The sequence below is a fragment of the Sarcophilus harrisii genome, chromosome 3 (genome assembly GCF_902635505.1).
Source record: "Sarcophilus harrisii chromosome 3, mSarHar1.11, whole genome shotgun sequence".
NCBI classification, from domain to species: domain Eukaryota; kingdom Metazoa; phylum Chordata; class Mammalia; order Dasyuromorphia; family Dasyuridae; genus Sarcophilus; species Sarcophilus harrisii.
In genome coordinates, this window is record NC_045428.1 from 598914498 (window position 1) to 598986586 (window position 72089).

The window sequence follows — 72089 nt, forward strand, 5'->3', positions numbered from 1 at the left end:
AGCTCAAGGTGGTGAAAAGGTGGCTGCTGAAAACTGTCTTTGCGTGTATTTGGAAAAATAAAAGCCTGTGAATAAATAAAATCCTATCAAGCCCCCCCCCCAAAAAAAAAAAGCAAAATTTAAAAAAGAAGAATTGTCTCTTCGCCAGGAGCCTGAGGGGTTCTGGGAGACTCCCTCACTCAGCTCCCGGACTCTAGAAAACAGGAGATGCTGAAGGTAAAAAGGGCTCCCCCGGAGCCAGGGAGAAATAAATCGGAGGCCGCAGAGAAAGGCGGGGGCGGGGTGGAATGAGAAGGCGAGGAGTGGGTGGTGGCGGGGGAGGGGAAGGGGGGGGGCTGATATTCTTTTGTAGCCTATACCACGTGGGCTCAGCCTAGCGCCAGAAGCGCCTTTCTCTTGCGCAGGCGCAAAAGCCACCGCCCGCCGCCGGACTACTTTTCCCAGAAGGCACTGCCCGCGACAATTCCTCTTTTCCAGTCCCTGGACCGTTCTCCGGCAGTTACCATGGAAACTGTCACTAACGAGGAATGGGGGGGCCGGAAATGTCGGAACTGGGGCCCAGGCCACCCGAGGGGGACTTCCGCTTCCTCGTTGTCCTCTTTTCCTCGCCTGGTGAGAGAGGCCGCCTCAGCCCCCCTGACCCTCCCCACCTCCCCTGGCGCTGCCGTCCCGGACCCCGCTCTCCTCCTTCGGCCTCCTCCCTTCCCTCCTTCCCTTTATCTCTCCCTCGGTCCCCTCCTCTCCTTCTCCTCCCCCTTTCTCTTTCTCCGTTTCTTCCTCCCCTTCTCCCCCATCTCTCCTCTCTTTCCTCACTCCCTTTCCCCATCCCCCTTCTCTTTTCTCCCTCTTCCCTCCTTCCCTTCTCGCTTCTCTTCCTTTTTCCCCCCTTGTTCCCTTAACTTTCCTTCCCTCTTTTCCGATTTCCCTTTCTCCCTTCCCCCTCCCCTTTTCTTCCTTTGCCTCCCCTCTTCTTCCCTTCCTCACTTTCCCACTTTCTTTCCTTCTCTTCCTCATCTCCTCTCCTTCCCTCCTCTTTCTTTCCTTCTTTACCTCTTCTCCCTCACTTTCCCCCTTTCTTTCCTTCTCCTCTCCCCTTTTTCCCTCCTTCCTTTCTTTCCTTCTCCCCCCTTACCTCTCCTTTTCCCTTCCTTACTTTCCCCCTTTCTTTCTTTCTCATCTCCTTTCCCTCTTCCCTTTCTTTCCTTCTCCCCTTTCCTCCCCTCCTCTCTTCCCCCTCCCTGTCTTTCCTTTTCCCCCTTACCTCTCCTCCTTTTCCCTTCTTTACTTTCCCCCTTTCTTTCCTTCTCCTCTTTCCCTCTTCCCTTTCTTTCCTTCTCCCCTTTCCTCCCCTCCTCTCTTCCCCCTCCCTGTCTTTCCTTCTCCCCCTTACCTCTCCTCCTTTTCCCTTCTTTACTTTCCCCCTTTCTTTCTCATCTCCTCTTTCCCTCTTCCCTTTCTTTCCTTCTCCCCTTTCCTCCCCTCCTCTCTTCCCCCTCCCTGTCTTTCCTTCTCCCCCTTACCTCTCCTCCTTTTCCCTTCTTTCCTTCTCCCCTTCTTTCCTTCTCCTCTCCCCTTTTTCCCTCTTCCCTTTCTTTCCTTCTCCCCTTTCCTCCCCTCCTCTCTTCCCCCTCCCTGTCTTTCCTTCTCCCCCTTACCTCTCCTCCTTTTCCCTTCTTTACTTTCCCCCTTTCTTTCTCATCTCCTCTTTCCCTCTTCCCTTTCTTTCCTTCTCCCCTTTCCTCCCCTCCTCTCTTCCCCCTCCCTGTCTTTCCTTTTCCCCCTTGCCTCTCCTCCTTTTCCCTTCCTTACTTTCCCCCTTTCTTTCTCATCTCCTCTTTCCCTCTTCCCTTTCTTTCCTTCTCCCCTTTCCTCCCCTCCTCTCTTCCCCCTCCCTTTCTTTCCTTTTCCCCCTTCTTCTCCTTCTCCCTCTTGCCTCTCCTCCTCCCCCTCCCTTTCCTTCCTCCTCATTCCAGACTGCTCAGTCAGGTCCCCCACTTCTGTTTGGATCCATATTCTAGAATTAGGGCCCTTTGGATGGGAGGATTCCCACAGGAGCCGGCACTGCTCAGATGACCCCGGTCTCAGGCCTGCACCAGCCTCTGAGCCCCAGCTTCAGGAGAACGGGCATTCAGTGGCATTCGTTCATTCATTCATTCGTTGATTCCTCCAGTCAGTCATTTGCAGGCTCGGTGGTGTCCATCCCTATTACTACCTGGGCTAAAGCTGGGCCCTGGAACTTAGAGTGGGGGGGGGGGGGAGGAGGATGGTCTGGTTGTCCGGGGCCGCCCTTCAGGTCCTCGTGTGGTGCCTTCAGTTTCCCTAGATAGCAGAGCTCCGAACCCTTGGGAGCTAGGGGTACAGAAGGTGTTCCTTGGTAAAAAACTCTGGGGTTCGGGAGCTCAGCGTTGAATCCCGGCTGTGCTTACCGCTTACCACTTAAATCTGATAGAAACACTGTGAATTCTCTGGGTTTCAGGATCTCTGTCTGTAAAACCAGCATGAGATAATCTCAGAAATTCCTTTGAAGCCCTTGTCTTCGACCCTATAACCTGCTCTTCTGTAGAAGAGGGAGGTTTGCCAGTTGCGTCTCTGGGGGTTTGAACGCTACTTATTCTCTGCTAAGGAGCCATCCTTCAGCTACTTGGATGCAAAATTGGGCCTCCTCAGGCAGCAGAAACTGGCCCTTTCCCCTTCTCCTGGAATCAGAGGAGCAAGAGTCGTGCCCCCCTTTTCTTCTGACCTCAGACCCTGGATGGGGGTGGGGGGCTTGTTTCCCTGGGCCCAAGGAAATAAATGCTAGCCTCTCACTTTTGCTCTCTGCTTCCCAGCTCTGCCTCTGAGGACTCTGCTCTTCCCCAAGAGGGAAGCATTCAGGAGAGAATGGTCCCTGTGATCCCATCAGCCAGGTGCCAGGTTAGTTGGATTTTCTTATTTGCTCAAATGATACCCAGATTCCCAGAGTTTGGAATCCCTTCTGGTCCATGGGCCAGAACCTAGGACACGGGGCCCCGGCCTCCCTCCTCGGGGGAGGCTTCCCCAGAACTGCTGGTGTCACGTCACTAAGTGTTCATTTAGTGCCCCCTACGGCCGGGCACTGGCTCAGCCGGGCACCCCAAAAGGCCACACTCGGGTCCCTGCCCTTGCCGAGCCCCCTCCGTAACTGGGGAGGTAACCTGCAAACCCGTGAGGCAGCCAGGTGGTGTCAGGGCCGGAAACCGGGCCTTGTGCCAGGGAGGCCCGAATTCTCATCCAGCCTCAGACATTTACTGCCCATGTGACCTTGAGCCAAAAAACCTCACCTGCCTCAGGTGCTCCTCTATAAAATGGGGATCCTCCCAGGGCTGTTGTGAAGATCAAATGAGGTGATATCTTTAAAGCACTTTGCAAACCTTGAAGCGGCCTATAAGTAAGACATGTGTACATATATATACATTATACATTGTATGTATATACTCACACACACGATAGATCGGAGGTCATCTCGGGAGGAAGGCACTCGTGTCCCTTTCCACCAACCCCGATTAATTGGGCCAGGAATTGAGTCCTGCGGTGTGTTCAGTACTGAGCTTGGTGCTGTGAATTCCAAAGACATTGACAGTCCAGTTTATTATGGAGAGTTCTTCCTTGAGACGAGAGCGACTATTTTGTTTGTATTCATGAAGGAGTTTCTAACATTGTTTTTTAAAGGACCAAAATAAGTGGGAGCAGACTTTAGACTTTAGAAATTCTGGGGGACGCGATGTTGATGTGGGCTCAGATGAAGAGTGCAGGATTCTTGAAGCAAGTAGATTTTGACTGGATAAGCATGTGGTCAGTTGGGGAAGGAAGGAATTAACCTGTTATTTGTGAAATCTGGTGAGTAGTTTCTAATTGGACTCTCCTGCGGAAGGTAGGCCATGGCAGGGGAACATTACACAGTGAAGTGGGATGTACCCATTACATTAAGCCATGAGCGACATTCTCAAGTGACTTGTTTCTACCCTTGAGTAGTGAACAAATCTTTGACTGGGCCTGGGAAACAAATGCTACATGTGGAGAGAGAGATGAAAGGCTAAATTTTAGGGGCAAATTAGAGGGTTGAGATGAAGGTCTTTGTGGCCTTTCGCTTAAGGTAAACAAGAAATTCTCTAGGACTGTGGCTGAGAATCAAATTTCCGTGGAGTAAAAAAGGCACTGAAAGGAAAAAAAGGTGAAAAAAGAGGGCAGTGGAAGCATGTTCCTCTGGTGGAAGTGGAGTTGGCCATTCAAGAAGAAAGAATAGTCAAAGTGGGGAATGGGCTGGAGCTTTATTTAGAGTTGAAAAAGGAGTGAGTTTAAATAGCCAGTTTCTCGGTAGCATTGAGTAGGTGACGCTTTGTGTAAGGCTCTGCTGTATATAGTTGAGAATTTTCTTACTTTAGTATGGTTTCTCATTATTAGTCTCACCCCTGGTTTTCTCTGTAGCAGACATATACAGAGCCACTAGGATTACTGCAGTATCTTCTTCCTGGCTTTCAATTCCCTGTTTTCTTTCCCTATTCTGTCCATCCATCCATCCCTTGATCTTCCATATCTCCCTCCATCCATCCATCCCACCGTTGTCAAGTTCGGCTTCCTTCTGCAGACCTTGCTCCATGAAAGGGACTTCAGCGACACCCCGCTCACTTGTACCTCACAATTTGCACTGCTTTCTTGCGCCTTCTAGAGCCATAACCACATGCCGTCATCCCACCCCCTGCTTCCCTTCCTGGTCTTATCCCAGGAATGTTCCTTCAGGGTGTAGAACGGGGGACCGTACGACAATGGGGACCACCGACCTGACTCGGTTTTCAGTGTAACGTTACTGTATCTGTTTCTTTGGTTAAATATCGGGCCGTTCCCGTCCATTCTGGTTCTGTGTGGGGAGGGGCTTGATGCCTCCGACCCAGAATCATGAGCTGGCTAACTGCCTCTCTCATGGATGGCCCTGAAGCTGGAAAAAAAGAAGGAGACAGAGGGACAGAGGGAGAGAGACAAAGAGACAGGGACGGCAGATCCTGGAAAGTGGGGTGGCAGATTGGGGCATGCTGGAGGGAGAATGAGAACGGGCACTGACTGGGCAGCGGGTGCCCAGAGGAGGCAGCGCCCCTTGGCTCTTCGCCATCAGTGGCCTTTCTCAGTGGTCATCCCAGTCCCTCTAGTCTTGACCGCTACCCCCTCCTCCTCGATGCTGTCATCTCCTGCCTGCTTTCTGCTCCCGCTGCTCCCACTTCTGGGTTTCTAGAATTCACCTATCCCTTCCACATCCCAAGGGTTGGGGGCACAGCACCCCTCAATCTGGAAAATCCTTTGCCCCAGAGAAGTCTGAATTATTGTTATTAAAAGAGAAATTATGTTGTTGCCATACAGCCTGTACACAGATTTTGTGCATTTCCGAATTTTTGAACTTTTTTCTCTGTCATCTGCACATGTCGGCCTCCGCCTGAAAATCAACTCCCCCCAAATTCCCCTTCACTTATTAGGCCGGCCCAGGCCACTTGCCAGCGGCCAGGCCTCCTTTCTCTTGCTCTGGAGCTGGCCCCACGGTCCTGGGAGGCCCACTTGTGAATCTTCAGCCTCGGTCCTCTTCTCTCTAGGTCCCTGTTTCCGGTCCCTGTTTCCGGCCCCGGCCAGACCCTTGCTCCACAGGCAGCCCATCTTCCCAAAGGCAGCCTGGCCTCTGATTTCTCTCTCCACCTGGCCACTCTCTGATTTCCAACAGGCGGGCGGTGTGGGCAAGACTGGACCGGAACTGAGGGCTGGCTTCAGACCCGGCCTCAGGTGTTTCCTAACTGCGGCCCTGCCTCTGTTTCCCTGACTGTAAAATGGGGATAATAATGAACCAGACTCCCAAATGGAGTCATATTTGTGAGGTGCTGGCTCACTCTCGGCGCCTGGGAAGTGCTTCTGCCCTTCTTACCCCCGTTTCTGTTCCAAGGTTCCCTCCTCCTGCCCTTCGCTCCCCGGCTTCAGGCCCCCAGCCCATTTTCCTGGGATAGTCTTGGCCTGTCTGTGCTGTCTGCTGGGACCTGTCTACTGCTTGGAAGCTGTCAGGGGCTCCCTGTTCCTTCCAAAATAAAACAAAAACTTCTCCACTTAGCATCAGTCTGCCCCTAAGTGGTACTTTGTGACATTTCTTTTTTTTCTTCCCATTGCCTCTCCTTTCTAAGATGGAGTTTCTCCAAAGTCTTCCCTCTTCATCCAAGGCCCAGTCAGCTCCGGTCTCTTTGGGCTCTCTCCCCTCATTGTGGCGACTTCCCTGCCCCCCCCCCCCAATTGCATTCAGATTCCTTGTACAGCAAGAGTTGCTTTTTCTTTTCTTCTCCAGCACCTGCACAACGGTTCTTTCCTCCTGCCTTTGATTAGTGTCCGATCTTAAGCAAGTCCCTTGGCCTTGTGAGGCCTGGAAAGGAATACTGGAGCCCAGGTCCTGGAGGAGAGGCAAAGAAAGGAAAGAAGGGAGAAAGCTAAAATAGAATGGAGAGCCCTGGTCCAGACACCAGAAGTGATCTGCCCTTCTCCCTGGCTCCATGGATGCATTTGTTTTTGCACTGTAGAAATGGATCCCCCTCCCTACATTTCTGTTATAACAAATATTAAAGTGGGGAAAGGGAAAGTAGTTTAGCAAAATTAACCAGGGCGGTCAAAGTGCCAGGCCTGGAGTCAGGAAGATCTGAGTTCAAATTCTGGGCAAGTCACCTCATCTTGTTTGCCTGGTTTCCTCATCTGACAAAGGAGCTGGAGAAGGGAATGGGAAGCTGCTCCAGTCTCCAGCAAGAAATCCTCCTTCCCACTTTCCCCAAAAAGGGGATCATGGAGGGTTGGACATGATTGCTAAGGGCTGAACAACAAAAATCTGAGCCGTCCGGAAGCCGTGCGGCAGCCCCCTAAACTCCACCTTTGCATTTAAGGGGGAGAGCTGCCTTTTCTCACTTCTCTGGGACCAAGCTCAGGCGTTCTAAGTTGTCAGCATTCTGTTTAGGTTGTTTTTTGTTCTTTCTACAGTTATCCCTTCTACCTACCTCGAGGGGGTTGGGGCGTGCACGTCTGTGTGATCTGGAAAATCCACATAAAATTTTTTGACCCTTCCTTCGTACCAGAGAAGAAGTCTGAATTATTATGGTATTAAAAGATAAAATATGTTGATATTATAGCATACTATGCTTCTATTTTATTCATTGCTGAATTTTAGAACGTTTCCTGTGTTGTTTGCTGGCATTTATGTGTAGTCTGTGGCTTTTGCAAAACTCCCTCCAAATTTCCATATAATTTCATATGTTGACCCCATGATATATCAGAAGCATGATGAGGAAAGTTCTGCATCTGTCCATGTGTCTTTCCCATCCTTCTTTGACTTCTTCAGTCATCATTTCTTATGTCACAGCGATACGCCATTAGAGCCAGGTACCAGATAATATGGTCAGCCATTTTCCATTTGATGGGCACACGGATCACTGTCTTTTGGTACCACCAAAAACGTTGCTACGGTTCTTTTGGTGTCTGTAACTATTCTGGGGCATGTACTGGGATCCCTTGACGCAAAGATGAGGGACTTCTGTGGAATTCCCAACCACTCCCAGAGTGGCGATCCTCAGTGCAGACCTCCAGCCACAGGTACCAGTGAGCTGATTCTCCCGCAGCTTAGCTGACATTGACCATTTTGGTTTGATGCCATTTTTGCCACTTTGCTCAGAATTAATTTGAGTTGTACACCTGTTACCATTCGTGATTCAGAGCCCTCTTTTGGTGGTTAGTAGTTAAGCATTTGTCATTTGAGAACTGTGTCCCTCTGCTTTAACCACATGGAAGAGCTTGTTTTAGGTGTTCAGGGGCTGATCAGCACAGGAGTATTTATCTCCATCCCTTGGGCAGAACAGCGTGATGTTTAAAGGAATTTGTTGGTTTGCAGTGGCCTTGCTTCCAACTGAGAAAGAGAATTGCTTGTCGACCCAGAGAGCGGTCTCCAGTCAGATGAAGGACTTCCCTTTCCCTCATACAGTGGGGCAAGGATAAGGACCTGCCTCCCTTCAGTTCACTGAGTATTTATCAAGTAGTTATTACTCCGCTCCAGAAAGGACGCTATATTTAGAGATAGAGAGAGAAAAAGGAAGAGTCCCTGCTTTCAAAGAGCTTAGATTTTACTGAGAAAACAGCTCAGGGGTTCTCAACCTATGTCTAAGAATGCCGGCTCTTGATTTTAGATAGTATAGAAACAAATGTATGTCTCATTTTTATTTTCTTTGATAGAATTTTCTATTTCTATGATTTGTTTATAGATCAAAAATCTTTAGACTTGTTATTGTTTCCAGTTGATTTTTAATCCTTTCTTCAAAAGTTCTTTAATGTAATTTTTATTGAATTGTCAGTAAAAATATATAGTTAACATTATGCTTTTTTGCATTTGTTTGTAAGGTTTTTATCATTCTAATACATGGAGAAGGGAAGTAAATAAGCATTTATATCTCATCTACTATGCACCAGATCCTATGCTACAAAGGTTATTTCCTACAAATATTATTTCATCTGATCTTCACCACCACTTTGAAAAGTAGGTACAGTTATTACCATTTTAAAGTTGAGGGAAGTGAGGTAAAGAGAAGTTAAGCAACATGTTCAGGATCATACAGTTAGGATAGATGTCTGGATTTGAACTCAGGTCTTTCAGTTTCCCAGTCCAGCACTCTCTCTACTATGCCATCGGCCGCATCAAATGGTCAGTTTTCGTAACGGTTCCTTGCCCAGCTGAGAACAAGTATATTCCTTTCTGATCCCATTCCATAATTTCCAGAAATCTCTCATATATAACTTTTCCAAAATTGGACTCAAGCCCTTAACTTCTTTTTTGTTCATTTTCCCCCTTATATTTGTCTAAGTCTGAAAGAGTTATGTTGCGATCCCCCAACTATTACAATTTTACTGTCCATTTCTCCCTATAAATTTACTTTTTGTGTATAGATGTTATTTTTTGGTGCATATTTAGGATCATTGATTTACAGATTTGTAGTTAGAAGAAACTTTAAAAGCCAAGTGAGACCAAGTGATTTACTCAGAAGGGTAAATGCCTTTGGTGGGTTTTGAATACAGGACTTCCTGAATAATAAGCATAATGCATTTTTCTTATTTGTGTTTCTTAATCCTGTCTATTTTAATAACATTCCTTGTCTGGCATTATGATTGTTGCCCCTGCTTTTTTGAGTTCATCTGAAACAAAAGTTTTGCTTCAGCTACTTATTTACCTCTGTGCGAATCTTTATTTTTCAACCGTATTTTCAAACGTCTATTGTTGCATTCTGCTTTCTAAACTATTTTGCTATCCTTGTTCATTTTTTGCGTGAGTTCATATCATTCATATTAATAGTTAAAATTTAATAACTATTTTCTATCTTTCTATACTTTTCCTTTTCTTTGACCTCTCTAGCCCTTTCTTTACAACATAGAATGTGGAGGAAAAAAAAGGGATATGATAAATTTTTGTAATGTATAATTAAAATTTTCTGATCCTATTCTTCTGCTCTTCATCTCTGTGCTTAGACCAGATCCTGATCACTGATTCTTCTATTTCTTTTTTAAAATTTTGATCATTTTCCTTTCTAAGGTTAAAATTGTTTTGTTTTGGACTACTCAGGCCCTATTTCTAGCCTTCCTCTTAAATTTCCCCCTTCGCTTCTTTACTTATTTCCCTACTGACTTGACTATTTCTTTCCCAAAATATGTTTTTGTATGTTCAACTCTGCTTTGCTTAGTTTAGAGAACAATTAGATTCATGAGATGCCTTCTTTCCCCATCCCTTTCTCCAAGTTTGTCTTCCTTGTCTGCCAGTTCTGAGAAATAGCGAGTTCTGCTTCCTTCATCGGTCTTTAATATATTCCTTTTTTTTCCTTGCTTTTCTTTCCTCTCTTAAAACCAACACTATAAACAGTCCGTCCTCAGGCCTTCTTTTTTATTTTCTGCACTCCTCTATAATACTAGAAATTAGTGGCATTCTGAAGAGACACTTGTCACATTTCCCACTCTTAGAACGTCAGCACTTCACTTTCCCATTGTTTACATGCATTTACCTTTTTAGGTTTCTCATTGTTTTTCAGAGATTCTACTAAGATCTTGTCTTTTGATTAGGAATCCTTCAAAGTCTTCTGTTCTGTTAAAGATCTCTTTTGTTTTTAACCTGTCAGATTGTGCTCAGCTTTGAAAGGTAAGTTATTCATGTTGTGATAGGGTAGGCCTGGGACAAGTCGCTCTCTTAGTTCAGGTTCAAGGCTGGAGTAAAGTAAGACACTTGAACATCATGTACTGACCAGAAGGAGACTGATTTAGCCATTGTGCAGAAAGGACACTCAATAGGGATGGAGGGCTTGACTAGATACTCATGCAGAAATGAGCCTGGTCAGCAGGGCAGGACATGGAGGGGACTGGCCTGCCCTGACTAGGAAGCCTGGGGACCTGGCCCGGGCAGGGCTTGGTGATGTCCCAGCTGGTCCAGGGAGAGGGACACAACACAGAAGAGTTGGGCCCTCTATGGGTACGACCACTGGGAGAGCTTTAGGAACCATTGCACTGACTAGGGAATCTTTCCGGGAGCTCCTGATCTTGTGAGACGCTTGGGAAGGGTAGTTCTAGAGCGGGAAAACAACACTGAAGCAGACAGCTTTCCCCTGGCGGCTCCTGGACAGTCCTGCCTTCTGAAGGGGAGACAGGACAGGGGTGGGAGGAGCCTGAGGTGGCCTGGCTATCAGTGTCCGTGGTCGGGCCCGTCTGACCGGCGCAGGCTCCTCTGTGTGGTTCACAGGTGTCTCCTAATGTAAAGTGGTGACGAGGAGAGTCCAAGGGGCGTTGGGGCCCCAGCAACTATGGTGACATGTCAGCAGAGTCAACCAACTGTGCAAGGGAGCCAGGAGGGCGTTCCCTATGGCAGTGTGGTCCGTCCTGATGCTGGCTCTGATCCTGACAGAGGAAGGGGGGGGGGGGGGAGGAAGTGGAGGAAGAAGAGAGAGGAAAAGGAGGAGGAGGAGGAAAAGGAGAAAGAGAAGGAGGGGAAAGAGGAAGATGGTGATGGTGATACTGGAGGAGGAGGAGGATGGTGAAAATGGAGGAGGAGGAGAATGATGGTAATACTAATGGAGGAGGAGGAGGAAGAGGATGGTGATACTGATGGAGGAGGAGGATGGTGATGATGATGGAGGAGGAGGATGGTAATGATACTAATAGAGGAGAAGGAGGAGGAGGAGAATGATGATAATACTGATGGAGGAGAAGGAGGAGGAGGATGGTAATACTGATGGAGGAGGAGGAGAATGATGATAATACTGATGGAGGAGAAGGAGGAGGAGGAGGAGGATGGCAATGATGGTGATGTGACAATGACAATACTAGCTCACATTTATATAGCGCCTCTTATTTGGCAGACACTAGGCTGTGCTTTTCAAGCATTCTCTCACTTAATTCTCACAGCAACCCTGGGAAGTAGGTGCTAACCATATCTTTATTACTATATATTATACTATATACTATTTATTACTATATTACTATAAAGTACCTGAGGCAGGTGATTCCATGACCTGCACAAGGTCACAAGGCTAATCATTTTAAAGTGCCCGTAGCTCCGTTGTCCCCTGCTGCCTCTCCACTATGCCCCCTCCCCTCAGTCCACCTGAGGCAAAGTGGGCCGACAGTCCACAACCTCTGTCCATCTGAGGGACTTTCTCTTTTCTTCCCCGGGGTGGGGGTGGGGGTGGGGGGGTTGGTAAGCTCTCTTCCTTCTCTTGATCCAGGGATTCAGGATCTCCAGTCATCCAAGTGATCCCCTTTCTTCTGGAAACATTCAGCGTAAATATGTCACAGCAGTTTCGCCTCCCTGGTTCTCTTAGAAAGCAGAGCATTTCCCAACAGAATCACTTTCTTGGTTCCCCAAGACCAAGAATTTGCTTGAATAATCTTAAAAGACATTTTCCAGTAAAAGGGGATCGGAACTTTTTTTTCCCTCTCAGGAGCTATTTGAGGGAGTAGGAACTTAATGGCTCAGGTGAATGTTTTGGGAATAGAAGAAGGAAGGATCAGAGGTCAGCTAGAACTCTGACCAAAAGTAGTCTCTCCTTATCAGGTAAATCTTCCTGGAAGCTGGATCTAAGAAGATGCTGGACTGGAAAATTCTCCTTCCTAAGTTGGCATTCATTTACTTCAGATATATCTCTATTAAATGTGAGCTTTTTTAAGGCAGAGGCTACGTTTTTACCTTTATTTATAACCCCCTATCTGATCCGCAGGGCAAGGAATAGCAACTCCAGCATAAGGGGCAGCCCTTAGCATAGTGTCGGGCATATATGTATTTAATTAACATTTATCATCTGACCAAGTGCCTTGCTTTAGTTCTTCAAAGAGTAGCCTATTCCTCTCCCCTGACCTCCATCAAAGGGACAGATTTATGGGTAGATCAGTAAATGAGGGTTATCGGGATACTCAGTTGGAACACTAAATTCTACAAATCCCAGAGATTCCAGTAATTCTCTGGGCTTCCTTAAAGACTGTGGAGAAGTAAGTACCAGCAACTTGTTCTGGACTGTGTCTAGAACCTTTTGCGTTCTACCCATTATATTCCCTCAATCTGGCTGACCTGGATCTTAGATTTTTTAGGTGACTACTCCAGGCCACCCATTTGATGTAGGATCTTTGCTATTTTATTATGTCATTATGTCATCAGTGTAGTGGTGGACATCAGTGCGCTGAAAAATTGGATCTTTCAGGTCTCTGTCCACCTTGCTTTGGCTGTATTGATGGTGATAAAATTGGTGTTAGGGTTCTCTTCAGCTGCTTGCTATTTAAATTTAATTGAGCTTAATTCTTTTCTTAAAGGCAAAGGATCTTCTCTCAAAACTTGATTGGGGGGTAGGGGAAGGAGAGAGGGGTGCTTTATACTCAAATGCAGCTGCTGTCAGAACTGCCTGGTGACTTCAGACTATGTTGAGGCTGTTTTTAAGTGCATAAGAGGCCCAACTCCATGGAGTTAGAGGGCCTTCCAGATTGGACAGATGCTCCATGGATGCTGGAGTTGCTGCTACTCCTTGTCCTGCGGACCAGATTTATTCCGCTTTTGGACCTGAACTATCAGCGAATTGCTGCACAGGCAGAGTTCAGCCAGACTTGGGGTAATGGAGGTACATTCCACTAAAAACAAACTGCCGCTGGCCAGAGAACTCCATAATTCCGACCTTTGCACTGGGCTACCTGGTCCGCCACATTGACGAGGTCAGGGATGTCTAACCTAACCGAGACAACATTATTCACTTTTTAGTAGTCCGCTGTCAGTTGCCAGGAATGCACATTTCCCCTGAGGTCCATTTCTTAAAACCTTACAGTAACTGGGGTACATCTTGGTGTCCAATGTCAAACGGCCGCTTTTATCCAGATGGGAAAACCTTTGGCTTATGTGCTGTTGAAGAACCCTTACCCTGCTTGAGACGAATTTACCCACCTCCTAGGCTGGGACTGGATTATCTTTATCAAGTTTCTATTCTAAGTGCCAAACCCAAAGCTCCCTCTAGCCCTGACTCTTCAGCTGAATCTAATTATAAGGCATAAGTATGTGGGGGTCGTGTTGGGGAGGGCTAACACAGTGACAAACCCATCTCTCTTGGGAATTTCATCTCCCTTGCAGACTCCAACTGGGGACCCGACTACAATGGGAACTCATCTACATGGGGCCAGGTAAATGCAACACCTTAGCCAGTTGTCATCTAATTGATCTCACTGATTTGCAAAAGTAAGTCTTTTTGTAATGTTTTTTTATCATCATGGAACTGCAAAAAGGATCTCCAAGTTAGCTCGATTAGGTCATACTTGCATTAGCCATTTTTCTTTTTTTTTTTTTAGGTTAATAGTATTTTGTTTTTTCCAATTAACATGTGAAGATAATTTTAAACACTCATTTTTTGAAAAATTTTGAGTTCCAAATTTTTCTCCCTCCCCCTTTCCCCAAGATGACAGTCTTATGTAGGTTATTTATGTGCAATTATGTAAAATATTTTCACATTAGTCACGTTGTGAAAGAAGAAACACAACAAAAGGACAACAAAAGAAACAAAACAATAGTAGGCTTCAGTCTGCATCATCCTCTTCTCAATTCTCTGGATGCAGATAGCATAGCATTTTCCATCATGAAATTTTGGAATTTCTTGCATCACTATATTGCTGAGAAGATCTGAGTTAATCATAGATGATCGTTGCACATGTTATTGTTGCTGTGTACAGCAATCTCCTGGTACTGCTCACTTCACTCAGCATCAGTTCATGTCAGCTTTCCAAGTTTTTCAGAAGTCTGCCTGCTCATCATTTCTTACAGCACAAGGGCATTCCATTGCATTCGTACACCATATGTCCTACCTGTCCCCACGTGATGGGATCCCCTCAATTTCTAATAAGAATTGGCCAAAACAAAAAGACAAGCCCATTATCCTTTCCAAAACATCCAAAGACCTGTTCCTCTCTCGATTTCATAGTTGGTTGGCGATACCATCGTTCATTTCACGCTCCATGTTTAAAGCTTTGTGTTATCTTTAACTTGTTCTATCACCTCATATTCAGAGAATTCCCAAAACTCGTTTATTTTTTCATCCACTTCTCCAGTCTCGTCATCCCCAAACTCTTGTCATTCCAATCATTTGCTCACTAAACCTTCCTCACTCCGGGCCACCACCGGCACATTGGTCTGCTCCGGATAGAAATCGTTTCTATCACCCTTCTGCACAAACCCTTTCAGTCACTACCATTGCCACTAAAGCTCCTTTCCTCCTTTCACATGATCTGCTCTAGTCCAGAGGTTCTTAGCCCTATTGGGTCCTGTACTGCCAAGCAGGGCAGTCTGGTAAGCCTGTGAACCCCTTTTCAGAATGTTTTTCAATACATAAAGTACGTAGAATTACAAAGGAAACCAACTATGTTGAAATACTTATTAAACTATTGAGAAAATTCACATAAGCCCAGGGTAAGAAGTCCTGCTGTAGTTAAATTCATGAGAACTCACTGTCCTTTATACACAGTCTGTCTCCCGGGGCCTATTTCTATGTTTTTTGCACCTGGTTACCTCTAACTCTTCCCTGATCCCCCACCATGGAATCTCTATCCAGCCTTTTAAAAATTAAACTGCTGCCTTCTATAATGAACTCGGGCTCCACCTCCTTCTAATTGACATCTTAGAAGTTGGGAAAGAGATCACTGTAAACTCCTTAAGCAGTTAGTTACTGTGTGCCACGGTGTGTTAGGTGCTCCTACAAAGAAAAGCAAACGAGCCATCCCCTGCCTTGGAGGACTAACTCTCCAACGGGAGGTTACGGCCCCTTCGGGAACGTTTTGGACGGGGAGCCCCGCACGATGGAGGGGGAGGCAGAGGGCAGCCGCAGGGACTTAGCCGATGCTTAGTGGAGTCGGAGACGGCCGGGCGTGAAGGGGCGGGACGACGCGCTCCGGGTCGGTTCTCGGAAGCCCGAGTGCCGGGGCGGGAGGCAGCCAGGATGAGCTTCCCAAGCAGGGGCCTTGCTAGCGGGACGCGGCTAGACTTTGGCGATGACGGAACCTCCCCACTTCTTCCGCCAAAAGGCTTTGCAAAGTTTTAGGGACTCCGCCTATTGCATGTCAGCTCAAGGCCGAGGAAAGTCTTTGCCATGAGGTTTCCATCTGTCTCCGCGGCTACTGAACAGCTGCCGGCGTTTGTTGGCTCGCTCTGAATGACAGATTTCCTTCTCTTTTCATCCACAAACTAGTGTTTCCTAGACCAGGGATGAATGAGCGTGATTCCATTACGTTAACCTTGGACGGGAGCAGATCCTCCCAGAAAGGGAAAGTGAAAGCCGGGTCCAGGGCGCCAAACTGGGCTAAGGGAGGCAGGAAGTCGAATGTGGTTCAGACTTCTCTTTTTACGACGCTAGTCCTTACAAGGCTTGCACTGAACTTCTGAAAGGCCCAATCCCGCTGAGGGCGATATAGGAGCCCCCCAGGGCCCCAGGATGCTTTCTGAGGGTATACCCCCCACACACACCGGGTCCCGGGCTGGGGGAGTCTTCTCAGCGCGGGCTGCCTTCGCAGGCTCCGCCTCTCCCGGAGGAGCTGGAGTTGCCGCCGGCAGCGCCTCCTGCTGCCGGCTACCCGCCTCTCCCTACGACCGCAGAGCCGAACCTATGACGTATTGGCCGAGGCTGGAAATGGCCATGCCGGAATTGTTCATCAATCACCTACTGCGGCCCACCGCTAAAAATGCATGAGATACGCCCCCTCGCGGTCCTCAGGCTCCTCTCCTCGCGCATGCGTACTGAGAACTTCCGGGGAGCCCGGCGGAGAAGCGACTAGAACGGCGTATGGCGCCTACGTCACACGCACTCCGAAAGGCGCAGCCATAGCCTTGCTACGTCAAGCCACGTGGCTTGACGTGGGAAGGCAAGAAGCAGAAGCGTCTGCCTCTGGGAGTTGAAGTCTCTTCAGGGGGCGAAGTGGAGGGAAAATGAGATCATTTTTCCTTCCAGCTCCTTGGGTTTTAGCTTTCTTCTAAGTGAAAGCCAGCACAGCGTCTGATCTCTGTGGGGTCATGATAGGCTGCGCCTTATCACAAGGGTAGATCACAGTCCTGATTCTCGCCTAACCTCAGAGATTTAACCCAAATTCTCGTGAAACTTTGGGGTCACAGACCGTATTTCTCGCCTCGGCTCTGCCCCGACCCAAACTTCCACCCGGGATGTTGACGGGCCCGTTGCCCACGCCCCTCCCTTTTCCGTCTAAAGCTTCCTACCGCGAGGCTCGAATAAAAGCTGGTGGCTGGGGCCGTGGTTTCCCACGTGCGGCCGGCTCGCACCTCTAGAACCACCTGCAGCGCGGAGTAGCGTCTGATTCTGGGGCCGCCTCCTCTTTCACTGACTCGCCCTTCTTCCGCCCCACGTGCATTGGATCCAAGTCTTCCCCAACTGCCATAGAATCACGTCAATCCTTCCTTGAAATTGGAAGGAAACTAGTTGTGGTAGGACCGACGCTTATTAGCGAAAAGTCACTTCCTTCCGCCCCGGGTCCCTCAGACATGACTTGGGTGGGGCGGGTTCCTGCAGGCCTCTTCCCGTTCCCTAGAGATCGCCGGCTGGGGGCTCGCGGTTGCGGGCCTGGCCTGGCGCGTGGCCTCGTGTGACCAGCAGGCCCCTGTGGCGGGGCAGCCGGCCCTGCGGGAGCTGTAGCAGCCTTGCTTCCTGGGGACGTCACTTTGTTCTCAAGGTTGGCGCAGGGACTTTTATTGAACACATGCCTGAATGTACGGGGGCGGGGGGGGGTTCTTTCAGGAAGCGACTGGCGTATCGCTTCCATTTTCACTCGGCCCTCTGGTTCTCTTAGTTTTGGACAATTGTCTTCAATGATTTCTTGAAAGCATTACGTCCAGGCTTGGGGCTGTTGGTTTTGGGTTTGTTTTGGTCTCCTCCCCAACCTCATTTAGTAGTTCTTAGTTTAGCTCTTTTATCCTCTTTTCCAAGTCACTTATTTTTGATTGTAGATGCCTTACGTTTCGTTCTACCTTTTCTACTCTTTTTATCTTGTTCTGATGTTTCTCATTGTCTAGTAAAATTGAGCTTTTTCGCTCTTAGAATTTTTCAGGGTGTCTGCTACTTTCATAAGATTTTCTATCTGTCCTAATATGTTCTCTTCCTAGGTTTTTTCCCCCTCCATATCTTTTATTTAATTTTGTATTTCTTGCATCCTTTCTTCCTTGGATTCTTAACGTCCGTGTGGCCAAGCCATTCATTTCTCTGAGATGCTACTTCACCTTGTGAATTTCTTATTTATTTTCATCTTCTGGCTTTATCTTTTGGACTTCTCAGCATCCAAAGGTTTTTTTTTTTTTTTTTAATTGTATTTTGTGTTTTCTCCTGGTATTTCATATCGCTAGCTAAATTTTCTAATTAGATCTTTGTGCTTGGGTCAGATTCTTCTTCTCATCCATTCTTTTGGAGTCTTAGGTACAATTACGGCTGTGAATTGTGATACTGTCACACCATTTGGGGGACTCTTATTGGGGATTATGGCCTTCCTACTTTTATTATTTTTTTTTGAATAATTTGAAGAGAGCTAAATGATTTTATCTTAGGTGTGGCTTTTGTGAGTAAAATTGTTGATGCTGGAAGAAACCGATACAAAACCAGAACATTGAGGAATCAATAAGACTTTGTTGAGTTCACCAGCAAGGGAGATTCATTCAGTGGTGTCCTAGATTACCTGAAGGAATAAAAGGATTAGACTTCTATAGGTTTTAATTAAGAAAGAAATAGATTAAGTATAGGTACCTCTTGATTGTATAGGGCTTTTCCCTAGGGATTTAGGGATAGAATTGGGAACCTATAATAGGAAAGGCTCTTTTTCAGGTGAGCAGTTTCTTGTTATCCACCCTACAAAATGGGACTGTTCTGAATATTACTGTTTCAGCAAAAAGAAGGCTGCAGGCAGGACTCTCCCAGCAATGCAAACAGGGTCAGGAACAAAATGGAGAACTTCAGACAAAATGGAGTCGCTTTGGTTTTCTTGGCTACCTGCAGTTTTTACCTAGGTCCAAAACTAAGAGTGAATGAGGATCGTGATACATTTGTAGCTTACTTGAGGGAGACAAGTGGTTTTGGTTAGAACGCAATTTGCTCCAATGTATACTCCATTCAGTACAAAGTTGGTGGTGTATTCCATATTCCTGAAGTAGTTGAACATTATGAGAGCCACTCCTTATAAATGTGACCAACCTCTTGCCACTACCAAGGAGGTCTGTCGTAGGAGATATCTTTGGTTGAGCAGAGTTGTGTTGGATGTTTTAGGAATCAATGACAATCAAGGATGTGGCGGTAGACTTCGTCAGGGAAGAGTTGGGGCAACTGGCTCAGAGGAACTTAAAAAAAAAGGGATGTTGGACATTTATAGGAATCTCATCTCCCTGGATGAGGACAACTTTCCTCTGTAAGTCAGCATCTGCACATGATGGGATGGGGAGGGAGAAATAGTCTTTGCATTCTTGACTTGGAACTTTGCAGTACTTGGCTGAATTATTGGGATCCAGGCAGATGCCATATGTTGTCAGGAGATCTCTAATCCCTTAGGACCAAGAGACAGATATTCTACTCCCTGTTTCCAGGTGGAAAAAGTGTGTTTGTATCACTGATAAGTTTCATGAGCTTCACTTTCTGTCCCTGTGGGTGTTCCTTCCCTGTTCTTTGTTCCATCAGGTCGGAGTTTGTCCTGTAATGTCCCATAGCAGATCGCTGAAGACTAGGAAAGATGAATTTGTTTTTTGAGGCCATACTTGTCAACATAACACACAGATAATCTTATTACAGTTCTCTAGATCTTCTTAGCACATCTTTTTCCTGATAAGAGAAAATAATAATAATACATGTGATAAAAACTAACTTCTCTGAAGAGCTCTTGGGTTTGCCAAATGCTTTTTGTACATTATCCGATTTGATCATCTCAACCACCCTGCTCTAGATCTGATCCCCATTTTGCAGGTGAATAAAGAGGCGTGGAGAGGTTAAGTGAGTTGCCTAAAGCTCATAAGTGTCGGGTGATATTTGCACCTACTTCTGCTTTATCCTATTTGCTTCTTTCCCAAAGCGAGGTAGCAGATTGGATGGAATACTGGACTGGGAACCTGAGAGTGGCTCGAGTTCAAATTCTGCTTCAGATGCTGATGGGCCAGTCACTCGACCTCTCTTAACCTTAGTTTCTTCATCTGTAAAGGGGGGATAATAGTATCTGCCGCACAGGCTGTTGGGAAGAGCTAATGGAGGCTGTGCGAACCTCCTAACCCTAGCTGCATGCTGCTGTGAGGAAGGGTGCAGACTTCTGACGTAACGGTACAAAACGCTTTCCCGCATCGTTTTCCACGAGCAGGGCTTCCAGCTTCCAAGCCAGATGCCACCTTCCAGTTGAAGACGCGAGAAGCACCATGGACGCCAAACAGAAGAGGCTGCAGCGACACCTGTCGGGGTGAGTAGGTGAAAGCCAGGCCTCGGGCAGGCGCGGCCGAGCTCCCCCCCCCCCCCGCGCCCCCTGGCGGAAGGGCACGAGGAGCCTCGCTCGGGGGCCTCCCAGCTCGCGAGACGGGGCTGGAGCTTCTCCGCGTGCGCGGCCTCGCGCCTCCCTGTGGTCCCCTTGGGCCCCGCCAGCCGCCGCTCGCAGCCGTAGGTCTGGGAGCGATTCGGAGGAAGGGTTTGGGAAGCGGGGAGGGGGGGGAGGGCAGGGGGGTGGAGACGGAAGCTTGGAGAGGCCTCGGCGGGGCCCGCGGGAGAAGGAGGGAGCGCCAGCAGGGGCCGCCCCGCAGGGGAGACACGTGGCGGGAGCCAGGGCGGGACGGGGCGGGAGCCAGGGCGGGGCGGGGCGGGAGCCAGGGCGGAGGCCCTGGGTGGGCCTCGTGGGCCCTGTTACAGCGGCAGCCTCCACCGAAGGGTAGGGGGCCTTGCACTTCACAGGCCGCGAGAGGTAAGAGCTGTGCCGCCTGCCGCAGAGGCACCCGCCCCAGCCGCCCCCAATGGTGCTCCGGCTTTCGCTCCGAGATGTCTCTCCAGGGAAGGCCTGCGCCGCCAAGGCCGACCGGTCCTCTTTGGCCGGTCCTAATTGTGCAGAGCTCTCCTGGTCTGCCCGTTCTTCCTGGAATGAGCCTGGTTGGTTGGTTGGTTTTCCCCATATTTGACTCAAAGTCTTCTTCTGGGTTCGGGCCTTCCCACTCTTCGGAGCTTTCCTCAGAAGCTGTGCTCCCTTTTCTCCTGAAGCAGCATGAGTGCTCCCCGGGAGCACAGGTGCCTGCAGAGCTTAGGCCTCGTGACATCTCCGCGTCTAGAGCATCTCTTTGCCCTCGGGGGAACGTTCTTTGGTGGTTCCCCTTCCCCCCACTTAAATGGCGTTCCCCCCCCCCCCCCTTTCTGAGAGACTTGAGGAATCATTCTTCCCTGAATTTTTAGACTTTGGCTTGATTAGAACACATCACCTGTTCCTCTCTACCGCCTTCTTCGAGGCAGCTTCCCGGTCAGTAATTTAATCTTGCAAAAGCCCCGTCGTTGGGTTTTGTGCGCCACCGCCCCTTCCGTTTGGTGTCTGAGTGACTTCTCTTAGCTAGTCATGTAGCCTTAGGCTGCTCTGTTGTTACCTTGTGGTGTTCGCACCTGCTCTATTTATATTTCTGTTGTTTGGGTTACATAAGAAGAAAATAACTTTGGGGGATCTGATTATTCTTTCCAAGAGTGTTTTGAGCGCTTTTGTTCTTCAAGAACATTGATTCCCTCCGTGTTTTTTGATGGGCACAGAATAGTCTTGTGTGTCTCGAATTTCCTTTTCTGTGTACATGAAAATCTTTCTCCTGATTGCTGATGATTTTTTTTGTCATTGGAATTATTTCCTATTGAGTATCCTCCTTTGTGATTTACTCTCTTACCATGCAGTTAGTTTGCTTTAAGACTAATGCCTTGCCAATCCCATCCTTCTGTCTTAAATCCCGCCTTTTCTGGGCTTGTTTGTTCCTCTTTCCCTGTTAAGTTTAATATATTTCTTTCCCAAAATGTATGTTTGTCTATTTCTGATAAAAACAAGGTTCATGGAATGCCTCTTCTCCCTACCCCTTCATATTTTATATATATATATTTATCTCACACACTTGAGACTAGAATATTTTTTCCCTCCATTCTACCCTGCTACCTGTTTTGCCTCCTTTTTCTTTCTTCTCAAAATTATCAAAATAGCATAACTTTCTCCCTATCGCAGGTGTTTTAATTCCTTCTCTGAGCATACTTTAGGATTATGAGGGAGCAATTATTTATTTTCTCCTTAGAATACAAATATTCCATCATATGGCCTTTTCCCAAAATTCAAATGTGTTTACTTTTACATTTTTTCTTTAATTCCTGTATTTGCATTTCTGTGTTTCTGTTCAGCTCTGTTCTTTTAATATGAATGCTTTAAAGTTCACTTTTTTGTTTGTTTGTTTTTTGTTTTTTTGCCTGTAAGATTTTACTCAGTTTTTCAGGTTATTTTTAGGTGCAGGTCTTTATTTATGTTTTGCACTTTTGCAGTATGATACTTTTGAGTATCATATTCTAAGCTCTGTTCTTCTTTAAGTGGTTACCTACCAAGTCTTGTGTGTTTTGACTGTGGTTCTTGCTTACTTGAATTTTTTTTCTCCCTGTCTCCTTGCACTATTTTTTCTTTCACTTGGAAGCCCTGAATTTTGGCTATGACACTCTTGGAGTTTTCATTTGGGGATTTCAAAAGGTAGCAGGTTGATTGTCTTTGTGTATATATGTATATGTGTTTACACACACACACACACGTACCTCCCCATATATATACATATATATACTCATATATATACACATACATACTCATATACATGAGTACACATGCATATACATATATCCACACATACGTATACATACACAAGTGCTTATATATATGTAAAATATATGAATGAACATATGGTAGGAATATATGTATATACACACTTTAGATTTTCTAAAATTTATGAATGAACATATGGTAGGAATATATGTATTATACACACTTTAGATTTTCTTGTTTTTCTATTTTTCTTTTGTTTTCATATTTTCTGTTGTCTCATTGCATCATAGTTTTTCTATTTTGTCCATTCTAGCTTTTTTGGTTTTATAAAATACTCTTTGCAAGTTACATTGGTATAGCAGTCAGTATGCACCTTAGGTGGTATTATTATTGCTATTGCACTAGGATAGCTTAACCATTCATTTTTATTCTCTTTCCAATTATTTCGGTTTCTATTTCTGTAAAGAATGCTTTTTGAGTTGCACATATAACTCCTATGCATGATTTGATAGGTAGATTACTAGATATTTTATACCCTGAATGTTATTTCTTTTTCAATTTCTTCCTCTTGGGTTCTGTTAGAAACATGTAGAGAGGCTAATGATTTTTGTGAGTTTGTTTTGTATCCTTATAACTTTAATCAAGTTATCTTTCAATAAATATTTAGGTTGACTTTCTAGGGTTAAGTAAACAATTATATTATGTAAAGAGTAATAGTTGTATTTTCTCTTTGTCTTTTTTTCCCTCAATTTCTTCTTGTTGTCTTATTATAGATAGCATTTCTAGACTGTTAAATAACCATGGTGATGATATGCAATATTGCTTTTACCCTTGGTCTTATTGGAAATCTTTCTAGTGTTTTTCTGTTACAGATAATCTTAGCTTTTGATGGAAACTATTTACTTTGAATAAGGAACAGTTCATTTATTCCTATTTTCTTTAATATTTTTAAACATAAAAAATGTAATATTTTTCATAAGCTTTTTCTATATCTATTGATAAAATGATGTAAATTTAAAGTTTGTAATAATCTGTTCTGTTTTATTTATAATTTCCTAATATGGAACCAATTTTGCCTTCCTGATATAAATCCTACTGGGTTATGTGTATAATATTTTTAACATGTTATAAATTCTTTACTAATAGTAGGTTCAATATTGTTACAGTTTTTTCTTTCTCTGCTTTATCTCTTCCTGGTTTAGGTATCAACCATGTTTTTCTCATAGACAGAGTTTAATAGATTGTCAGCTTTCTCTTTTTTGCAAACAATCTATGACAAATTGGTTTAATTGGAGTTAATTTTACTCTTTGGGAGGTTTCTGGAGTGAAGAGACTCCAGCTTGGTGACCTAGGTCTGGAACTAATGTAAGCCTTTCTGGGAATTATCTAGGGCTCCATGCTAGGAATCTGGGTCTGGATTTGGCATCGGGCTCCATGGGAAAGCTCAGGAGATGAAAGATAAAAGACCTCAGGAGAATAGTCTGATCTCAGTCTTAAGCCAGATCTCTCTGGGAAGTTTTAAGGTTAAAGTCAGAGGTAACAAACAGGTTATTCTGGATCTGAGACTGATACAGGGCTTCATGATATTAGTTCCTACCATTTAAACCAATTTCTGACTTTCATCTTCTCCTAGTGGACTATTATGGGTTCTGGTTAGATTGAACAGTGTTTTTTAAAAATGGAACTTTTACTTTTTTTCGGTTAATCAACATTTATTTTCTTTTCCTCCTGTCTCTCCTTCCTGGAAAAACAAAACAAAACATAAAACTCTTATGACAAATATTCATATGTAAGCAAAACAAATTCTGGCATTTCTCATGTTTGAAAATATGTTCATTCTACATCTTAGGTCTTATTACGTCTACCATTCATTCTCTGTCCTCTGGAATAATGATTGGTTATTGAATTGAAGAAAATTCTTAAGTATTCCATAGTCTGTTTTTTACAGTACTATTCCTATATGGATTGTTTTCTTGATTTTGCTCGTTTAATATCAGTTTATACAAGTTTTCCCGATATTCTTTGAAAATTTTGCCTTACACTATTTTTTATAGCATAACAACACTTGATTACATCCATACATTAAAACGTGTTTAGCCATTCCCCAGTAAGTGGTCTCCTCATAGTTTCTAGTTTTTTGCCACCAGAGAAAGAGCTGGCTATAAATATTTTTGCATATATGGATCCTTTTGTCCTTGTATTGATTTCTTTGTCCTACAATTGTAGTTAGTTGTGTTGATGAGCCAAATGGTATGCATAATTTGGTGGCATTAGAAGTATAGTTCCAAATTGTTCTCTAGAAGAGACTTGATTAAAGTTTCAACAGTGCATTAATATACCTATATTCCCATAACTTCTCTAGGTATTTACTGTTTTTCTCTTTATCATCTTTGCCAATATGATGATAATGATAGTGATAATAACAGCATTTATTTAGTGCTTTAAGGTTTGCAAAGATCTTTACAGGTTCTCTCATGATTCTCAAAATGATTCTGGGAGGTAGGTGTAATGATTATCCTCTTTTTTTATTTGAGAAAACTGAGCAGACTTGCCCAGAGTCAGCAGGAAAGCCAGAAGCTGAACTTAAACTCACTTTTTCTTGACTTAAGGTTCAGTGTTCTATCTTGTGGAAGCTCAAAGTTATTTTAATTTGCGTTTCTCCAGTTATTAGTGACTTGGAACATTTTTTCACATGGTTTATTTATCTTGAATTAGACCTTTATGAAAGAAAAATTTTGCATGTATTTTTCAGTTAACTATTTCCCTTCTAATTTTAAATTGGGGAGTAACTAGATGGCACAGTAGATAGAACACTGGTTCTGGGGTCAGGAGGACCTGAGTTCAAAGTAACTCAAACATTTAATACTTTTTAGCTGTGTGACCCTGGCACATCATTTAACTCCAGTTGCCTCGCCAAAAATAATAATGTTGATGATTTTTTTAAACATTAGTAAATTTTACATTGGTTTTATTTGTGTAAAATTTTAATTTTATATCATCAATCAGAATTTTCCTTTTTATATTCTCTGATTCTCTCTCCTTTGTTTGGTCATGAACTCTTTTCCTATCCATGGAAATTTCTTCTTTGTTCCTCTGATTTGTTTAGGATCTGACTTTTTATATCCAAGTCATGAACCTGCTACGTTCTAAAAGGTCTAGGTCCAAACCTAATTTATGGATCACAGAAGTTCTGCTGAACTTTTTCTTTTTCCCTGGGAGAGAAAGCAGAATAAAAAAAGTTAGTATAAAAAAGTTTCCTTTTTCCCAAGACAGAGAACAGTAGAGATTGATAATCTTTTCTTTCTTTCGGAATTCCTTAGTCAGGAGAGCAGCTGTGAAATAATGGAGTCATCTCCAAGGCAGGGCATTTCTCTGGACAAATCATCCAAGAAAAGAGCTAAGACATGATACTTGGGATTACTATTTGGGAGAAGCTTGGGAGTGTGATGTCAGAGTAGAGTAAAAGAAGTACAACCAGGAAAAAGGATCCAGACAAGAGACAGTCATGAACAGGAAAACTTCTGAGTTTAGTGCCCATGAATGTAATATGTTTGGAAGAACATGTTTGTAATATGTTTCAGTTTGAGGTCAGTCCTTTTTCTACAACAGGGTGTTCCCATGAGAAAAAATCTACAGGAATGGGGCAAAGATGAAAACAACTTTAAAAGTCTTTAGTATCAAGTAAATGTGTTTTGTTTTGTTTTGTTTTGTTTTGTTTTTTTCCAGGAGGAAGATTTGTAAATGTAATTTAAGCAGGAAAGTCAGTCAGTTACTCTTCAGAGCATCTTATTCAGTTGCATAGAATGAATACCATATGACTATAATAAATCTGGTAAACTCTTCAGAGATAGAAAAGCCCATAAAATCATCATAGAATCCATACTGGAGAGAAACCTCTTGATAAGCAGCAATCTGGAAAATGTGTTAGCAAAAAGAGAACCTTTACTCAATGTTAAATAATAGATACAGGAGAAAAACTATTTGAATGTAACAGATGTGGCAGAGTCTTCAAAGTTTTAATCTTTCCTGCATACAAGAGAAACTCTTGGAATGTAGTGAATGGGGAAACCTTTAGACAAAGTTCTTTATTATATATCAGAAAATCCATATTGGACAGAAATCCTTTAAATGTAATGAATGTGGGAAAAACTTCAGACAAAATTCTTATCCTACTGCATGTCAGAGAATTCATACTGGAGAGGAACCCTCTGAATGGAAATCTTTCATCCAGAAAGGAAGCCTTACTGAGCATAAGAGAATTCATAGTTTGAATTCAGTGTATGTATGAACTCATTTACTCTTAAAGTGTACATTATTGAACATGAAAGCTAGTATAGAAACAAAGAAATCCTTTGTGTCAAAAAACTTTTAGTGTACCTTACTTTACACAGAGACTTTATACAGAAGATAAGCTCTTTGAATGTAATCACTGTGGGAAATCATTCACCCAAAAAAGGAAGCCTTCTGATCATAAAATGATTGATACAGGAGAGAAATCTTATGCATGTGAAGAATATGGGAAATCCTTTAGCTGGAGCAGCTTGCTTGTTGTGTACACTGGAGAGAAAGCCTTTGAAAATAATGAATGTGGGGAGTCGGTACACACAGTTTAGTGAACATAAGAGAATTTGGATAGGAGCAAAGAAACTCTTTGATGGGAATGAAAGTGAGAAATCTTTTGGCTAGAGAAGTTCCCTTACTGTACTATCAGAGAACACTGGAACAAAACCTTTTGTGTGTAATGGATGTGGGGAATTCTTTACCTGGTATATATAGCTTACTGAGCATAAGAGATTGCATAGGGGAGCACAGAAGTCTTTTGAATATAATCAGTGTACAAAAGCTTGTAGCCAAAATTCAGATCTTGCATCAGAGAACACAGTCTGGAAAGAAATCCTTGGAATGTAATGAATGTGGAAAGTACTTTCAATGGGACAAATATCTACTAAATATGAGTTCTTACTGGAGAGAAACTCTTTGAAGGCCATGAAATGTGGAAACATGTTTATAGCCTTCAGCTAGAGTGAAAAGTTTATGAGACATAAGAAGTTATACTGCAGAAATCCATCATCCAAAGTTCTAAACCTTATTCAGCATCAGAAAAATCATACTGGAGAAAAATCCTTAGACTATAATCATTGTGGGAAATCTTGGAGAAAATCCATTTAAATGTAAGTAGTATCCCCATAATTTCATCTAGAGCCAAGTATTTTAAAAATAGTCTTGGAGAGAAACCCTTTTACTGTCAAATATGTGGAAAATTAGCTGAGTATATAGCTTTCTGAGCATGAGAGAATTCATAGTGAAGAGATGAAACTTTTTAATGTAATTACAGATTCACAGAATTTCACAGTTGGAAAAGTTGTGTAGAATATTCTAATCTAAGCAGTTCACATCATCTTGACTCTATCATCCGATGAATATCCTTCTCCAACTTTGTCTCATTAGTACATTTGGAGAACATATCATTTATGCCTTTAAGTCATTCGTAAAAATGTATAGTGCAGGACAAAGCATAAATCTTTGGGGTACTCCAGAGGCTATGTCTTATCATGTTGCCATTGGAACTAGTCTCGAGTCCCACCATTTACTTACCAATTCTGATTTTATAATTGAATTTTATATTTTATTTTATAATTATTTTATTTTATTTATATATAGCATATATATTATATATACTACTTATTTTATAATTGAATAGCTATTTTATGATTTCCACAAGAAAAAGGATGAGATGGTTTATGAAAAGTTTCATTAAAATCTAGGTAAAATATACTCACAATATCCATGTCATGGTAACTAATTTTGTGCCTAATTGTGGTGTTCTCTTCCTGTGTATAATATATGTTTCTCTGGGAGCCGGTTTCTTGGGGAGGTTTCTGGAGACAGCCTTAGTTTCAGTTTAGAGTAATAATCACCTCAAATGCAGCCAGGGATAAAAGTTCAGTCCTTTATTGTCTCTTCCAAAATAGCCTGGTAGCTTTCTTTGGTTGTGACAGCTCTTGTTGCTAGTCCTTTGCCTCTGCCATCCTCAGCCTCTCCTCTTCCCAATCCTTCATTCTGCCCGACTGCAGTCTCTGGCTTTTCAATCTCCCCAACTGACTTCTCACTTGTGAATCTCCCTAAGTCTTCTCACTGAGTTGTGGCTCTCCATATCTTCAACTGACTCCTCTTTGAGACTGAGAGTTTCTTATATATGATCTCTTAAAGATATGAACCCAAAGGTTGACTCCTCCTCTGAGAGAGTGGGATTGTGGGAGGTGTAAACTTGTCTCATGCTGAATACTGACTTGTGAATCTCCCAAACTTGTAAACTAATATGTGAGCTAATGTGTGAATTCTTAAAGGTATAAACTTAAGCATTGTTTTACCAGGAACTGACGGCAAGCTTTCTGATTTAAATTGCAGACTTTTCTTTTTTGAAAATTGGAATAACATTTGCCCTTCTCTAATTTTGTGGTCCTCTTCCTGTTTTGCTAGATTTTTCTAATATTACTGATACTTCTCAGTTACATTTGTTAATTCTTTCAATGTTCATAGATGTAGTTCATCTGGACCAGGTGAATTCTTGACTTGAATTTGTAAAAGGCAATAAGTCTCCTCCTTTCTATTTTCTTAATCTTGTCTATTAATTTGTTAGTATTTCTCTCTTAATCTTGTCTATTAATTTGTCAATATTTCTCCCCCTTCCCCCCTCCCCCCATTTTCAATGCAAATGTCATTCGATTTCCCAGTGAAAACAACATAATGAATGTAGGAAAGCCTGAGGAGTGTGCAGGCAAATACAAGGGTGGTGAGATTTCTTGAACTCATGAGGATTATTGTGGGACCTTAGGATTTTCATCCTGGAAAACTTTTAGGTGAAGACTTACATTGGATATAGTAGCTGTTTGATCTCAGAGGTTTTCTGGAGGATGGACTCGGGGTCAGCGTTGTGATATATTTGCTCAGAAAAACAATGCAATCTTAGGTTGAATCGAAGATGCATGGTGTCCAGGAGTGGAAGGTTGATAGATCCGCTTTATTCTCTTGATTTTTCACTCATAATATTCACATCTTCAATATTATATTTGTTCTTAGGAAAAGCATCAGGGAATTGAAGACTTTCCAGAGAAAGGCTACTAGACTATTAAAGGCTAAAGACTATTAAAGCTTTGTGATCATATCATATGAGAATTAGTGAAAGAATTAGGACTTTCTTCTTGGTGAACTTCAAAGAGTTCATAATAGCTGTTATGTTCTGAAGGAGGGAGTAGGCGAGTTCTATTTGACTAGAAAGAAAAGCTAGAAACAAGGTGAGGAAGTTGTGCAATGACAAATTTAGGCTTGATCTAAGGGAAAGTGTTTTAATAATTCAATCTTCCTTATGTGGGATTGGGTTCCTTGATAACTAGTGATATGTCATAGAGAGAATTCATGTTTAGTTACAGATCATATCATATGGTCTTTCATTTCTGAGACTGATATGTTGTGTGACTAGATTATTTCTAAAGTCATGTAAGTTCTTTATTTCTTTTTTTTTTAAAAAAAACCCATGTTATGGTATTTAAATTTTTTATCCTATCTTAAAACCAAAGAAAGCATTTCCATATATATATATATATATATATATATATATATATATATATATAGCATACAAAACTTAATTTGTCTATGTGCAATTGTAAATCTCCATTTTATATTACTTACTTTAAAAAATTATATAATAAATTATATGGATTACTTTCAGAATTGTCCTACTTGTTTGTGCTTCTATCTGTTCTTTTATGTACATGAAAAAAACTTAAAATGGCTCTCTTTTTTGGTATCACTGTTGCTATTTCTTTCCCCTTTCTCTGATTTCCCTCCCTCTCTCAGTTAAAAACCTAGAGAAAGACAAAGCAACAAAATCCTTGTGATAAATAAGCAAAATCTATGAATCCATTCAGTTATCATGGTTAAAACGCTATATCTCTGCACTTCTTGTGCATGTCTGCCTCTTCTCCTTCTATTCTATTTCTCTTGGTGATCTCATCAGCTTCCATTGACTCCATTTTCTCTCCATTGATGCTTCTTAGCTCTTCCTCTCCATCCCCACCCCCAAAGACATCCATCTCACATCTCTGCTATGGACAGCTTAATGTTCTCAGAATGTCCCAAACCAACCTCGTTTTTCTCTCCAAACGCTACCCGCATCCTAATTTCCCATCCCTGTTGAGGGTACCACCTTCCATGTGGTCCCTCAGGTCCCTCCCTTCACTGACTTATCTGGTAACATCAGGCCCTTGCCCTTTCCTGTGCCAAACACCCCATCTCCCAATTCTGGGCATTTTCACTGCTTGTCCCCCAAACCTAGAGTGCTCCCTCCTCCTTTCCACTGCTTTTGGGAGTCAGCTGCAACTGTACCTTCTGCAGGAAGTCTCCTAGTCCCTCCAGTGCCTTCGCTCCGGGTTGCTTCCGATTCCCCCAGACACTGCCATCCTGGATAGACTTCATCCCTCAGGTTGTTTGCCGCCTCAAGAGCTGGGATTGTCTGTTGCCCTTCTCTGTCTCCCAGCCCTTTACTCCATTTCTGGCTAAGTTTAATGAATCTTTATGGGTGACCTAAGAGGTCACTCCATTGCTCAGAGCCCTTAAGCATTTCAGAGTTGCTTTTCTTTACATTTTGCTGTCTGAGCAGAAACTTGTGCTTCTGCTCACTTTACTCTGCATCTGTTCATATTATTTCTCCAGCTTTCTTCGAAATGCACCCTTTTGCCATTTCAGGCCTATCTGTCCTGCAGCCATATTTGTTCAGTCCCTCCACCATTGTAAGAAGAAATTACAGGTTCACTCTCAAATTCTGGTCCTCGGTGAGTAGTGGGGTGGGGAGGGATCGGAAAGTTGGTCTTGCCCTCCATCCTATTATCCTTCTTAACTTGACCTCTGCTTTATCTCATTTCCCTGTTGAGTTTGATGGGTGTTCATACCAAGTTCTGTGTCTTTTGCTCCTCCTCCCTTGGCCCACTTCGGAGTGAGATTCATCTGATATCTGCTCCTTCTCCCACTTCTTCTACATAGCGGAAGTTAAGGAAAAAATCTTTAGTACCACACTCTGCTACACGATTCTGCCAGCAACAACTTGAATTGATTTAATATTACTCTAAATCCAAGCCTATCATGCTTAGAGAAACATAAAACTGACCTGGAACTGTGTTTCTTTCCTTCCTTCCTTCTCCTCAGACCACAAGACAATTTTGAGCAACCTTGATCAGAATTTTGAATAAGGAAACTAGGTTTGGGATTAATATTCTATCCCACCTAATAGAAACATGTTCACTTAAAAACCACTTGACTCCTTTGACTTATCTAGGGGTAATAGTGGAGAACACAGGGCCTGGGTTTTTAAGGCACTCTTGGGAGTCTCAGAATAGAGTCTCATGGCACCACTTTGATACGGAACACAACTGAGTTTCCCAGTCTGGATTGTGCTGGGGTGGACCTGGATGCTATTTCAAGGTCCCCCACCTTGTTTCTGTCCACCCTAGCCTTGCTCAAGGAAACCTCTGCTCTTGCTTCTACACTTAATGGGGTTCCTCATGGGATATCTTGCTCACTGTTCAATTTTATGTGAATTTTAGGGTTTTGTGAGATTGATATGTGGGACTATAGGGTCTATCTTCAGGTAGCCATTGTGGCCCGGCAGTTTCTTGTAATTGTATTTATATAGGTATTAAATGTGTTTTGGTAGATTGGCTCCCAGATATTTTGTTCAATATGTAACTTTTCAATTGGATTTCATTTTCTGTTATTGTTTATTGTATTTTGTCATTGCTGTATGGGAATTCTTTTGATTTTTATGGGTTAATTTTATACCCTGCAACTTTATTGAAGTTATTCTTTCTTTCTCTTTACTGATTCTCTGAGACTTTTAAAAGTATCATGTCATCAGTAAATAGGGATATTTTGGTCTCACTTCTTTGTCTATCTTTATTATACTTTTAATTTTTTTTTTGTCTTATTTGTGACAAATAACATTGGGGAAATGGGATATTCTTGCTTTTTTCTTATATTGGGAAAGCTTCCAGTATTTTCCCTTTGCCTAAAATGATGGTTTTTGGTTTTAGAGAGACTTTTGATAATATTCTTTAAAGTTCCCTCACTGCCTATACTTTGTATAGATTTTTGTTTTGTTTTGAATAAATGAAGGCCTTTGTCAGAGGCTTTTTCTACATCTTTTGATATAATCTTTAGATTTTGGAATGCTTTTGTTTTTAATATGCCTAACTGTGTTAATATGCTTTTCTTAATCATGAACCAATTTTTCATCCATAAAATAAATCCAATTTGATTGTTGTGAATCTTCCCTCTCCCCCTTTTCTTTTTTTAGTGAAAAAGAAGTGGAAAGAAGGTATATACCTGGATTGGAATGAATAAAGAAATTGAGATAAATTAACATAATGGAATATTACTTTAGTGTAGGAAACATTTTGTATGGTAAGCACAAAGAAACAAGGAAAGATTTACATAAACTAAACCAAAATCAGGAAATCATACATACACTGATGACATCGAGGTCATTGGAAATAAGAAGAACAAAACCATTGGAATAGAATGCGTGAAATTGTGGTAATGAAGCTTGATTTCAAAGAAGAGATAAGAGGGGACACTGGCCTCTGTTTCTTTGCAGTAGTGGGGGTCATGGTTGTGGAATATCCCATATAATGTATAGTGTTAGTTTTCTTTCTTTTTTTTTTTATTTAATAGCCTTTTATTTACAGGTTATATGCATGGATAACTTTACAGTGTTAACAATTGCCAAACCTCTTGTTCCAATTTTTCACCTCTTACCCCACCCTCCCTAGATGGCAGGATGACCAGTAGATGTTAAATACATTAAAATATAAATTAGATACACAATAAGTATACATGACCAAAACGTTATTTTGCTGTACAAAAAGAATCAGACTCTGAAATATTGTACAATTAGCTTGTGAAGGAAATCAAAAATGCAGGTGGGCATAAATATAGGGATTGAGAATTCAATGTAATGGTTTTTAGTTATCTCCCAAAGTTCTTTCTCTGGGCATAGTTGGTTCAGTTCATTACTGCTCCATTGGAAATGATTTGGTTGATCTCGTTGCTGAGGATGGCCAGGTCCATCAGAACTGGTCATCATATAGTATTGTTGTTGAAGTGTATAATGATCTCCTGGTCCTACTCATTTCACTCAGCATCAGTTCGTGTAAGTCTCTCCAGGCCTTTCTGAAATCATGACCTAGGCATAAAGAATAAAATTATTAATAAATTAGAGGAACACAAAATAGTTTACCTCTCAGACCTGTGGAAGGGGAAGGACTTTATGACCAAAGCAGAACTAGAGATCATTACTGATCACAAAATAGAAAATTTCGATTATACCAAACTGAAAAGTTTTTGTACAAACAAAACTAATGCAGACAAGATTAGAAGGGAAGCAATAAACTGGGAAAATATGTTTACAGTCAAAGGTTCTGATAAAGGCCTCATTTCCAAAATATATAGAGAATTAACTCTAATTTATAAAAAATCAAGCCATTCTCCAATTGAAAAATGGTCAAAGGATATGAACAGACAATTCTCAGATGAAGAAATTGAAACTATTTGTAGTCATATGAAAAGATGCTCCAAGTCATTATTAATCAGAGAAATGCAAATTAAGACAACTCTAAGATACCACTACACACCTGTCAGATTGGCTAAGATGACAGGAAAAAATAATGATGATTGTTGGAGGGGATGTGGAAAAACTGGGACATTGATGCATTATTGGTGGAGTTGTGAACGAATCCAACCATTTTGGAGAGTAATTTGGAACTATGCTCAAAAAGTTATCAAACTGTGCATACCCTTTGATCCAGCAGTGTTATTACTGGGCTTATATCCCAAAGAGATTATAAAGAAGGGAAAGGGACCTGTATGTGCACGAATGTTTGTGGCAGCCCTTTTTGTAGTGGCTAGAAACTGGAAACTGAATGGATGTCCATCAGTTGGAGAATGGCTGAATAAATTGTGGTATATGAATAGTGTTAGTTTTCACTGAAGATTTTTTTTCTTTCCCTTTTTTCCCGTCTTTTTTGTAAGGGATATCTCTCAGGGAGTCCATTGCAGAGAGAGAGAATAGAAAATGTTGATGATGTAAAAACATAATGAAATTCATGTAATTTTAAAAAGATATTTGGGAAATGGCTTAATAATTTCTTCTATAAATAACAAAGCAGATTATTCCTTCTGCTTTGTTTCTGCCAGCTTTTTGTTGTGTGGTTGTCAGTCAAACATTGATTAAATACTCATAGGTGCAATTTCAGCCTCAAGCAACTTATCGTCCCATGAAGAAAATATCTAAATAAGTATATGTAAGATACATACAGAGCAGATGGAAAGTCATCATGGATTGGGGATTTGAGCTAAGTTTTGAAGGGTGTGAGAGGGATACTAAGAGGCAAAATTGAGGGATCAGACCATTCCTGGAATGGTGGGGACAGCTAGGTGGGAGATGAAGTTCCCTGTGTTTAAGAACAACTAGTAGGTCAGTTCAGCTAGATCAAGAGGGTTGTGCAGGGGAATGTGGATTATGAAAACTGTAAAGGTAAAAAGGAAACAGATTATGAATTAGAGGGTTTAAGATTTGATCTTTTTAAATTATTTTTATTTTTGTTTTTAAAATTATTTTTATTTTTGTTTTATTATTTATTTTGACATTTTTTTTTAAAAGTTAAGTTTGAAATTCTGACCTACCTGCCTCTCCCCCTCTTACTGAGAAGGCAAGATATTCCATCATTTATACATGTGAAATCCAAAAAAAAACCCAAAACATTTCCTTATTAACTATATATTATCCAAAAAAACAAAACAAAGCAAAAGTGAGAAAACTGTACTTCAATTTACACTCAGAGTTTATTAGTTCCCTCTCAATAAGCAGATAGCATTTTCTTCATTAGTCATTGTATCACTTAGTAACCAAGGATTTCATAGTTCATCATCATTTCTCCATGTGATGTGGGCTAGTCCCCTGTCACAGACCAGTTCCATGTCACAGGCTGTCCCACGTCACAGGCCAATCCCATGCAACAGGCCTCTTCTACCCAGTGGTCTCGCGTGAGAAAATGTCTTTCCCTGACCCTTTGTTGGCTCTGGCTCTCTAGAATTTTATTTGATACGTTATTTTTGAGGTGGTTTGAAGAGGAATGCTGGGAGAGTCCAGCTGGGTTTCTGCCCCTCTTCTGCCCTGATGGCTCTGTTTCTGAGCTTTGATGTTGCAGGTAAGAGGGGCAGGTCCTCCACTATGAGAATAGACTTAATACTTTATGAAGTCACATTGGCCCCTAAGTAGAAGACAGGTTTTGGTCAGGGAGAGACTTGAAGCAAGAGGTATCACTTTGGGGACTTTGGAATAATCTGAGGAGGAATTCAACTTTTGTCAGATAATGAGCTCTTGTCCCCAAAGTTTAGATCTTTGCATTCATAAAACACTAGGTTACCCTGGTCCAAGTTCACTGGGCCTGTGTTCTATATCTTAGTACCAGATGGTTTTGCTGACTACTCTTTCATAATAGAGATCTGATATGGCTGGGCCACCTTCACTTTTTTTTTTCCATTGATTCCCTTGATATTCTTAAACTTTTGTTCTTCCAGATGAATTCTGCTGTATTTTCTACTCTATCAAAGAGACTGTTAGTAGTTTGATTAGTATGACACTGAATAGGTAAATTACTTTAGGTAGAATTTTCATCTTGATTATATTGGATCAGCCTGTCCATGGGCAATCGATATTTTTTCAGTTCTTTAATTCTGACTTTTTTTTGCATAAAAAGAATTTTGTAATTGTATTCATATAGTTCCTAAGTTTGTCTTGGCAGACAGACTCCTAAGTATTTTATATTATCTATAGTTATTTTAAATAATTTTTTTTCTATCTCTTCTTGCTGGACTTTGTTGGTAATATATAGAAATGCTGATGATTTATGTGGGTATATTTTATATCCTGCTACTTTGCTGAAATTGTTCATTATTTCAGTTAGTTTTTTAGTTGATTCTCTAGGATAAAAATATAAACATAAATAATGGTGATCATGGACATTCTTGCTTTCATCCCTGATCTTATTGGAAGGCTTCTAGCACAAGCTAGAATTATCAATAATGCTTGCTGATGGTTTTGAAAAGATATCACTTATAATTTTAAGGAAACTTTCACTTATTCCTGTGCTTTAGTGTTTTTAGTAGGAACTTTGGGGACAAGAACTCATTATCTGACAAAGGTTGAGTTCCTCTTCAGGCTACTGAGCCCCCAAAGTGATACCTCTTGCTTCAATTCTCTCCCTGAATGAAATCTGTCTTCCACTTAGGGGCCACTTTAGTAGAAAGATTTTGTCAAAATCTTTTTGTATATCGAAAAAGTCAGGATGGTTAGGGTTAAGTTTAGATAATCATGGTTTCTGTTGTTTTTATTATCAATGTAGTCAATTGATGTTGATGGTTTTCTGACTATTAAACCAGCCCTATGTTCCTAATATTAATCCTACTTGGTCATAGTATATGATCTTTGTGATATATTGCTAGTAATTGATTTTAAAAATTTGCTTCAATATTCATTGGGGAAATCGGTCTATAATTTTCTTTCTCTATTTTTTGTTCTTCCTGGTTTAGGTATCAATACTAGATTTGTGTCATAAAAGGAATTTGGTGGAGCTCCTTCTTTACCTGTTTTCCCAGATACTTTATATAGTATTGGAATTAATTGTTCTTTAAATATTTGGTAGAATTCACTGGTGAATCCATCTGGTTCTGGGAGTTTTTTCTTAGGGAGCTCATTTATGGTTTATTCAATTTCTAAGAATTCTTTAAGGATTCTATTTCCTTTTCTGTTAATCTGGGCAATTTGTATTTTTGTAAATATTCCTCCATTTCTCTTAGATTGTGAGATTCAGTGGCATATAATTGAACAAAATTGGTCCTAATCGTTGGTTTAATTTCATCTTCAATGATGTCGAATTTGCCCTTTTCATTTTTGATACTGGTAATTTGGTTTTCCTCTACTTAAAAATCAAATTAACCAGTGGTTTATCCATTTAATTCTCGTTCACTCTCCTCTCACTCTTTCTCTCACTCTCTCTTCCCCTTTTATTTATTAGTTGAGTGGTTTTCTTATTTTCAATTTTTTAATTTCTATTTGGATTTTCAGTTTGCTGTTTAATTAGGGATTTTTGATTTGTTCTTTTTCTAGTCTTAGTTGCATACCCAATTCATTAATCTACTCTTTTTCTATTTTCTTGATGTAAGTATTTAGAGATGAAAGTTCCCCCAAGTACTGCTTTGGCCTACATCCCATAAATTTTTGTATGCTGTCCCATTGTTGTCATTCTCTGATGAAATTATTGTTTCTATGATTTGTTGTTTGGTCATTTATTCTGTAGGAGTAGATCAGTTTCCAATTAATTTTTAATCTGTGTTTCTAAAACCTCGTCTAATTTTCATCACATCATGATCTGAAAAAGTTTTAGTTAAGATTTCTTCCTCTGTATTTGTGAGGTTTTCATTCTTGGTACATAGATAATGTTTCCAGTTCTTTGCTATTTGTGATGTCTTTTCAGCTAATTCTTCCTCCCTGGTTGATCTCAGTTATACTTCCTCCACAGCCTGGGTTCCTAAACTCTTTAAGCCTCCCCACCCCACACACATTTAATGAGGAGAATCCAGTCCATTCATTGTGAACTCGCTCTTCTCCCTTCCTCCATCTCTCTCATCACTTTGGCTTCATCTCCCACTATTTCCCTCTTGGGTCCCTGGAGGACAGAACTGAAAGAAACCCAGAGAAGGGTGGCCCACCCCTCATTCTGCAGAGGAGGCCATCCAGCACTGGCCCAGTCCCTGACCTTGTCATCCCGTTTCCTTTAGAAATCATGAGTCTTCTGTTGGCTTGTAAAGCGCCAGCCCCGAGCCCTTCCTGCCTTTCTGTCCCGTCCATATGGCTCTTCTCCCAGTTCTCCAGCCTCTCCCTGCAGCCTCCCTTGTGGCCTCGGCCCCGCGCAGCTCATGCGTTCTCCTTCAGTGTTTAGGACTCTTCTTGACTGAGTCACCAGCCTTGAAGGCAGTGTTTCTGGAGAGTTGCAGGCTTAATGCTGGTGGACTTGGCAAGGCTTCCTCTGGGTCTCCTGAGGGTCTCTCAGGATGTTACAAGCTCAGGGGGAGCTGTATGAAAAGACCTAAGTGCAAGGATGCTTCCAGCACACGGGAAAGGAGCTTTTGTCTACCGGAACTTGACAACTTCATCACTAAGTGGCAGTGATTTAAACCCTATTTTTATCGGTATATAGGTATTTTTACCTAATACTTTAAATATTCTAAGTGGTTAAGAAATCCCTCCAACTTCTTTTCTGAGAAGTGCCTCCAGCCCCGAAGATGACATTTCCTATCTAAGACTTTGGGCTTTACCAATGGGTAATAGAGTAATTGTATTTGCCATGGCCCAGACACCTCTGTCAGGTATCATTTCTGTAGAAAGACAGGAGAGGCCTTCATTGGGCAACTGCAAGAAATGAATGAAAAGGCATTCCTTGAGTGCTGACTGTGCTCCACACAATGAGCCAAGTTCTAATGGCAGACCCGCCCACCGGAGCAGGACGGAGAACTAGAAGAGGAGAGTGGTGACATGGAAGAAAATATAGGGAAATGGGCTCTTTGCCTGATCTTTGCTTAACTGGGTGCAGAGTGAGGTTTGTTTAAAGCAGGGATGCTTAAATTTGGGTCTGGGAACTTACAAAGATTTGTGCTATGTAAATATAATTGGTTTCCTTTCTAATACATTTTATACATTTAAATAGTTTTCCTAGCAATGGTCTGTGGGCTACCCAAAGATACACAAACAGGTTTTAAGAACCCCAATTTTAAGGGAAAGATGATGGGACAGCCGGTCTGTCAGAAGGGATGAGCCCTGTAGTCTGGAGACAGAAAAGGCCCTGAGACACTCCCATAACCCCCAGATCCCCACCCCCAATTGGCTCAGGTGTGACAACTTCCTGTTTCTGTGCTTTCCTTCCAGGCCCAGAAAGGGTGCTTACTCTCGTAACCGCCTGGGTACTATGAAGCCCTCCAAGCTGGGTGAGTAGGGATGTGGCCTTCCAGGCTGGGCCCTGGGCCTTCTCCCTGGTTTTCTTTCCATGGTACTGGTTCTGTGAGACTTCCTCTTCATTGGTGGGAGAGAGCGCAAGGCTCAGTGTGCTGCTGGGCCCTTTCCCAGCCTCCTGCGCCTTGGGCCCTTGGCGGGCTTGGCTGCTTCCTTGGCCAGGAATCTGGGGGCTTGGGCCTGATGACCCCCCTCCTTCCGGCCCCCTTCATGGAAGCGGACTCCTACTGTAGCCTCTCTTCTGGAAAGCTTTGTTTGATCCCCCTAGTGATGAAAGCATGGTGGCTGTGCTCAGGAAGTGTAGATATGTACTGTGGGCCCTGCCTTCTCCCCCTCCCACTCCTGGGAGGGTGGACTCTTTGGGGACTCTGGAATTCTCTGACACTTAACATAATAATGGCCTTTTGGCTGCTTGGGGACTGGGAAGGCCTGGTTGGATTTCCATAACCTTTTTCTGTTGTTGCTTCAAAGTTTCCAAAGTACTTTACAAATAATATCTCATTTAAACCTTGCTATCACCCTGGAAGATAGGTGTTCACTTATCCCCATTTTTCAGGTGAGAAAATTGAGGCAGAAAACCTTGAAATAACTTGCCTAGAATCTTATCACCAATGTCTCTGATCAGATTTGAATCCAGGTCTTCCTGAATTCATCACTATTTCCAGTAGGGCACGCCAAAACAAAAATGTTAAGTTGCTTCAGAAGCAAAAAAATGCCTATTGAAATAAATCTTACCTCTCAGGTAAGATTTATATTATATTTGTAAAGTATTATATCATGTTATATTTGTAAAGTACAGCACAGTGTCTGCAATAAATAGAGACTTAATAAGTGTTTATTCCCTTCAAAAACCAACAAATTGTAGCTAGCAGAAGTTAACTGTTTCTTTTACAAGCTTTTTTCTTGTATATGTGGGGAAGTTGTTTGTGAAATTCACAATGAAAAATAAAATAAAATAGTAGCTTGAGACTGTAGCTGCCCATTTTTTCTCCTTTTCTGAAGGTGAAAAAGGGGGAAGGCATGATCTGCTTCTCCCCCCCCCTTAATTTAAATCAATTAAACTTAAATTTTTTTTTAGTAATAAAATTATAAATATGAGCATTTAAAAATACAGAAACACTTTTTAATGTTCAATAATATAATAACTGCTCTGTTTATGAACCCTTCTGTACCTTTAAAAAAAAACGTTTTATTGATGCTCATTTTTCTGTCTGTCAAATGAGATGAAATATATAAAACGTCTTGCAAACCTGAAAGTGTTATATAAATAATGATGACGATGATGATCATTATTATTCCTCTGCTAACTCACTTTACCCCAAATGCTTTTTATTATATTTTAATTATATTTTGCTAAAACTTAATCCAGCTACATTTAATATTCCCAATTCTGGTTTCTTCCCTTTGTAAACTTCATCCACTACTGACTTTCTAGAGAAACTTGCCCCAAGGTCAAGCATTTGTCCTGTAATTATCTCTGCCTTTGTGACCCTGTCCATCACTCCACTTAGCAGAGAAGATAGATTAACCCAAAAGATCAAACTCACCAATTTAAAGCATTTTATTTTTATTCTTTTTTTTAAATTTAAATTATTGAAGTAATTCCACTGTGCTTTGCCTGGGAACCTTTATCTTGTGATTTTTGTGATTCACATTATGGGCCTTGGCTGTGGTTCTGGGATTTTCAGAAGAGGCCCAAATGATGTATCTCAATTCTGACCAATCATTGATAGCCATTTGAGTTGTTTCCGTTGGGCTCTTCATATCTCCATTTGGGATTTTCTTGGCTGAAGCATTGGAGTGGCTTACCATTTCCTTCTCCGGGTCATTTTATAGATGAGGAAACCGAGGTGAACAGGGGGAAGGGATCCTGAGTCATACAGCTGCCTAAAATTTGTTTGTTACCGCTAGCATAGCTTGCCGCTGTGCTTAGCACTTGTCTCCCAGTTTGCCTTAATTTTCAAATAAAAACTAAAAATGAAATAGCTCTGGCTCTCAAGGAGCTTGGATATTCTGCCAGGGGCTGAGGAGGAAGGGATGGGGTCCGCAGTTAAGGAAAGTCTTTTCAGAGGGAGGCTGGGTACCTTTGGGGGGGGGGGGGGATCAGGAAAGATTGCCTGTAGGGGAGAGGAAGCAGCCCCTGGTTTTGGAGGGTGCTTCCCGGTCTAACTGGCCGCATAACCCCCAGGGTTGATGCTTTTGTACCACTTGGCTTTTGGATCTGGAACCTCCTCCCTTCCCCATCACGTCTCAAGAATCCCTCCTTTGTACAGTAAATATGATCAATTATTCAGTCAGAAGGCACCATACTGGTGCTGAACTAAAGTGGGGTGCTTAAACAAAAAAGCAGAACCAGCCCCTTCCTTCAGTGGGTGCGTTCCTCACAGCTCGGCTGGAGGTTCATGGGAATTGCATGTGACGAGGAGAGGAGATGGTTTGGTTCCTGTTCACAGGCCCCTGTTCTTTTCCCTTTCCCTTAGACCCTGCCTTGACCTCCGACTCATCTGTAAGCAGTAAAAAGGGGGCAAAGAGGGAACGTACTATGTTCAACGAGGTTCAGCTGGATGTTCTTCTGGGGGAATTTCATAAGAACCCCTATCCCAACTATTCTGTTAGGAGCGAGCTTGCGAACCGCCTCGATGTTCCCGAGTCCAGGATACAGGTGAGTTAGGGTTTGCGCCCAAGGGGGACTGCATGCTACGGCTTTTCCTGGCTCTGCACCAAGTTAATGTTGGCCCGCTGGGCACACAGCAGGCACTTCATAAATGCATGTTTCTTGGATGCTCAGTATGAACATACAAAGAAGGGCCTGCACGTGGCCTCTGCCCTCACAGAGCTCCCTTCTAGCTGTGTGGTGATGCTTGAGGGTCACCAGGAACATCCAGCTCCTTTTGCCCTTTTTGGTGTGAAGAGGCTTGCTTGCCCTCCACATTTCTCCCCGTCTTCACAGAATCCCCCCTGGGAACAGGAAGTGAAGGTCTTATCTGCTGACTGCCCGGACATCTCCTCCAACTGGGCCCAGCTTGTCTCCCAGGTTATCAATGTGCCCCAAGGTTGGTTTATGGGAGGCCATTGCAGGACCTCTGCCTGTGGGCATTTTCCTGGCTCTTACCAAGGCTTAGAATGTCCCCTCTTCATTTTTCCCTCCTGGCCTCCTTCTCAAGTCCCAGCTCAGAGCCCACTTCAAGTCCCAGCTCAGAGCCCACTTTGTCCAGGAAGCCTCGATCTTCCACCCCGTACCCCGCCTTGGCCTTTGTCAGTATTACCGGGAGGGAGTCATGAGGTCTTTTGGAGCCTCACTTTCCCCACTGGGTAAATGGGGTTAATACCTCTGGGATCTCCCGTGGGGGCCAGCAATATAAAGAGCTTTGTGAGCTTTAAAGCACTCGGAAATGTGACTTGTGCTGTCACTGAATTTCTTTTCTTTCTGCCCGTCCCACCATGTGCCATTTTTATTGCTGCCCATCGTTTATTTGGTGAGGTTGTCTCCCACAAGCTGGCGGGCTCTGCCCTTCAACCACAGCCAGGATTCTTGAACAGACCTGACGTGGCATGGGGAGGGGGTGACGCTTCCCATCGAGAGCCCTTTGTTTCCTCCAAAACTCAGCCTTTTTTCATTCCTGCCCCCTCCCATCATGGCCCCATGAACTGTAAGATCTTAGGCGATAGATGAAAAGGGCAGGGACCTCCCCATTTTCCAGGTGAGGCAGGGGGCACTGAGAGGCTAAGTGGCTGGCCCAGGAACTAGGAAATGGGTCTCAAGTAGGACTGGAACCCTGATTTTTCTAACTTCAAGTCCAGTGCCCTCTCCCGAGGGGTGGTCATTTTTCTTTTCAGGGGTATTTATTAAGCACCTGCTGTGTGCAAGCCATTGTGCAATAAAATCATGAATGTCCATAAAGAGCCTAAATGCATGTGTAGCATCTGTCTACAGCAGGAGTCTTTGGTTCCTTTTGCCCAGTAAAGCCTATCGGACCCTCCTCAGAATCATGTTTTCAAATGTAGAAAACAATAGAATTAAAAACAATGAAAATAATTATATGGAAACACAATTACTTCTCTGTTTATATGTATGTATCTGTATATAAATATATATGGGCACATGCCCATATTTTATGTATGTATGTGTGTATGTATGTGTAAACTGTGTGTGCGTGTAAATATGTACATGCATGTATGAATGTGTGCATGTGTGCCTATAGATAGATGTGTATGTGTGTGGATATATTTGCATGCATGTGTGTATGAATATATGTGTATAAAATGTATGTGCATGTGTACATGTAAAATATTTGTGCATATATAAATATAGGTGCATGTAGGAATATATATGTATGTGTATATAAATATATGTAAATAAAATACATATGCATATGCATGTGTATATATAAATATGTACGTGTGTGTATAAGTATAAATATATATGGATGGATATGTGTAGGTGTATGTGTGAAAAATGTGTAGATAAATATATGTATGCGTGTGTGTATGAATATGTATGTGTATATAAAATATATCTGCATGTGTGTAGATAAATATATATTGCACATGTGTGTGTAAATATATATATAAGTTCACAAATCTTGCACTTAAGGTGTTGATGTCCTTTAAAAGAAATAATTTAAAGATTTTGTGCTAGAGCGGACATGTCTTAGCAAAGCTTCACAGCTAACAACCAAACTGGTTTAAGTCAAATCAGTTGAGACGTTTGTGAAGTGTTTAGCGCTCTATAATTCCTTCCTTCCTTCCTCCTCTCCTTCCCCTTCTTCCTCCCTCCCTTCCCTGAAACCTGCCGTTCTTATGAGAAGAAAGACGGCTCTGTGGACTTCACCTGATGTCTTCCTCTCCTTTTTTAGAATTGGTTTCAAAACCGAAGAGCCAAACAATCGCGCCAACTGAAAGAAAAAGAGAGTTTGAATCTGTCTGGACAGTCTCAGGACCTGGGGGAACAGAGCTCCTTGGTTCACGGCTCCAAAAACGCTCAGACTCCAGCTCCCGGCCCGGTTCCGCAGGACAGCCTCGCTGAGAGCCAGCTTGCCTGGCCGAACCGATCCAGGTTCCCCTCCTCTAAGATGTCCAAGGTGGCCCTTGGGGAAGGTCCTGGCTTCCCGGAGACTGTGGCTACAGCCTCGGCGCTGGCCAAGGAGGCCTCCACGAGCCCCGGAGCCTGGCTGCAGCCTCCCGCCCTGACTCTGGAGTCTCATCCCTGCTTAAAGCCCCAGGCCTGGGGGGGCTCCTCGCAGAACACCCCGCCTCGGCTGCAGAGCCTGAAGAGGGGCCAGCAGCCGGAGAGGCGGCTTTGGCTGGAGTACCTCCGCCAGCTGCACGAGCAGTCGCAGCAGTATCCCTGGATGCAGGAGTACCTGGAATACTTGCAGCAGCACCCGGTCCCGGTGGCCCCTGCCCTAGCCCCCAGCCCACCAGCAACCCCCCTTGCAGATACTGTTCCCAGTGCCTCAGCAGCCCTGGCCACAGATGCAGGGCCAGACTCCGCTCCTGCCAAATGAATCCTCCCTCGGCCTGAAGTTGCAGGAGCATCTGGAGTCACTTCGTATCTCAACCATTGGACCTCTTTCTCGTCCATCCCCCTCCCCCAAATGACTTCTCCATGATCCACGATCCATTCAGCTTCCTGGGACCAGCCAGCTGTTTGACCCAAATTGTCTCTTTGATGTACTTTGAGTTTGATGATGGATTCCCCTTTTGTTGTCCAAGGACAGATCTTTGCTCCGAGGTCGGTGATGGAACTTGGGAGGGTCTCGGTCTGAGTGGGCAGGTGGGTATCCTAGGCCGCTCAGCTAGTAATCAATGATTCAGATCGACACCATTGTTAGGGCAGCAACAAGCTCATGGAATGACGCTTACCTCTTAATTAGTGGGTCTGTGGGCCCACTAATTAACCATGGACCGAGGAAGAAGGGGCGGGACCTGGTGGGCTGCCGTGCCCTGTTGGGTCTCAGTCGGAGGTGGGCTCCTGGCGCCATACCCGCTCACCACGACACTGTACGTGGGCCGTCAGTGGAACGTCAGGGCCAAGCACCCAGAAATGGAGGCCCTCCCAGTTCTTGTATTAGCCTGCAAATGGCCACCCTAAAATGAGACTTTGTTCTCAGCTGACACAACAAAACCCACTAATTGTATCCAGCCATCACTCCTCTGGGGAGGGCATGGTATGGAATAAATGTGTGTTAAGTGGGCAGGGGTGGGAGGGAGAACGGGGTAGGAGGGGCCCCCTTGAGAACTCTGCAGTTATGCCTTATGCCTATCAAAAGGAACAGAAGATGGCAATAATAACGAGTATTTTTACAGGTAACAGTCCATTTTCCTTATCCCAACCCTGACGGGAGATACTTCTGCAAGACTCACAAAGCAGAGGTCAGCTCGCTCCTGGCAGTATGCTCAGGGCTTGGCTCTCGCTGCGAGCCCCCTTTCCTTCCAGTTAGGGCCCGCTGATGGACTTAGGGTTCTCCCTCCCCTCCGCACCCCTTGACCTTCTCCAAGGCCCACTTCTCTTCTTGGCTTCCCTCTTAAGTGTCGGTTGCTTCTGGGGAAGAGGCCGGTGGGCCAAGCCGGCCTTGATGGCCACGGCCACAGCAGCAACTTGCCTTGCTGTCCCTTCCCTTTCTCCTCTTTTCCCTCGGTCTTAAGGGGGGGCAGCGTGGCCTGAAGCGCCGGCATGCCCCTGGGCTGGGGACCTGTGCTTGCTTGGGCCAAGGTCCCACCTCACCCCAGGCCGGGAACCCTGGGCTTGCTTGGGCCAAGGTCCCACCTCTACAGTCCCTTCCTGCATCAGGCGGCCATCTTTCTTGCTCCTCTGAGCATTCCTTTCTTTTCTTGTTGCTCCAGAAGCTCTTCATTCTTCCAGGCTCATCTCAGGGGATACTTTATATGGGAAGCCTTTGCTTATCTCCCTCTCTTCTTATCGACTTACTAGATAAATATTGAATTCCCAATAGAATGGAAGGGCCGGGTGGGGGGAGGGGGGTGGGAGTTTGCTTTTTTTCTCCTATTTTTGTATCCTTGCCATGTGTCACACGTGTAGTGGGCGCTTAATTATACTTAGAGAATTGGATGAGGATGGATTTTAATCAGCACCCTGCAGCAGTACTTGTTTGTTAATGATTGGTGGGTAAATGTTGCCTCCAGAGAGGATTGTAAAGGGCAGTGTTGAAGCCAAAGAAACTGTGAGTCCGTGGCGGGGAGAGCGGCGCTGTGGCGGAAGCCTCCGGAGATCGGCGAGGAGGGGAGGAGGAGCCTCCTCGGGATCTGGGGCCCAGCGCCCCTGAAGCGCTCCTTGGGGCGCACCTGGAGCATCTCCAGGTGGCTCGGTCCCAGCACGCCTTCCTGAGACTGTCTGCCTCCAGCTGCTCTTGAATTCATAACCTCATTCTGTGGAGGGGTCCCAGGGCATCAGGAGGAGGTCACCACTGCCCACGGATCCGAACGACTGCAGCCGTTCTTTGGAAATACTCTCCTTGTCTCCCCTTCCCAAGGACTTCAATTGTGTGATATGTCGGCCCTGTTGGCAGGCATGACGTTGTATTTTTATCACCCTATTTATGTCAATAAACTGAAATGACTTTTCATTACCTCATTCTTCGTTTGTGGTCTGTCAGAACGTTCGGGGACATAAAGGGCTCGTGGCTCTGGAACTGAAGGGACCACAGAGGCCCAGGAGGGTTGGCTGGCCTCATAGGCACAGTCACAAGCCATGACTAAATAGTCAAGAGCAGGAGCCGGGTGACTTATTGTGGTGGAGTGAGACAACCCCCACAAAGGATGTGGAAGTAGGAGGCAGAGCAGGAAGTTGTGGGAGCCTCCAGAAGCAGAGCCGGGAAGTCTGGGTGCCCCTGGCCCCTTCCCAGAAGGGCACTGGGGGAGCAGATTTGCCAAAGGGCTGTTCCAGCGGGAGCAGACTTTGCTGGGAGCCTGTCCCACACTGCTTTTGAATGATGGGAAAAGGATATCTTTTTGTGCAAGAAATTGTTCAAGTTCTGTCCTAGAGTACAAAGTGCCGCATCTACCTGCCCATTCATGCAAGCTGCTTAGACTATGCATATGTGTCCGGCACAAGAAAGGGTCAGGACGCAATCATGTGAAATGATAGCAAAAAAATGCATGATCAGTCCAACCATGCTGGACATAACATGGAGCTCTTTGGTAGGAGAGGTCCTCTAAGTAATAGCTGCACTGATTTAATCTGTGTGCTTCCTCTTAAGACTAGGATTCTGACTTTACCTGTGTTTATTCTAAAAAATATTATAGATTCAAAGAATTGGAGAGCTGCTAATGGGCTCAGCAGCCATCTAGTTCAATTCATTCCAAAAAAAAAAAAAAAAAATCCCCATTAAGTACTTGGCCCACCATTGCTAAAGAACCTTCAAGGAAGGACAGCCCATCTCAGATAGCCATTCTCCATTTGGACAGCCCTAATTGTTAGGGAGTTTTTCTTAACATCAGTCTTAATTGGCACTCATGGCTTTTGGTTCTGTCTTCCTGCTCGTCCCCCTATGACATGGGCTCCAGGCCCTAAAGTTTTTATCACCACTTTTCTAAAACCTTGATGATTCAGTTCGGATCAAGAACACTTGCAGAGGATATGGGCAATGTCATCCCTATTCCTGGAAGTTATGTCTCTAAAAAAAATTTTTTTTAACGGCTATATTTTCTATCTTTGTCACCCAGATTGCTTCCTGTATTCTTCCCCTTTCCCATCCCTCTCAGTGAGTCGTCCCTTATCAGAAAGATTTTTTTTAAGGAAAAAGAAAAAAACCCACTAAAATAATTCAACAAAACCATATGAAAATCTAATCTTAGTCATGTTTCATAATCGTGGATCCTGAACTCTGCAAAGGTGGGAGGAAGGGGAAAAGAAGGAAAAGAGACATTTTCTTATCTTCGTAGGGACCAAGTTTTAGAAATATTTTTATTGACAGCTTTTTTTTTTTTTTTTTTTTTTTTTTTTTTACAAAGCCTAAATTTCGATATATTGTATATCTATGGACCACCTCTTCTCTCCCTTCCATTCCTCTGTAAAGGGTTTATTTGTATTTGCATTTCTCTTAGCTATACTCTATTTAATGCAGCCCCAGATTGCACTAGTTTTTTTCATTCTCACATCACATTGCTAACTCAAATATTGAGTATTCAATTTTAGTCATGTCTAATTTGTCATCATTTCATTTGGGATTTTCTTGGCAAAGCTACTGGAGTGATTTGACATTTCCCTCTCTAGCTCATTTTATAGATGAGGAAGCAAATGAAGTTGTGACTTGTCCAGAGTCATACAATTAGTTAGTGTCTGAGGCCATATTCAAACTTGGGTCTCCCTGATTCCAGGCCCAGTGTGCCATCCAGCTGCCCCCATATTGAACTTAGAAACCACTAAAAGCCCTAGATCTTTTGTTGTTAATTATTTATTAAGATTATGAAGACTTTGGGGATAAAGATTGTATTTTCTTAATAGCTGCTGATTAAAAGCAAGAGTTTAGAAGAGATGGACAGATTTGAGAAATTAGCTTCTATAAAGGGGTATTAACCAGTTACCGTATGGACTAACCTGCCATTTCTGTAATTTCTCCTCTGTCTTCCCTGGCCATTGTTCCCCTCTATGTGTTGTTTCTGCTTATTATAATACAAGCTCTTTGAGAACAAGAACTTTCTTATTTTGTATTTATATTCCAAGTTATTAAGAGAATGGAAATTTGGTTGAAAATCAGAAAAAAGACCACATAGTAAACAATTTAGAAATCAGAATGAAGAATCTTTCCAGAATAGCAGAGGTCCTGAAAAAGGACAGATTTGGAGTTCCAAAATATAGAAGTGGAAGAAAATAAGGTAAAAGAGCAGAAAAAGACAACTTTTTGGAAAGCACATGAATTCTACATAAGCAAAGTGAACTGACTTGAAGATAGTATATGAGAAAATAAGTAAAAACTGTTAATCTCCCAGGGGGAAGGATAAATGTAAAAGACTCAAAGACCATGCTATTGGAAATAATAAAGAAAACAAGGAAATTTGAGTACAGATAACTATGTACTGATTAAATGTATAGACTGCTATCTGAGAAAAACTTGATGCTTGAAACTCCAAAGCACATAGCAAATTTCATAATTTCAGTACTCAACAATAGATTTTGCAAACAGGCAAGACTGCCTCTGATTTTGGAAGAAAGTTATATAAGCCAAGATTATTGTATACATAAGAATAGGGAAAAAAGATTTATATAGGATTTTCTAAAACAAAAAAAAATTGTTTCCCTAATATAATATAACCTATAAAGACAGGACTTATTTGGGGAGGAGAGAAAGAGAAAGCTTTAACAAAAGGATTTGAGACATTCCCTTATAAAAGAAACTAGAGTTAAAGAATGGGTAGATTCTTTGTACCTACATATATAGGGGCTAGATACAAAAAAAAAAAAAAAAAAAAAAAATAAGGACTTTTAGAGGCTGAAATTTGCCCAGTTTCTGAGATCACACACAACGATGAGTGGCTGGAGCTGAGATTTGAGTCTACAGCCCCTCCAACTCCAGATACTGTATTTTCACCACTTCACTGTATACCCTTCCCGAAAAACAAAAAAGAAAACTTTCAGAGTCAACATCCTTGAGGAATAATACTTAGGCACCTGTGCAATTATTAGAAATTGGTAGTAAAAATTTTGTTCAGGTAAGAGAATGAATGAACAAACTTTTTTGAATGGTTCAATGTGATAAGGATTTTAGTCCTGATAAATGGGAATCCTTTCTCAAGTCTGAAAAGAGAGGATTTCCTTAATTGTACTTTTCTTTTTTATATCAACTGTTTTTCTCTCCAGCCTCTAACATCCCTGTGATTTTATTATTATAGTATTTGTCCAAAGTCACATTGGTGACTTGCTCTCCTTAGTTCTTGAAAAGTACCAACAGGACATCGCTACGTTGGAGTCTTGTATTCCACGATCTGGACAGACATGGCAAGATGGGTCTGGCTGTTTCTGGCCATGGCCAATTAGCTCAGCATGAGCTCGGGCTGCTCTGCCAGGGTTGGACACAAATAGTCGATGTGAGCCTGGAGGTGGATTCTCCTCCCGAGCTAACTCAGTTCTGTATTACTCAGCACAACATGCTGGGTGGTCCTGAGCCAGTGTCTCCCATGGCATGCAGGCAATTCTAGAGTCCTTAAGAGACCTGGACAGTGTCCATACCGTGAGCACTGCCCTAGGTGAGTTCTCCATAAGAGTCTTTTTGGCAAATGTACATTTGGCTCCCGCTCAATGGAATTTCTCCCTCTGCGGTAGAGTTGGAACGCTGGGCAGTTTAGATCCATAAAGGACTTCTGTGTCTGGTACCTCATCCTGGTACTTCAGTATCTTCCTAAGATAATCCCAATGGAAGCAATTCCATTTCCTGGCAAAGCGCTGTCCGGGCTTCTCAGATGTACAACCATGAGGTTGGCACAAATGCTCTGTAGACATGCAGGATTCTGCTAACTTCACTTTGCATTTTCCCTAGATTTTTCTGAAACTATCCTGCTTCTCGTTTTTTTTTTTTCCTTGTTTTTAATGGTATTTTATTTTCCAAATACATACAAAGATAGTTTTCAACATTCACCTTGGCAAAATCTTGCTTTCCAAATTTGTCTCCCTCTTCTCTCCTTCACCAAGACAGAAAGCAATATGATATAGGTGAAATAGGTTATATTCTTCTAAATGTATTCCAGATTTGTCATGCTAAGCCAAAAAAAGAAAAACAAGAAAGGGGAAAAAATAAGCAACAATAGCACAAAAAAGATGAAACTATGATGCTTTGATCCACATTGTCTTCTCTGGATGTGGATGGTACTTTTCATCACAAGTCTACTAGATTACCTTGAATCCCCTCATTGTTGAAGAGAGTCATGTCTATCACATAATTTTATTGTACAATGATCTCTTGGTCCTGCTCATTTCACTTAGCTTCTGTTCATGTAAGTCTTTCCAGGCTTTTCTGAAATTCTGCTGCTCTTTTCTAAGAGCACAAAAGTATTCCATCACAATCTTGTATTGCAGCTTGTTCAGCCATTTATTAATCGATGGGCATTTCCTTGATTTCCAATTCTTTGCCATCACAAAAAAGCTGCTATAAATATTTTTTGGGTAGAATATAGCTTTTCTCCTTTTCACTGATCTTTTTGCTATATGGACTTAATGGCTGTGTTACTGGGTTAAAGTGTATGTATGATTCTTAGTCCTTTGGGTTTAATTCCAAATGTAGACAAGTTTACAGCTCCTCCAACAAAACACTCATGTCCCAATTTTTGCACATCCCCTCTGCATTTGTCATTTTTCCTTTTCTGTCACAAGCAATCTGATAAGTGAGGAGTCACTCAGAATTGTCTTAAAGCGCATTTCTCTGTCAGTAGTGATTTAGAACATTTTTTTTTTTTTACTGGGACTATTGATAGCTTTGATCTCTTCTAAAAATATATTCATAGGATGGATTGTCTTTCAGAAGTTATTCCATCCCACCTATCCTACCCCATGCCTCTATGCTCTTTGTTCTAGTCCAATCTTACCCCAAGTCTATATTACAAATATTGGGATCTATATGAGCTGCCATTTCAAGCTTCTGACCAGATCTGAAGGTAGTAGGTGTGTATGTGTGTGTGTGTGTCTTGACGCAAGCCACCATTTTTCTTTATGCCATGTTGAATTGTGCCTTTTTTTTTTCTACTTGTCTTACCCAGCAGACATTTTAGCCATGGTAGGCAAAGGAGGAAATGCTTCAGGCCCTCAAGATTGCCTGTTGGGCTTTAGATGGAGGAAAACTTAGTAAAATTCCAGACAAATTAACCATTTAATTGTGATTGGCTGCTTCTTGCTAATTTCCCTGGAGTTATGTCTGCAGTTTTTGGAGATCTAGGAAAATTCTAACCTTTGTGTGAAGACCGCGTATTTTCAAATCAGTCAGTGTCAGGAATTCAGGTTAGGGGAAAATCGTCACTCTTTATTCTCAGTGAAGAAAGATATCAGAGGTGGAAGGGAATCGGCGATAGCAATGTGTGCAGCTAAGTCAAGAAGCTAGCCAGACCAGCAGCCACAAGACCAGCAGCTAAGAGCATAGAACCCAGGCTCAATCTCTCTCCACCTATCTTCCTGTCTCTCTGCCTCCACCCACCAAAATCGTCATTTCCTATACAACACATCAGGACTTGCACAGAGCGTGGGCGAGGGCCATTCTTTATCCAATCATGTATATTAATAGAGTATAGTCCAATTACTATTTAGCCTCAGTGCTTGGGACCTCAGTGCATCAACTCAAGCCTCAGCCCATTACACCTTTGGAAGCTGGACTTGGTTAAAGATGCTAATAATTTATGTTTCTTTTTTTAATTAAAGTTTTTTATTTTCAAAACATATACATGTATAATTTTTCAACATTAACTCTTGCAAAACCTTGTGTCCCAGTTTCAATCCCCTTCCCTCACACTGTCCCCTAGATGGCAAGTAATCCAATATATGCATATATTTATACAATGTTCTTGCTGCACAAGAAAAATCAAAAAGGGAAAAATGAGAAAGAAAACATCAAAAAGAGTGAGAATGCTATGTTGTGATCCACACTCAGTTCCCACAGTCCTCTCTCTGGGTGCAGATGGCTCTTTTAGAGGCTAAAAATTTAGAAATCCACACCCACTGCACTCTTGGCCATTATCAGCCACCTTGATCTCTGTCTTGCCACTGGACTTGGCTAAGTGGAGAAGAGAAGACTTCAGCTCTGTCTCACTCAAATCTAATTCACTCACAAGTTAAGATGTGGCCCTTATAATATCATCGATCCTCTTCAAGGACTAAGGAGGAACACGGGTTCCCATCAAAAGACTTCTTAATTCTTCACTCTCTGCTATCAGTGGTACTACACATATATCTGAATTAAATATTAAGCTCCAAGTCAGCTCTTACACGCTCTTCTCACACGCTCATCAAAAGGCTCCTAATCCTCCAATTTCTGCCATCAATCACATCATTTGCACATCTGAGAAGCTTAATTCTAGCCTTTGGTTCATACAGTGTGATCTTTTCTGAATATAGAGCACTTGGGTAGCACAGTGGATGGAGCACTAGGCTTGGAATCAGGAAGACAGGATTGTGAGTTCAGATCTGGCCTCAGACACTTATTAGCTGTGTGCTCTGGGCAAGCTACCTTAACTTTAGTTTGCCTCAGTTCCTCATCTGCAAAATAAACTGGAGAAAAAAATAAGCCATTCCAGTATCTTTGCCAAGAAGCATCCCCCCAAAAAGGGGGTCACAGAGTCCGATGCAACAAAACAATTCAGCAATGACAATAATTTTATATGTAAGTTAAATAAATTAACTTGATAACCTGGTTGTTTTCCTCTTCCAATTGTGAACCACTTAGTCATTCCATGTTCACTTTTAATTATTGCTTCTCACTGTGCATAAAGATTCTTCAGGAGACAAAAGATGATCTGGCCCTCCCATTTCTGAGAATTTGTCACATTTTGTTGTGATCCACAAACACAAAGGCTTTAGGGCAAGAAGAAATTGATGTTTCTTTGGAACTCCTTTTATGTCTCTATAATCTACCAAATGTTGGCAATTTGGACTCTAATTCTTCTGCTTCTTTGAAAACCAATTTGTTCCTGGGTAATCCTCAGTTCACATTTCGCTGAAGTCCACCTTGCAGAATCTGAAGTATCCCTTTGCTAGCATGTGAAATGAATACAATTTCTTTGACAATGTCCGTCTTTGAGAGATTGAGACATAAACTGATCTTTTCTAATCCAGGAACCACTGTGGAGTTTTCCAAGTTTGCTGACATATTGAGTACAGTACTTTAACAGAATCATTTTTAAGGATTTAAAGTAGCTTAGCTGGAATTCCATTGCCTCCCCTAGCCTTATTGTTAGAGCAATGCTTCCTAATGTCTACTTGACTTCATTCTCCAGGTTGTCTGGCTTTAGATCAGTGACAATACCATTATGGCTATTAGTGACATTAAGAGCTTTCTTGAATAGTTCTAGATATTCTTGCCATCTTTTCTTAATGTCATTTACTTCTGTTACCATTTTTGTCTTTTTTCATGCTCATTTTTGTATGAATCATCTCCTTGCTCTTTGTCATTTCCCATTTGCATGGCTCACTTAAGAAGACCTCCTTTTCTCTCCTTGTTATTGTCTGGAATTCTGCATTCGTTTGGATATCTTTTCTTTTCTTCTTTATTTCACTTTCTCCTTTCCTTGGCTATTTGTAAAGTCTCACCCAGATAGCCATTTTGCTTTCTTGCTGTTCTCCTTTGGGATGTTTTTCATTGTTGCCTCCTCTGTCCATAGTTCTTCAAATGCCCTATCTACCAGATCGACTCCACTTTATATCCAATAAGGAATATCATTTAGATTATACCTTTATGTCTGATGGTTTTCCCTACTTTCTTCAATTTAAGTCTAAATATTGCAATAAGAATCTCACGATCTGAGCCACACCGGGCTCCAGATCTTGTTTTTATAAACCTTTTCACCTCTGGCTGCAAAGTATATAAGCAATCTGATTTTTATATTGATCATCTGGTGATGTCCATATATCAAGTGGCCTTTTGGGCTGTTGAAAAAGAGTGTTTATTTTCACCAATGAGTTAGCTTGGCCAAATAAAAATTTATTAGTGTCTGCCGTGTTTCATTTTGTACTTCAAGGCCAAACTTGCCTGTTATTTTGATTACTTTAACATTCCAGCCCTCTGTGATGAGTGTGATATAGTCTTTGGTGTTATTTCTGGAAGACCTCAATCTTTATAGAACTGATCAATTTTGGTCTCTCTGGCATCGGTGGTTGGAGCATAGACTTGTATTACTGTGATTGTCATTGGTTTGCCTTGGATTCAGACAGATATCATTTGGTCATTTATAAAATTAATTAATGTGTTTGAATTTGGTCATTTTGGGGATTAGTGGATATATTAGGGAGGGACACATGATTGCTTTGCAGCAGAGAGGGCCACTCGAAGTTGTGTGACCATCTGCAGCGGACCCAAGTTGAGACCCAGAGACATTAAGAACTTTCTTGGAACTTCTCTAAACACAGAGGGTTCTCTTGGTTCGGCAGAAAGAAAAGTGGGCGCGGAATCAGATGATAAGAGTCTACTTCTGAGGCCTCAGGCACGTGGTTTAACCTCAGTTTCCTTATCTGTAACATGAGAATAATATGACATAGGCATGTTGGGAGGATTAAATGAGTAATATGCATGAAGAGCCAGAAGCAGCATGCAATAGTGAAAGAAACCTGAGCTCTAGACCCATCTCTGGGCAGGAATCGAGGCGGCTCTGAGGGCATCCAAAACCAGATTAAAATGTCATCGGGAAGTGAAACAAAATAAACAAAAATGCCATAAAACTGCTAATTTTTGGTTTTCCAACTGCGTGACACGATCAATTGCACTGGGAGAGTTCCCTAAGCCAACAGCATCACAGATTCTGGTTCTTCTCCTCTTAAGACATAAAAAAGTGCTTATGTGTAATACACATGCAGGCTAAATGTTACCTACTATTGGCAAAACGAGGGGATGAGATTCCACCATTCCAGCCTCCTGTGCCCAGCCCAGCCCCCCCTTGGAGGCCACAAACCTTTATTCACTCCTGTGCTGGGAGAAGGCCCAGAGAGCTCGGCCTCCCTGGGGAAAGGGGAGCCACAGCGGGCAGCGGTGAGCACAAGCCCAACAAGAGTGCCCGCAAAAAGGGGGGAGGGGGAGCACTGGGTCAGCGACCAGGGGATGGAGCCGGAAGAGAGAATGATCCTGTGGGGGCCCGTTAGGGTCACTGGGAGAGGAGGGGAAGAGCTAAGCTTGGCCCCTGAGAGGGGACGAGTCAGCAGGGATTCCCACGCCCTCTGGCAAATCGGCCGCCTCGGTGGAGAAGATCTCCAAGAACTTGGAGCGGGGCAGGTCAAAGGTCAAAGAATGGGGTTGGAGAATATTTCACAGAACCTCGGGATTGGAGACCGAAGAAAGGACCTTAACAGAAGAACATGGTAGTGGTTGATGTAGCAGAGAGTTTATGAAAATTACGGAAGGGCACCAAAATGAGCTTAACATGGGTACATGTTTAGATGTAACAAGCGGTGCTATAAGCATAGGGGGATAGTTTACCTGCCAGATCTTTGGAGAAGGAAGGAATTTATGACCAAGCAATCCCAGTAAACTTTGGGTAGAAAATGCCACCCGCGCTCAGAGAGAGCTATGGAAACTGAATGCGGATCAATGCATACTATTTCCGCCTTTTTTTTACTTCCACTTTTTTTTTCTCATGATTTTTCCCTTTTGATTTTTTTTTCCCCGCATGACTCATATGAAAATATGTAAAAAATGAATGCACATGTGTAACCTAAAGAAAAAAAGAACAAAAATTATAGAGGATGATATGCACAATGATGTATAGAACAGAGAAGCTAGAACAAGAATGAGGGAGGAAATAAGAACCAAGCTTTTTGACTGGAACATAAACTGCATGTAAAATTTTTTTTGTGTGTGAGATAAACAGATAAAATTGAATAAATTGGATGGAAACTTAAGGAACTGACTAATATTTATAAAACGAAAAGCCATTTTCCAGTTGATAAATGATCATAGGGTATAAACAATCAAAGAAAGGCATTCAAGTTCTCAACAACCATATGAAAAAAGCTCCAAATTATTAATTATAAAAATGCCAACTCAGAGATTCTACTTCCCACTCATCAGCCAAGTAAACTTAACTAAGTTATACCACAAGCTATTCTGTTTTTAAGATAACTAATTGTGCTAATATTCTTTTCAGTATGCTGTGACAGTCATGATATTAACCACAGTAAATAACAGAATTATACCCATTTCACAAATGTTACATAATTTACCTATTTATCCCCATTGTATTGTGAGAAATGAAAGGCCCATAATTCACACATGAATACATACACATATACACACAGAGATATATTTATACACATATAATTCACATACGCATACATATACATGTAAACACAGATATATTTATACACACATTCATATGTGTGTATATATGTATGTATGTATATATATTTATATAGATATAGATAGTAATAGATGACAAACCTAAATAATTAGTTGTTCAGAACATAGAAAGGACGCAAATTCTAGGCTAAATATCTCAATTTTTATGCCTCCATATGTATATGTGTGTATATATGTATGTGTATACACCTATACTATATATATCTATCTATATATAGATTTATATATAGATTCTTTAATTATTCAGAACATAGAAAGGACACAAATTCTAGGCTAAATATCTCAAATCTTATGCCTGCATTTTATTATAACTCAGATGTAGTTTACTATTAACCTAAAAGATCTGCTTTATTGTATTCATACTGGGTACCTAACATGATTATAGAAATTTGCCATAAAATATGAGGGACCTAGCCATACAATAAGGGAAAATATTTCCTATTTTTGATGCTAATTTCAAGTCATATAGACAGCCACTTGCTTTGAGCCAGGACTAAAGTCAGCCAGGTAGCGGAATATTTTTTATTCAAGAGTAAATGTCATACCAGAGAAATTGAATCAGGAGAAGCCTACCTCATTCCATGTTAAGTCACTCTCTCAACCTTTCCCATGAGAACTCCACCTACAGGTCATGGACCTCAACTCTATAAGGTTGCTGACAACATAGGTCATTGGCTTAACAGTATTCCATGATGATCATACTTGGAGTCAGATTCAGAATATTATCAGTTTTAGTCCCATGAGTCCTTAAGTGGCAAGTTCCAATAATCATAGTTTTGAGCAGATTCAACTCTCAAGAATCACATTTCCTTGATAACAAGTATTGACTATAATCTCACATTGGTAATACTAACCATCACACAGAAGCAATAATTTATCTTGCTTTACCTTGCAGGTTTTGCTATAAGAGGAAAAAACAGGGACATGACATTAATCCATCAATACGGGTCATAAAAGCCTATGCCACTATAAATAGTGTAGTATATTGAACAAAGTATCTGGATTTCTTGTATAGAAAAATGAGTTAAGAAGAGTTCATTCTTAGCCTTGTCAAGGTAACCATTCTATTTCATTCCCAGGGATGGATATTCAGTAGCCTTGTTGTTTATCCTGTGTTCACAAAGAGGACCATAGCATCAGGGAGGTGATGCATGACATACAAGTGAATTAGATTTAAAGTGAGGAAGAAATCATGAACCTCAGAGTGAATGTAAATAACAAGAAATAAATATTTACATTGACTCTGAGTCAATTAGGGCCTTAGATCTCTGATGTCACTCCAATTGAGCTGCTTCCTGCTGACATTTTTCTTAAAGCAATCATTTAAAGTCTGTCCAAGAACACAACAAACCTAAAAAAGAAAATTTCATGGTGCCCCCAAAATTGTTTCTCCTGAAGTAAAGTTTCACTAATCACCATAGGACCAGGCACAATTATTATCAATACCACAAAATATTTTCATTTTGTATATTGTATTTTATTTTTTCCAATTACATATATAGTTTTCAACATTCTTTTTCTAAAATAAGATTTTGAGTTTCAATTTTTTTCTCTTTCTCCCTCCCATATTCCCTTCCGAAGATAGCAAAGCTAGCGTAAGTTGTACATGTGCAATCTTGTAAACATATTTCCACATTAACCATGTTGTGAGAAGAAACAATAAAAGAAAAAACAAAACAAGTGAAAAGAGTATGTAGTACAAAGGGTGTGTTTCAGTCTGCCTCCATTCAGACTGCATAATTCTTTCTCTGGAAGTGGACACTTCGATCCATTATGGGTTTTTTGGAATTGTCTTGCATCATTGTACTGCTGAGAACAGCTAAGTATATCATAATTGATCATCACACTTGCTGTTACTGGACACAATGGTCTGCTCACTTCACTCAGGATTTTCTGAAATGTGCCCACTCATCTTTCTTATAGCACCATAGTATACCATGATGTTCATAAAGCACAGCTTGTTTGGCCATTCCCTAACTGATTTCCAGTTGTCAGAAAAACTTAGTATTTTCCTCCCTTATCTCCTTTAATTAGGTCTAGTTTTTCTTTTTTGCTTTGTCTGGGATCAGGATTGTTATCCCTGGGTTTTTACTTCAATCAAAGCACAATATATTCTGCTCCAGCCTTTTACCTTTATTCTACATCTCTCTTTCTTCAGATGGAGTTCTCATAAACATATTGTAGGATTCTGTTTTTTAATCCACTCTGCTATTCACTTTCATTTTATGGGAGAGTTCATCCCATTCACATTTACAATTGTGATTTCTGGCTATGTATTTCCTTCTATCCTGTTATATCTCCTTTGTACTTTTCTCTCTTCTTTCACTCTACTCCTCACCATGAATCTGTCCTTTCTTCTATTCGCTCTCTCTCTATTTTCTTCCTCTTTTCCCTTCTCACTTCTGTTCTCTCTTTTCTTTTCCCCTTTTCCTCCTAATTCCCTATGGGGTGTTATGGGCCAGAACTTGAAACAAGGTATTAACTCACTGAAATTGATAGAAACAATACTTATGTTTACACCTTTGAGAGTTCACACATTAGCTCACACATTAGTTCACAAGTTTGGGAGATTCACAAGTTTATACCTCCCACAATCCCACTCTCGGAGGAGGAGTCAAACTTTGGGTTCACACCTTCAAGAGATCATATATAAGAAGCTCTTGAAGTGAATAGAGGAGTCATTTGAAGAGATTGACAGAGCCAGAATTCAGTTGGGAGATTCAGAGCCAGGATTCAGAGAAAGCTGGAGGTTGAAGCTTGCAGAGGCAAAGGACTAACAGCAAGAGCTCTCGGAACCAAGGAAAGCTAACTGGGCTATTTTGGAAGAGACAATAAAGGATTGAACTTTTAACTCCTGGCTGCATTTGAGGCGATTATTACTTTGAACTGAAACTAAGGGTGCCTCCAGAAACCTCCCCAAGAAATCTGCTCCCAGAGGATGATCATATATTATAGAAAAGAAGAGAATACCACAATAGGGTAAGGTAGATTTTTTTTTTCACCAACTGAATGTATATGTTATTACTCCTTTGAATTGAATCCATTGAGAGCATGGTTCAAACAATGCCCAACTCTTCTCTTCTTATTCTCTAATGCAGTGTTTCCCAAAATTTTGACATATGTGTACCCCTAATATAATTTTCATAATGGTGACTACCCCTCATCAAAAAAAAGGGTATATTTTAATAACAATCAAAATATATATTTTTGGCACATACACAAAATAATAAATGAAAAATAAAATTATTCATAATAAAATATAAATCCATGCCAGAAGGTTTGTCGCATATGGAAGAGCAGTTGTTGGAATTTGACTTCAGATGGATTCTTGAAAAATAAACATAAGGAGTGTACTTTAACATCATTCTGGTTACAAATGCAACATGTGTATCCTATTTTAACAGAAAAAGTTCTGAAATATATCTTGCCTTTCCCAACTTCATATTTATGTGAAGTTACTTTTTCAGCATTTGTAGACATTAAATTGAAAAAAAAGGAACAGACTATTGGACGTGGAGCTGTATCTCAGATTAAAATTAACAACAAAGGAACCAAATTATGATGATCTGTTATCTCAGCACAAACAATTTCATTCTTCTATATAAAAATAATCAAAATCAATGGGACTTATTAAAGCATATAACAAACCTTTCTTATAAGAAAAATCGCACATAAAAATACACAGGCTGCTGGAGAAGCCACTATTAATGAAGTAAGTTGTCTCTGTAAGGAAGTGTGGTATATTCATACTGTGTGTCACACCAGACCATCTCACACCTCACAAGATTGTCTTAACTTGATTCATAAGAACGCAGAATTAGGCGCAGCTAAGCATGGTGCAGTGCATATCCCCACCAAACTCCAGTGCAACATGTATCCTCACCAAAATCTTCCCGTACCCATGAGGGTATGTGTACCACACTTTGGGAAACACTGCTCTAATGAATAGATCTTTCATGCCTCTTCATATGATATGAATTACCCCATTCTGCCTTTCTCTCCCCCTTCTTCTGATATCCTTTTTGTCACCCCTTAATTACTGTTTATTATAACACCAAATCCAATTTATACCCACACCCTCTAAATATATACCGAACTGCCCACAATAGAAATACTTAGTTCTTAAGAATTACAAGTATCTCCTCATGTAAGGATGTAAACAGCTTAATCTTATTGAATAATGGTATATATATAAAACTGTTTACTCTTTTATACTTCTGAGTCTTGTATTTAAAGATCAAATTTTCTGTTCACCATTGGACTTCATTAGGGAAGTCTGAAAGTTCCTTGTGAATTGAATGTTATCTTTTTTCCTGAAAGATTATGCTCATTTTTACTGGGTGATTGATTTTTTTTTTACCATAATTCAAGCTCTTTTGCCTTTCAGAATATCATATTTCAAGCCCCCTAAAGCTTTAATGTAAAAACTATTAAGTCCTATGTAATCCTGTGTTGGGATTCTCAGCTAGTGCAGACCTGCTGACATCAGCTGGAGTCTGAGCACTTACCCACAATTATCGTCACCTCTATGACCTTCAGACATCTCCAGATACAACAGAGTAGTCCAATACCACTTATGCAGTTAGAAAAGCTTTATTGCTTCGTTACATCATCTTGTCTCTCCTTCCTTTCTCTCCCTCTGCAGTCCTGTATTTATACCCCTTTCATCTGCCCTTGCCAATGTGCCCCAGCAGCAAGTATGTGTATAGCTTGTGTATCCAGGAGCCCAACTCCTGAGATGGTGGGCACTACTCAATTTGGTGTGTGCTTGATGCCTATCCTGATGTATCCACCTGGACCTTTAGCCAGTCAGGCAGAACTTACACCCGAGGCCTTAACATCCATTCCCAAGAATGAGCTGACTGAGATCCAACCAGCCAAAGACCACAAGGGTCAGGTTTGCACAAGAGTTGTCTTTGCACAGACTTGTTGCTAATGCAAATGGGCCATTGTGTGCAAGGTACATGATGAAGGGTTGCAAGATTAATGCAGACTCTTGTTATTCTGTTCCTTAGCATTCTTGTTGCTAAGTTCCCTAGCAACCCTGAATGTGACTCATTGATATTTGAATTATTTCTTTGTGACTGCTTGCAGTATTTTCACCTTGATCTGATTTTTTTCTGGAATTTGGCTATAATATTACTTGGAGTCTTCATTTTTGGAATCTGTTTTAAGAGGTGATCGGGGAATTCTTTCAATTCCTATTTTATCTTCTTGTTCTAAGATATCAGAGCAATTTTCCTTGAAATTTTCTTGAAAGGTGCTGTCCGTGATCTTTCAGTTATTGGGTTATCCAACAACTGACTTGGAATTCTTATATGGTCTTTTCCAGTTCTATTTCCCAAGTGAGTTGTTTTTCCAGTTAGGTGTTTCATATTTTCTTCTAGTTTTTAAATTTTGGGGGGATTTTGTTTGAGTGATTCTTAATGTCTCATACAGTCATTAGCTTTTAATTCTTAATTGTTTTCTTCAGTTAACTTTTGTACCTCCTTTTCCATTTGATCAATTCAATTTTTTGAGGACTTTTTCCTTTAAGTCGATTTTTATGCTTCCTTTCTTTTTTCATAATTCTTTTGCATAACTCTCATTTCTTTTCCCAATTTTTCTACCTCATTTATTTGATTTTTAGAATTCTTTTTGAGCTCTTTCAAGAGGACTCTTTGGACTTGAGACCAATTTATATTTGAGGCTTTGCATGTGGGCATTTTGATATTGTTCTTTTCTGACTTGTCATTTTGAACTTCCCTGTTACCATAGTAGCTTTCTATGGTCAGGGTTCTTTTTTGTTTTTCCTCTTATTTTTAAAAGTTGGACTCTGCTCCTGGGGTATAGAGGACAATGTCTCAAGTTTCAGTGGCATAGCAACTGGCTTTTTGTGTCAAGGTCTTTGAGGCTGGTGCCTTGCCCACTGAGTTAGGGTGGCCCAGGCTAATTGTACCTGTTGTGCCCTGGATTCCAAAACTAGCAGTTTTCTGTTTCTGCTGGGACTGGAGGCCTCACAGCTATCCTTTTTTGGCATTGGTCTGCTGAGTCAACCATGGAGCCATGATTGCTCATTTATACTGTGGCAAGAGGTCTCTACTGGCTTCTAGAGACACTGCCTATACTAAGCTGAGCTCACCTTTTACTCAAGTGAGACAGAACTTTTCCTGAGTACTTCTTTATTTTCTCAGGCTGGAAAATTATTTCATTCCATCTTTTTGTGGACTCTGTTGCTCCAAAATTCTTTTAGAGGCTTGATTTAATGGTTTTTCCCAAGAAAACTGAGGAAAACTCAGAAAAAATTATTGGCTTCTCTCCACCATTGGCTTGAATACCATGAAATTATTTTTAAAATAAAAGTTTAATTGCACTAATTACAAAATAAGAAAAAAACAGAATAGAAAAGGAAATTAATAAAACAAGAGAAAACAAAACATTTTCATGTGCCCAATAGATCCTCAGGGGGGGATTCAAAATATATGACAATACATTTCCATATATATATAAAAAACATATATAATAGAAGAAATTCTATTCACGAGTGTCTGTCTTTTCTTTGTCTTTTTTTTTTGTATGTTATTCTTTTGTTCTTTGCTGAACCCTTTTTACTTTATTCTTTCACCTCCCCTAACCAGACTACAGTTAAACACACCTATATACCTACATGGACACATATATCTATATCTGGAATATTCATTTACCCAAAGACCCACCCACATATATATATAGATCTGTATACACATATGCATAGATCTACATGTATACATACCCACATATACTCAGACACACACATATTTACCCATGTATGTAAACATGCATCTAAAATCATATTTGACATATAATGTAGATTTCTCTCTTGACTGAATCTTTAAGCTTAACTTTGTCTAAAATCAATGGTTACTAGCCCTACTTTTTTTTCCTAATAAATTATATTCCTGATTGTGGTTGTAGCATTTGTGTATATCTTTTATTTCCTACCCCTGCTAACTCTATTTTAATTCTGCTCCTTAACTTAACTTAACCTCTCCTGTCTATGTATTCCTCCCTTATCTTCTTTCCTTACCTTTTCCTTCCCTCTTTATTCCATTGCCATAAATTTACATATTTTATCCCACTCATGTTAATCTAAAGACCCCATCTTATCCTAAACCACCTTTTCTCCCCAGTTACCTCTTTCCCATAAATCTACACACTTTATCTCATGACCATTACTTTACACACCCTTCTACACCCCACATTACCCTATTTTCCCTCCTCTTTTATTTCTTATAGATTTTGAAGAGTGCTATACCCTTCATGGTGTGTGTGTGTGTGTGTGTGTGTGTGTGTAATATTACATATTTGACCCATTTCTGATGTGAGTAGGTTTTCAGAACTAGTAGTCCTCCTCCCCCTACCACCTGCCCACTGCCTCTGTATCAGTTCTTCCTCTGCACCTCATTTGTATAACATAATTGCTATTTTTTTTTTAGCAATTATGAGATTTTTTAGAATGAGATCCTACTCAACTCTTCCCCGATCTTTCTTTTGAGCTACTCACCTATTGATGCCAATTTATTTATTTTATTTTTATTTATTTGTTTTGTTGAGGTAATTGGGATTAAGTGACTTGCTCAGTGTCACACAGCTAGGAAGTGTTAAGTATCCGAGATCAAACTTGAACTCAGGTCCTCCTGACTTCAGAGCTGGTGCTCTATCCGCTGTGCCACCTAGCTGCCCCTATTGATGCCAATTTTAAATGTATGGTATATATTTCCATGCCCAACACACAAATTATTTTTCCATATTGAAGATATACAGAAAACACAGAAATCATCTCCCTTCCCAGGGAGTGTCATATTCTTTTACTTACCTGTCTTCCTACTGTGCACACCCAATCCTGCACTCATATCTAGTCACTTAAAATATGCTCCCCCAGACTTGTAGCTTTAGCTTTTAAAAGAATTGGTACTCTAGCAATAGCAAGATTATACAACGATCAATTCTGCTGGATGTGGCTCTTTTCAACAGTGAGTTCCAATGATTTTGTGATAAAGAGAGCTATCTGCACCCAGAGACAGGACTGTGGGGACTGAGTATAGAGCACAACATAGGATTTTCACTTTTTTCGTTGTAGTTTGCTTGCATTTTGTTTTCTTTCTCATCTTTTTTTCCTTTTTGATCTGATCTTTTTCTTGTGCAGCAAGATAATTTGTGGAAATATGTATACAAGAATTACATGTTCAACATATATTGTATTGTTATCTAGGAGAGGGGTTGGGGAGAAGGGAGAGAAAATTTTGAAACACAAAGTTTTGCAAGGCTGAATCTTTGAAAACAGTCTATGTTTTAATTAAAAATAATTAATTTTTTTAAAAGTTGGTACTGTCATAGTGATGAAATCCTGGGTAATTAGGTAGGGGTTAGCTGTCTGGTTAGTTGCTGTTCTTGAAAAAGACCAAAATGACCTCATTATGTTAGACTCAAATTATAGTGTGTCCACTGTGGCTGAAAGACCAATGTGAGTTTAGAATGCTCTGCCACAGGTTGAACACAAATATTCTCTATGAACATTTGGAGTAGATTGTTTAATTTTGTGCATCTCAAGTTTCTTCTGAGGTAATTCAATTCTGCTTTGCTCATAGCTAATAGTACTGTGCCTTCTCAGAAGAGGGCTTGGGGTGCTGAGTAGTCCTAGGCCAGGGTCTCCCAAGTAATACAATCAATTCTAAAATTCTTAAGAAAGATGCCTGAAGCACAGATAGGAATACAATAGTCCTTGAGGCAATAAGGACACTGAAGGGATCTATAAATAAGCCTTTTGTTTTTAAGTAGGTCTTTTGTACATAATTCTGTCCTAGGTGAGAGAGTCTCTAAGAAACCCCATTTTCACTTATCCATTCAGAAAGCAAAATTGTGAAGTCAAACCCCTGAGGTTATATTTCCCCAAAAAAGTATCATCTTGAAGTGTAGATCTTCTCTAAATCCCTTTTAAATTTATTTTGCCTTAACCTCCTGCCTCCAAGGGTCTATCTTCTCACCTTCTCCTTTCCCCTCCTACCCTCATTGCCTCAATTGACTTTCTCCTTGTTTAAGCTAACTCTTTTAATGTCCTAAATCCTTTTAGGATTTAGCCCGAAGGTTAAAGATATAATCCATTTCCCTACTAATCCTAATCCTTTTGGGATTAGTTTTTAAACTCTGTAGATTTAGCGGGTCAGTCACCCCCATGTGTACTCTCACCCCATGATGTTTTCCTTTTGGTAAATTGTGAATTCAGGTCTAGGATTTTCCAAATATATATCATATTGCCTGTAAAAAGAGATAGTTTTATTACCTCATTGTCTATTCTGATTCTTTCAATTTCTTTTTCTTATCTTTTTTTTCCTAATATGTCTTTATTTTAAAATTTAATGAAAAATAAGAAAAAAAAGAACAAAATAGAAAAGGAAAGACTGAAAAAGAAAAAAAAAACTGTCCTTTGTCCAGCAGAACATCAGGAAGAATTCAAAATATGTAATAATGAATTTCCATTACATTGAAATTCCATTATGAAAAATAAGAAAAAAGCAAATTAGAAAAAGACTGAAATAGAAAAAGGAAAAAACTGTCCTTGTTCCAGCAGAACATCAGGGAGAATTCAAAATATGTAGCAATGAATTGCATTACAAGAAATCATATATAATAATAGGAGATGTATTCAAAACTGTCCATCTTTGCTTCTTTGTAGGTTTTCTTTTCTTTTCTTTTTTTTTTTTTTTTTTTTTTTTTTTTTTTTTTTTTTTTTTTTTCTGTGCATTTTTTACTTTATTGTTTTCCCCCTTTCCTCCTTCCCCTATACTATACTAAATAGTACACACTATATCCCCTATATTAAGCAGGCTACAGTTAATTTTGCTGGACATAATATTTTTGGCCACAGCCCTAGTTCTTTTGATTTTTGATAAGCAGTATTCTGAGACCTACATTCTATTGTAGCCACTTATATATCCTGTGCAATTCTAATTGTAGCTTCAACATATTTGAAATTTTTTACTTCTTGTTGTTTGTAAAATTGTTTTTTGTAAAATTTTATCTTTGATTTGGGGTTTTGAAATTTAGCAAAGATATTCCTATATATTTTCTTTGAGATTATCGCCATTACAAATCATACTTACTGATGGTTTTAGGTAGATAATTATTATCATTTCATGGGAAAATCCATGCCTATGTTTTCAAATTTTTATGGGAACAAGTATTGTATATTGTCAAAAGTATCTCCTGCATTGAATGATATATAATCATGTGATTTCTGTTATTTGGTATAAATCAATTACATTGATAGTTTTCCTCATGTTAAATCATCCTTGCATTCCTGGTATAAATCCAACTTGGTCAAAATGTATAATCTTTATAACACTTTGCTGTAGTTGTAGTCATCTGCCTATTATTCTTTTTAGAGTTTTTGCATCCATATTTATTAATTTAATTAGTCTGTGATATTATTTCTCTCTCCTTGCTTTTTCTGATTGAGGTATCAGCACCATATTTATTTCATGAGTCAGACAGAATTCTTTATTTGCTATTGTTCTAAATAATTTCTTTAATAAGAAGAATTAATTGATCTTTAAATGTTTGGTAGAATTCACTTGTAAATCCATATGGCCTTATACTTTTTTTTCCTTAGGAATCTCATTTATGCTCTGCTCAATTTCTTTTTCTAAAATAATTTATTTAAATATTCATTTCCTCTTCTGTTAATTTAGGCAATTTATAGTTTTGTAAGTATATTTTATAAGACCTATTTCATTAAAAATTTTAAATATATTGGCATAGAGCTGGACAAAATAATTTCTTATAATTGTTTTGATTTCATCTTCAATAGAGGTACATTCATTCTATTTTTGATTTCTTTTCTCTTTTTAAACATTATATTAACTAAAGTTTTATCTATTTTGATGGTTTTCTCCCCATAAAATCTACTCCTAGTTTTACTTATTAATTCAATAGTTTTCTTAGATTCAGTTACATTAATTTTAGGATTTCCAAACTGGTATTTAATTGAGAATTTTTAATTTGTTCTTTTTCTGTTTTTCCTTCCCCGAATTTCGTGCTCAATTTATTGGTATGCTCTTTCTCTATTTTATTGATATGATCATTTGAAGATATAAATTTTCCATTGGTTACTGCTTTTTCTGCAACTCATACATTTTGATATGTTTTCACATTATTGTAATTGTCTTCAATGAAATTACTGATTGTTTCTATGGTTTTTTTTCTTTAACACACTCATTTTTTAAGAATAGATTGTTTCATTTCCAATTGAGTTTTATGGTTGAATTTACCCCACTCACATTCAAAGTTTAAAATGACTAATTGTTTATTTCTCGCCATCTTATTTTCCTCGTTATTTATCCCTTTCTTCTTCTCTTTTTACCCGATAAAAATACGGTTCCAGCACTACTCCAACTCCTTCTGCGTCCACTGTAACAGTTTTTCCATTCAAAACCTCATTAGTATGAGATATTTGCTCCATTTTACTTCTCCCTATCCAAATTTAGTTTTTTTAAAACATCCTGTTAACTCAACTAGCAAATAACCGATGATGGATCAGCAATGTTGTCTCTTGGTAACCAAAGAGCTTCCACGGAGATCACTGAAGGCTTACTTACCTTCAGAGGAGATACACCTGATAGGTAGGTGAAAATCAACCTTAATTGGCAAACGATTCATGAAAGTGTGAGCATATTAATGAGAAGTTGTTCAAAAGTCATCAAACCTTCCTTCATAATCATCTTGGTTATAAGTCTCTGCTGCCTCCAGCAATCTGGACCAAGGAACCCATCTCTATCCAGACTACTCTGGTTAATTTTCTACTTCATAAGCCCAATTTTCCCAGACTCTAATGAAACGGTACAGTCACTGAAGTTTATTTCCTAAGGGCAAGAATTCCTCTCCATTAGTTTGTTAGACCTTCTGGTCGACTAGAGTCCGATCCAAGATCTCAGAGCATCTACCCAGAGGATTCAGACACTTTCCTCTACCAGGAATGTCCTTCAGAGACTGGTTGAGTAGCTTCCAGAGGCTGCTCTATGAATGAGGAAATAGAAGGGAAAAACCTCAATCCTGATTTAATAATTGTTAATCAATATAATAATCTTCTACTTGAAAATCGTTCTACTCTGGCTTTTTGTGTGGGTTCTGATACTCTAAACTTTATTTAGAGTCATTATGTAAAGGTATTTGGAAGACTTTGGAAGAGAGCTTTGGTGCTGGGAGTTTTGAAAAAGGTGGTCCCCAAAAATCAGAACAATAGTTTTTTTTAAAAAATATATTTCTTCGAGGAACAGTAAAATCAAGCTTGATTCAAATCATATTTAAAACAAACAAACAAACAAACAAACTTCCCCCAGACGCCCAATTAATTTCATTTTGTTGAAATTGTGCCCTACCTTGTTTGGAGATTTTTTTCGAATTGTTCAAATGGGATTCAGGTGCTGGAAAGTACCATTGTGAAAACCGTTTTTACCCCTGATTAGAGAAATCTATTTTCTTATCCCTTTAAAGGGATTTTCTTTTCACTGAAAGAAAAAAGGAACATATTCATCGGTGTATTGAAATGCACTGAGAAATATGGAAGTTCAGAATGGAAGGCAGGAACCCCTTCCCAGGACCGGTGGGGTTGAGGGCCCCTGAGAGGAGAGGTGTGAAGCTGGTTGGAGAACCTTGGGCCAATCAGCACCGGGAAGCTTCCCAGCCTACGGAGCTCGCTTTCTCTATAAAAAGAGTCGGCACCGAGGAGCACAGTACCTGTTGGGCCCCGCAGAGGAGAAGCCCTTATTCCTTCCATCCCTCTTTGTTCCCCTCACTCTCACTCCCTCCCCGGCAGGCTTACCCCGTGGCTCCCTGGTTTCTTCCCTCACTTTTCCCTCCCTCACTCTGGTTTCTCCACTCCCTCGAGGGGCCTCAGTTTCTCTTCCCGCTGGAAGCCAAAGGACCGAAAGGTCTTTGGAGCTCACTCTCAAGCACCTTGCTTCGCTCTGATCAGCCTTCCCTTCCCAGCCTCCTGGATGCCTCCGGGTATCAGGAGATCCAAGAAACGGAGACCATTTCGTCTTTGGGTGGCCAAGACCCGCAGACGATTCCCCGCAAACATGCTCCTCTGGCTGGTGGAAGATCTCTCGGAGATGCTCGACTGCTTGCTGGAAGACATCCCTCCCCTGTGTAATCGGGTGTCTCAGCTCAAAGCGGAGTTTGGTTTCTTGGCAACCCAGGTTCTCAGCAACGTGGAGGTGTGGGATGGCCTGCAGGAAATCGGCCGCAGCTCCTGGATCCTGCCGACTTGGGTGGATCTCTGGATCCCCATCATAGACCTGGAATTAGAGAAGCTTTTTTCCCCCCTGATCAGCCTCCAAAACTGCCTGAAGAACCCAGATTCCCAGGCAAGAATCGTCTGGGCTCTCTGGGCAATATTTCAGACTCGCCACTGGCTGAACCAGACCGACGTTGGGCTGCTGCTCAACAGGTTCCAAATCGTAGAAGAGATCCTGCTCAACATCCAGCATGACCCCGAAGAATGGCAGGTGGTCGCCTATGACAGCTTCTGGAAGCTGCCCAGCAACATCATAGTCAGATCCGTCCTACAGCACCTCTCCCTCCTCATCGACGTCACGCTGTCCTTGACCGAGCCCCACATAATCCACTCTTTGTTCGGCCTGGAAGAGATTTGGTCCATTCTCCAAAACCCTAAATGTTGGGCCTTTATGGAAAACGAAGTCCTGCTAGCCATGGCAACACCCCCACCTGCCCGCGCTCTCACTTAGCACCCAGCCTGCCCGTCGACCCACTGCCAGCTGCCCGTCTTCCTGCCCTTCACCCTTTCATTCATTACCCAGAAGGAAGACGGAGACTCAGCCTTTCCCCGGAACCCATTCAGTCTCCCCTCCTGGAACATCTTCAGGGGAATCCTGGCACCAACAACAGTCCTGGCAAAACGTAGTGCCCTGGTGGAGTGCTTTCCCAGCATCCCACTTACTGACATAACCCCCCCCCCACCCACCCAAACATCCACAATCCCGTCTTCGGACATAGGGACTCCAGAAGAATTCTAAACAATCGCTCTTTGTTGTTGTTTTGTTTAGGAACAACTTCTCTCCAACAGTGATCATTAGAACAGTTAAATCCAAAGGCTCAAAGCCAGAAATTTCCGGGTCCCAGGAATCTGGGTTTCCAATATTTTCCCAAAGACAATAATTCAGACCAGTTCAAATGATTCAAATTTCTTCTGGGTCCCTCAAAAAAAACAAATCTTACAAAAATGAATGTTGATCTGCCCAAAGGGCTAGAAAACTGTACATATCCTTTGATCCAGCAGTATCGCTATTTGGTCTATATCCCAAAGAAATCATAAATGAGGGGAAAAGAGCCCACCTGTGCAAAAAATATTTGCAGCAGTTCTTTTTGTGGAGGCAAGGAATTGGAAAATGTCATTTCCCATCAATTGGGGAATGACTGAAAAAGTTATAGTATATGGAAGTCATGGAATATTATTGTCCTATCAACAATGAGGAAAAGACTATTTTTTTAGAAAGGCTTGGAAAGATTTCCATGAACTGATGCTGAGTGAATTAAACAGAGCCAGGAAAACATTGGTTACAGCAAGACCAAAATGGTGCCATGATCAACTCCAATAGACTTGGCCCTTTTCAGCA

The 72089-nt window shown here is 41.3% G+C and overlaps 1 protein-coding gene across 6 annotated transcripts; it reads left to right on the forward strand.

Moving 5' to 3' along the window:
* Positions 1-430: 430 nt before the first annotated feature.
* LOC105750217 (intestine-specific homeobox) lies at positions 431-46409 on the forward strand. 6 transcript variants are annotated; one of them, XM_031963937.1, is made up of 7 exons: positions 431-612; positions 2829-2913; positions 13646-13695; positions 19885-19980; positions 39356-39414; positions 41920-42101; positions 44296-46409. In XM_031963937.1, exons 2-7 carry the CDS (start codon positions 2881-2883, stop codon positions 44944-44946), a joined length of 1071 nt encoding a protein of 356 aa, XP_031819797.1. In that variant the 5' UTR covers positions 431-612; positions 2829-2880; the 3' UTR covers positions 44947-46409. The 6 variants fall into 6 exon arrangements, 3 of the variants coding, with proteins under 3 accessions (XP_031819797.1, XP_031819798.1, XP_031819799.1); XM_031963938.1 differs by lacking the exon at positions 431-612 and adding an exon at positions 1893-2169; XM_031963939.1 differs by lacking the exons at positions 431-612; positions 13646-13695.
* The last annotated feature ends 25680 nt before the right edge of the window (positions 46410-72089 follow it).

Coding starts and splice junctions, on each gene's coding strand:
- LOC105750217 (XM_031963937.1), top strand. CDS start 2,881: ATGGTCCCTGTGATCCCATCAGCCAGGTGCCAG. Junction 19,981..39,355: donor CTGCAGCGACACCTGTCGGG/GTGAGTAGGTGA, acceptor CTTTCCTTCCAG/GCCCAGAAAGGGTGCTTACT. Junction 39,415..41,919: donor TATGAAGCCCTCCAAGCTGG/GTGAGTAGGGAT, acceptor CCTTTCCCTTAG/ACCCTGCCTTGACCTCCGAC.